This window comes from Loxodonta africana, chromosome 12 (assembly GCF_030014295.1).
Source record: "Loxodonta africana isolate mLoxAfr1 chromosome 12, mLoxAfr1.hap2, whole genome shotgun sequence".
NCBI classification, from domain to species: domain Eukaryota; kingdom Metazoa; phylum Chordata; class Mammalia; order Proboscidea; family Elephantidae; genus Loxodonta; species Loxodonta africana.
Genome location: NC_087353.1, coordinates 54,047,628 through 54,110,758, shown reverse-complemented (window position 1 = coordinate 54,110,758; position 63,131 = coordinate 54,047,628). Strand labels below are relative to the sequence as shown.

General features: G+C 61.8%; 11 protein-coding genes across 32 annotated transcripts; 5 read left to right on the top strand and 6 right to left on the bottom strand.

Annotated features, from left to right (window-relative positions):
- The first annotated feature begins 3,357 nt into the window (after positions 1–3,357).
- Positions 3,358–6,749, top strand: FBXL16 (F-box and leucine rich repeat protein 16). The gene is made up of 5 exons (XM_023557275.2): positions 3,358–4,002; positions 4,898–5,406; positions 5,861–5,945; positions 6,300–6,363; positions 6,601–6,749. Exons 1-5 carry the CDS (start codon positions 3,358–3,360, stop codon positions 6,747–6,749), a joined length of 1,452 nt encoding a protein of 483 aa, XP_023413043.2.
- Positions 6,750–9,657: 2,908 nt separating this feature from the next.
- On the top strand, positions 9,658–14,544 carry WDR24 (WD repeat domain 24). Of its 3 annotated transcripts, none has more exons than XM_010597447.3 (9): positions 9,658–10,849; positions 11,418–11,625; positions 11,968–12,640; positions 12,903–13,021; positions 13,112–13,233; positions 13,320–13,424; positions 13,515–13,855; positions 13,969–14,142; positions 14,240–14,434. In XM_010597447.3, exons 1-9 carry the CDS (start codon positions 10,369–10,371, stop codon positions 14,315–14,317), a joined length of 2,301 nt encoding a protein of 766 aa, XP_010595749.1. In that variant the 5' UTR covers positions 9,658–10,368; the 3' UTR covers positions 14,318–14,434. The 3 variants fall into 3 exon arrangements, with proteins under 3 accessions (XP_010595749.1, XP_003417838.1, XP_010595748.1); XM_003417790.4 differs by having other exon boundaries at positions 9,659–10,849; positions 11,418–11,595; positions 13,969–14,153; positions 14,240–14,544; XM_010597446.3 differs by having other exon boundaries at positions 9,659–10,849; positions 13,969–14,153; positions 14,240–14,544.
- Positions 14,544–16,448, top strand: JMJD8 (jumonji domain containing 8). Its single transcript, XM_064294774.1, is given in 10 exon segments — positions 14,544–14,698; positions 14,749–14,979; positions 15,053–15,156; positions 15,347–15,390; positions 15,464–15,557; positions 15,639–15,707; positions 15,781–15,907; positions 15,984–16,044; positions 16,126–16,260; positions 16,336–16,448. Coding segments are annotated over 10 exon segments (1,101 nt in total). The 3' UTR covers positions 16,417–16,448.
- Positions 16,449–16,467: 19 nt separating this feature from the next.
- Positions 16,468–18,664, bottom strand: STUB1 (STIP1 homology and U-box containing protein 1). The gene is made up of 7 exons (XM_003417791.4): positions 18,506–18,664; positions 17,761–17,959; positions 17,516–17,681; positions 17,255–17,342; positions 17,113–17,169; positions 16,920–17,036; positions 16,468–16,841 (listed from the first exon to the last, which is right to left on the bottom strand). Exons 1-7 carry the CDS (start codon positions 18,662–18,664, stop codon positions 16,716–16,718), a joined length of 912 nt encoding a protein of 303 aa, XP_003417839.1. The 3' UTR covers positions 16,468–16,715.
- Positions 18,665–18,808: 144 nt separating this feature from the next.
- LOC104846626 (uncharacterized) lies at positions 18,809–20,426 on the top strand. The gene is made up of 5 exons (XM_023557315.2): positions 18,809–18,812; positions 19,126–19,270; positions 19,361–19,460; positions 19,682–19,814; positions 19,970–20,426. Exons 1-5 carry the CDS (start codon positions 18,809–18,811, stop codon positions 20,392–20,394), a joined length of 807 nt encoding a protein of 268 aa, XP_023413083.1. The 3' UTR covers positions 20,395–20,426.
- A 520-nt stretch (positions 20,427–20,946) lies between these two features.
- RHBDL1 (rhomboid like 1) lies at positions 20,947–23,482 on the bottom strand. Its single transcript, XM_064294773.1, has 9 exons — positions 23,402–23,482; positions 22,976–23,248; positions 22,515–22,676; positions 22,109–22,333; positions 21,891–22,039; positions 21,637–21,749; positions 21,460–21,560; positions 21,308–21,368; positions 20,947–21,218 (listed from the first exon to the last, which is right to left on the bottom strand). The coding sequence occupies exons 1-9, from the start codon at positions 23,480–23,482 to the stop codon at positions 20,947–20,949; spliced, it is 1,437 nt and encodes a 478-aa protein (XP_064150843.1).
- On the bottom strand, positions 23,245–30,332 carry RHOT2 (ras homolog family member T2). 17 transcript variants are annotated; one of them, XM_064295299.1, is made up of 19 exons: positions 30,146–30,261; positions 29,920–29,978; positions 29,496–29,577; positions 29,367–29,410; positions 28,776–28,829; positions 28,560–28,666; positions 28,366–28,474; positions 28,017–28,118; positions 27,832–27,930; positions 27,615–27,723; positions 27,412–27,532; positions 26,952–27,036; positions 26,723–26,868; positions 26,544–26,644; positions 26,290–26,420; positions 26,120–26,197; positions 25,873–25,995; positions 25,582–25,784; positions 23,249–25,333 (listed from the first exon to the last, which is right to left on the bottom strand). In XM_064295299.1, the coding sequence occupies exons 1-19, from the start codon at positions 30,180–30,182 to the stop codon at positions 25,210–25,212; spliced, it is 1,914 nt and encodes a 637-aa protein (XP_064151369.1). In that variant the 5' UTR covers positions 30,183–30,261; the 3' UTR covers positions 23,249–25,209. The 17 variants fall into 17 exon arrangements, 16 of the variants coding, with proteins under 16 accessions (XP_064151366.1, XP_064151375.1, XP_064151362.1 ...); XM_064295300.1 differs by having other exon boundaries at positions 23,250–25,333; positions 28,560–28,612; positions 30,146–30,260; XR_010323583.1 differs by having other exon boundaries at positions 23,255–23,565; positions 24,492–25,333; positions 26,290–26,644.
- A 343-nt stretch (positions 30,333–30,675) lies between these two features.
- WDR90 (WD repeat domain 90) lies at positions 30,676–45,436 on the bottom strand. Its single transcript, XM_064294771.1, is given in 42 exon segments — positions 30,676–31,085; positions 31,332–31,416; positions 31,488–31,610; positions 31,694–31,837; positions 31,912–32,042; positions 32,168–32,348; positions 32,451–32,904; positions 33,019–33,156; positions 33,266–33,377; positions 33,466–33,634; positions 33,719–33,909; positions 33,993–34,014; positions 34,016–34,153; positions 34,235–34,372; positions 34,842–34,938; positions 35,800–36,036; positions 36,195–36,359; positions 36,644–36,912; positions 37,009–37,133; positions 37,213–37,282; positions 37,284–37,412; positions 37,554–37,668; positions 37,865–38,004; positions 38,130–38,365; positions 38,627–38,740; positions 38,805–38,935; positions 39,121–39,335; positions 39,480–39,707; positions 40,364–40,543; positions 40,616–40,726; positions 41,734–42,038; positions 42,097–42,152; positions 42,203–42,492; positions 42,566–42,669; positions 43,000–43,067; positions 43,151–43,265; positions 43,525–43,686; positions 43,829–43,932; positions 44,016–44,197; positions 44,362–44,652; positions 44,784–45,131; positions 45,194–45,436. Coding segments are annotated over 42 exon segments (7,224 nt in total). The 3' UTR covers positions 30,676–30,717.
- A 653-nt stretch (positions 45,437–46,089) lies between these two features.
- On the bottom strand, positions 46,090–51,195 carry MCRIP2 (MAPK regulated corepressor interacting protein 2). Its single transcript, XM_003417794.4, has 5 exons — positions 51,042–51,195; positions 50,764–50,881; positions 47,009–47,136; positions 46,673–46,774; positions 46,090–46,486 (listed from the first exon to the last, which is right to left on the bottom strand). The coding sequence occupies exons 1-5, from the start codon at positions 51,091–51,093 to the stop codon at positions 46,416–46,418; spliced, it is 471 nt and encodes a 156-aa protein (XP_003417842.1). The 5' UTR covers positions 51,094–51,195; the 3' UTR covers positions 46,090–46,415.
- A 7,016-nt stretch (positions 51,196–58,211) lies between these two features.
- Positions 58,212–59,845, top strand: METTL26 (methyltransferase like 26). Of its 4 annotated transcripts, none has more exons than XM_003417702.4 (6): positions 58,212–58,446; positions 58,762–58,924; positions 59,010–59,069; positions 59,349–59,416; positions 59,500–59,578; positions 59,655–59,845. In XM_003417702.4, exons 1-6 carry the CDS (start codon positions 58,250–58,252, stop codon positions 59,700–59,702), a joined length of 615 nt encoding a protein of 204 aa, XP_003417750.2. In that variant the 5' UTR covers positions 58,212–58,249; the 3' UTR covers positions 59,703–59,845. The 4 variants fall into 4 exon arrangements, with proteins under 4 accessions (XP_003417750.2, XP_064151360.1, XP_064151358.1 ...); XM_064295290.1 differs by having other exon boundaries at positions 59,205–59,416; XM_064295288.1 differs by having other exon boundaries at positions 59,500–59,845.
- Positions 59,846–60,172: 327 nt separating this feature from the next.
- On the bottom strand, positions 60,173–62,531 carry WFIKKN1 (WAP, follistatin/kazal, immunoglobulin, kunitz and netrin domain containing 1). Its single transcript, XM_003417703.3, has one exon. The coding sequence runs from the start codon at positions 61,932–61,934 to the stop codon at positions 60,255–60,257; it is 1,680 nt and encodes a 559-aa protein (XP_003417751.2). The 5' UTR covers positions 61,935–62,531; the 3' UTR covers positions 60,173–60,254.
- Between the last annotated feature and the right edge of the window lie 600 nt (positions 62,532–63,131).

The following is a 63,131-nucleotide window of genomic DNA, read 5'->3' as shown; positions in this document are numbered from 1 at the left end:
GGAGAGCACAGAGGCCACATGCAGCTCTTCCCAGCTCTGGGTGCTGAGGGCCAGACAGCCAAGGTAGCAGCCACTGTCCTCATCTTTCTTCTTGGGGCCCTGGAGTGCCCACGCCCTTCACAACCAACCTACCCAGGAGGTGACCTCCCCAAGAATTCCACTTTCCAAGCTGAGCACAGCAGGTGGGGTGAGACTGGGAACTGTACAAGCTTGGCTGTCTTTTTAAAGACTCTCCCTTTCCCGGCATCCACTGTCGAGGTCTTGCCTCTAAGGGAGAGGCAGCGTGAAGGGCCTGGACACTGCCCCTGTCCACTTCTGGCAGGACACTCCAAGCTGGTCCCCAAGAGCCCTGCAGTGGGGGGCTGTCGCAAGTGGCTGGAGGGTCATGGACTCTGCCTGGGTCACCCTTCTGGCCAGGTGGGTGGGCCAGGGCCAGGCTCATCCTAGCCCCTCAGGGGCCCCTTGGCTAACTGCCAGGAAGACCCTCTCCCCAGCCTTTCTCCTGAAGCTCCAACCCTTGAACCCAAGAGATGGCTGTTTCCAGTTTTGAGCTGTAGGACTGGGGCAAGGAGCACTCAGGGTGGGCAGGACAGGGCCGGGAGTGCAAGGAGCAGCTGGCAGGTGGACACAGGACCAAAAGCAGCAAGGCTGGCTCTGTGGGGAGGCAGCTTTGATGGGGCTCACATGAGGGCTGACCTCAGGGAAGGCTGCCCTGGCCGGGGATAGGGCTGTGGGCTGAGGGGAAGCTGGGCTGTGGGCCCCCAGAGGCTTCTGGGCGGCCCCCTGAGCCTGTGCCTCCCTCCTGTGGGCTCTCAAAGATTGCTTATTTTCATCCTTCGGATCCTGGGGCCTAGAGGTAGGGATGGGATGTGTGCCCATGCAAATGTGAATGTGCAATTGTGCGCTCCAGTGGGGCAGGAAGGGAGCCCACAGATGGCCCAGGGCATCCACGTGCATCCCCCAACTTGGTGCTCCACGTGCATACTTAGGGCTGGGAGAATTTTCAACAGAAATCTGCAACAGTCCTCCTTATTTCTCCCTGGTGCCGCCTCCGCCACCTCTTCCAGATTCTAGCCAAGCGGGTAGCTTCTCCGCCACCTTCAGCGCCCCTCCCTGCTGAGCGGGGCTTGCTGGGCCTCGGATTTGCTGGGGCTCCTCTGCCTTACTCCCCAGCCAGCCAGCCAGCTGCTGTTAGTGGCGGAGCAGGCCCAGGCCCGGCCTCAGAGCAGGTGCGCAGCTGTGGTGACCGCTGTCCATGGTGCTGGCGCCAGCGCCGGGCTGGGCCAGGCTTGTGGGAGGTGGGAAGCTGGTGGGCAGGGCGCCCCGGCCTAAGGAGCAGGGGATGCTCTGAGAACACAGAGCTGCCTCTCCATCCCCATCACAGCCTCCTGGAGGGAGTTGCCAGGCAGCCTCTCCCTTTTGCCCCGGGGGTGGGGTGGCCACGGGCCTCATCCTGTCAACCGAAGGTCCCCTCCTCCTGTATTCTGTCCCTTGGGATCTGGGGCGGTCCTCGAGCCAGGTCTTGTTCTGTGCTCACCACCACTGTGGGCAAACCATGACTTCTCAGAGCCTGGGGTCCCCTGCCTGAAAACTGGGGATAACAATAGTGGCCACCCCTCCCCCATACACACACAGGGCTTCTGTGAGTTTAAATACATGACTTTCCCAGTGGGCAGTGTTGTTATGGTTGCCGAATTCCCATCAGCCAGTGACAGCCATGATTTCCTGGCCAAGGTGTGGGAATGCCCTCTGGGCAGGGCTGTGGGAAGCAGGGAGATGGCACAGAGCACCTGGAGTGGGACTGTGGTGGGGTGGGGTCATGGCTGCCAGGGCAGAAGGCCTTCAGTGCCCAAGCTGGGTTGGCAGCCCGTAGGCTCATTTTCTGGTGAGACTCCTGGCCCCAACCAAGATCTGTGCCCTTCCTCGGACATGGGATGCTGAGTTTGGGGGCTGGAAGTCAATGCTTGGGCAGGTGCCTCGGTGAGGCCTCCCAGCTCTGGAGCAGTGGCCCAACTCAGCCAGGCAAGAGGGGAAGGTGTCTGTGGGGACCTGTGGGTGGGCACTGTGACCCCAGTCTAGGACTGCCCTTTGACTGTTGCAGCCTTTGACTGTCCCTCCCCTGAGTGTGTGGGGCAGGGGGTGGAGGCCTAGGTCCTGGGGTCACTTAAAGAGCAGGAAAGGTGGAATCTGCCTTGCCCTTGAGTCTGACTGTGGGGCTCAGAAATAGCCTGATTCACGTGCCGAGAGCTCACCATGAGCCAGGCACTGTGCTCAGCCCTTCCACACATCACTCCTGAGAGGGGGCACCATCACCTCCCAGGCCCAGAAGTGAGGAAATGGAGGCTTGGAGAAGGTGAGTGGCTTGCCAAGGCACGTTCTGAGCCCAGGGTGTCTGACCCAGAACTTGTACAGTTTAAGCACTGGGCACCACTGCCTGCTTGCTGGGTGTTGGGTGGGTGGTGAACAAGGAGGAGCTTGAGTATTTGGAGCAGATGGTGGCACTGTGAGGGCCCCACTGCCTTTTCTTTCCAGGGACTTCCATGCCCAGTATTCTCTGCCACTCACAGCCTCAAGGAGTTGAGTGGGAGCCGTGGGCTGTAGCTGCCCCAGCCCCCCTGACTCTGGGGTGGGGAGACTAATGACCCTGACCTAAGCAGAGCTCCCCACATCTGCCCTCTCACGGCCAGCCCTGATCCAAACCTGGGCCCCACTGTTTAGTAGCCATGACCTTGGGCAAGCAGTTCGCCCTGCTTCTGCCTCAGTTTCTTCATCTGCACAATGGTAACAGTCATCACAGTGTCGTCCTCATCGGGCTGGGCAGAGGATTAAGGAGGCAGTATGTGTCCAGGGCTCAAAACAAAACCTCCTGTTTGCACCGACATTCTCAGGGGCAGGTGCAGACAGGGCACCAGAGAGCTGTGCTGGGACCCTCTGAGGGGAAGGCCAGAGACCACCCACCAACCCACTCTCTCCATTCCTCAGCCCCTGCCTAGCAGGTGGGCAGCAGGCAGTAATGGGGGCCTGGTTCACACAAGGCCAGGGTGGGCATCAGAGTGGCGGAGACAAAGGGAGCAGCTCCCACACTGAAATGAACAGAGTCTTTTCTCTCTTCACCTCTGTTTTCCCACCTGTAAAGTGGGAACCACAGTACCTAAGTGTTGAAAAGTGCCTGTGACCTCCATGCATACAGTAAGTAGGTGCTCAGTGAGCATGGTCCTCATGACCCCAGCTCTGCTGCTTGTAGGCATTCTGGTCCTCTCTGTCAGGCAGGGTCTGGGCTGGGCAGGGCAAGCAGTGGTGAGGGGGAGCTGCTCGACCCTCCTCCTGCCTTATCCTCCCGCAGAGCGAGCTTGGAAGATGTCGAGCCCTGGTGTCGACGGTGACCCCAAGCCTCCATGCTTGCCTCGAAATGGCCTGGTGAAGCTGCCAGGCCAGTCCAACAGCCTGGGCGCAGCCAGCATCACCAAGGGCACACCAGCAGTCAAGAATCGCCTGTGCCAGCCCCCACCCCCCCCTGCCCTCCCGCCACCCAGTCTGGCTGCCCCGTTACCCCGGGCCACCCTGGCCGGGGGGCCATGCCCTTCAGTGGGGCTCCCCCTTGGTGGACCGGCCTCATCCCTGGCTCCCGGGCCCCCAGCCGAGCGTCTGCCCCTGGCTATAGATGAGAAGATCCTCAATGGCCTCTTCTGGTACTTCTCGGCGTGTGAGAAGTGCGTGCTGGCGCAGGTGTGCCGTGCCTGGCGGCGCGTGCTCTACCAGCCCAAGTTCTGGGCTGGCCTCACGCCAGTGCTGCATGCCAAGGAGCTCTACAATGTGCTGCCCAGTGGCGAGAAGGAGTTCGTGAACCTGCAGGGCTTCGCGACACGTGGCTTCGAGGGCTTCTGCTTGGTGGGTGTCTCCGACTTGGACATCTGTGAGTTCATTGACAACTACGCGCTCTCCAAGAAAGGCGTCAAGGCCATGAGCCTCAAGCGCTCCACCATCACTGATGCCGGCCTGGAGGTGTGCCTAGGGAGCAGGGCCAGGCGGGTGGGGCAGGGCACGGGAGAGGCAAGGCCAGAGAGTGGGGTGCGGGTGGCCCTCAGGGGAGGCTCCAGTCACAAAGATCAAAGTAGCTGAGGGTGGGGCCCTGAGGAGGATGGGGCTGTGGGATGGGGGGACCCAGTGCAAAATGAAAAAGATGCCTCCTGTTCAAGACGGTGATAAGGCATTCAACCAAGGGCAGGGACCTTCTGAGCACAGGGCCCTGGACGAATGCCCAGGTTGCATGCCCACAAACCTGGCCCTGGAGGGCAGTGTGCTGGAGGAGACAGTCCCATAGGAAGGAACAAATGTCAGAGGGGCAGCTGAGTGGCCCCTACCCTAGGTCCTGGACTCTAACCATCACAACATGAAAAGCCCACTGCTCAGAGGGCCAGCTCAGCCAGGCCCTGCCACCTGTTTTAGAATTGTGTTGGTGTATTACATGTTGTTTTGTGCCTTCAAGTCAATTCTGACTCATAGCAGCTCTACAGGACAGAGTAGAACTGCTCCTTAGGGTTTTCTGGGCTGCAATCTTTATGGGAGCAGATCACCAGCTCTTTCCTCCTACAAAGCCTTTGGTGGGTTTGAACTGCTCACATTTCAGTTAGCAGCCTAGCACTGTAACCACTGTGCCATCAGGGCTCATTGGGATGTGACATACACTCTGTGAAGTGCTCAGTCAGAGTTCAGTTTGATAAGTACTCACAGTGTCCACACCTGTGAGACCACCGCTTCCTGCCCCGTAGAGGCTCCTTACTGGCCAGTTCAATCTTCAAAGCACCGCAGAGGGCTCCCTTGGGGAAAACCAAACACTTAGTGGGTGGGTGTGGGCAGTTGGATCTCCTGATCCTGGGACCCTGCTGACATCCCACAGGTGATGCTGGAACAGATGCAAGGAGTGGTGCGCCTCGAGCTTTCAGGCTGCAACGACTTCACCGAGGCGGGGTTGTGGTCCAGCTTGAGCGCACGCATCACCTCCCTGAGTGTGAGCGACTGCATCAACGTGGCGGATGACGCCATCGCCGCCATCTCGCAGCTGCTGCCCAACCTGGCGGAGCTGAGCCTGCAGGCCTACCACGTGACGGACACCGCTCTAGCCTACTTCACGGCGCGCCAGGGCCATAGCACGCACACGCTGCGTCTGCTGTCCTGCTGGGAGATCACCAACCACGGCGTCGTCAACGTGGTGCACAGCCTGCCCAACCTCACAGCGCTCAGCCTCTCGGGCTGCTCCAAGGTCACCGACGATGGCGTCGAGCTCGTGGCTGAGAACCTGCGCAAGCTGCGCAGCCTCGACCTCTCGTGGTGCCCGCGCATCACCGACATGGCGCTGGAGTACGTGGCCTGCGACCTGCACCGCCTGGAGGAGCTCGTGCTTGACAGGTGCGGACCAGCGCCCCAAGTGGGGCGGAGCCTGGGAGGTGGACGGGCCCAGCGTGGAGTGGGCGGGGTCATGGCAACCGGGGAGCCTGGAGTGGTGACCCGGGTTATGGCAGGAGGGCAGAGCCTGGATGGTGGGCATGGCGTGCCAATGGATAGGGCCCGGGCGAGTGGGCAGAGCCATCCTAAGCCGAAGGCCTAGACTAGTGGGCTGGGCTACAGCAAGCGTGGGCTGAATCAGTGGCCCTCGGGAGTGGGTGGGGCCGCAGAGGGATCCGGGAGTGAAAGGGAACCATGGCTGGGACTGGCAATGGAAAGGGAGGGGCTATTGTGGGGCGAGGCAGGGGGCGAATCCACTCCTGGGACTCCCAAAAAGGAGCAAGGGGATGGAGTTGAGGAATGGAGCCAGATGAGTTGAAGGTGGCCTCGGGCAGTGCCCCCTCTGGTCCACCCACAGGTGCGTTCGCATCACGGACACTGGCCTCAGCTATTTGTCCACCATGTCGTCCCTCCGCAGCCTCTACCTTCGATGGTGCTGCCAGGTACCGGCCCTCCTCGCCTCAGAGGATGGAGGAGCGCCTGGGGGAAGTGGGGGTTGAGGGAAAAGCCCCCTTCCAGACAATCCGCTGACCTTCTCCCGCTCCACTCACACACTGTAGGGAAGTCTGGGATCCCTCCGCACCCAGCGGCGGACCTAAGTAGGCCTTACAGGGTCCTCAGGCCCTCACTGGCACTCCCAAACTGCCTCCTGGCTCCGTGGTGGCTAAGGAAACCCCTTCTTGAGCCCCGCATCCTGCCCCTCTAGCAGCCCAGTACTATGATTTGACCCCAGAGCAGGGTGGGGTTGGGAGGCGCCCCAAGTATGCGGACAGAAATAACCCCTGCCCTCCGCCTAGGTGCAGGACTTCGGGTTGAAGCACCTCCTGGCCATGAGGAGTTTGCGTCTCTTGTCTCTGGCAGGTGAGACCCCCTCCATCCTCCTGGTCAGTGACCAACCCCGACTAGTCCGACCCCTACTGGTCCATCTGGTCCCTTGTGCGGATTCACACCTGAGCTGACTGGCCTTGTCCCAGGTCCAAACCAGAGAAAGAGGGAGACAGGGACAAGTTCCAGCCCCGCCAAGCCGGTTCCTGGCCGGCCCCGCCCCCGGCCGACCCCTCCCAGGCTAAGCCACCTCCCCCTCCTGCCCGCCTGCAGGCTGCCCGCTGCTGACTACATCCGGGCTGTCCGGCCTGGTGCAGCTGCAGGAGCTGGAGGAGCTGGAGCTGACGAACTGCCCGGGGGCAACGCCCGAGCTCTTCAAGTACTTCTCTCAGCACCTGCCCCGCTGCCTCGTCATCGAATAGCGCGGGGTCCTGCCCGCCCCCATCGCCTGAACCCGGTCATGCTCTGGGTGGGGGGCGGGGACACCGCTGAGCCTCCTCTCCCAGCTCTGCCCTCGGGGGAGCCCCACCCCAGTCCGGGGCGGAGAGGGGCGGGCGAGCCGAGGGAAAGCCCCGCCCTGCCCGCCCCCCCGCCCGCCCCCCGTCACCTCCGCTCCTCTCCTGGCCCCGCCCCGGGCAGGAAGGGACAGTGGGCAAGCCCCTCGCACGCTCGCACACTCGGGGACTTTGTGCATGCCCCTCGTGCCCGCACTGCACGCCCGCCCTCCCCCACGCCCCCTCCGCCGCCATCACTCGCCCACTCGCTGCGGAGGCCAGGGTTCGGTCTTGGGGGCGCGCTTTGAGCTCACCAGACGGCCGCCTTTACTGCCTTCCCCGCCCACACCCCGCTCTCGGCCTCCGTGATACCCCCCATTCCGGACAGGGCCCCGGGCAGGGGGAGAGGGAGATCGAGGGACCTGGGTTTCCCAGGACACAGGGACCTGAAAGAGCACCAAGGGCTTCCCGCATCTTCCACGGCACAGTGCCTGGAGCCCTCCTAGGAGTGCGCCAAAGCCATGGCCCCCCCCCGAAGAGCCCAAGCTCCCTTGCCCCTCCCCCGCCCCAGGCCAGCCTGGCCCAAACGGGCCTCCCCCTTCCCTGCCACACCACCCCTGGCCTCCCTGTCCTTGGGCCCTAGGCAGGCTGGGGCAGATTTAGGTTGTAAGAGCAGTGGACTGGCTGACCAGTCATGACCTGGGAGTGATCAATATCAGCTCAGCCAATGCCTCAACCCAGGGATGGTTCAGGCACAATGAGAGACCCAGAGCTGGAGTTGACACCTCAGGGCCCAAAGGCCTTGGGAGCAGCCTGGGCAGAGCCCACACTGCAGCCCCTGCCACCTGCTGGCTCAAGCCTTTCAACACCAAGCTTCACCATAGGCAGGTGTCCACCAGGTGGATTCTGTAGCAGTGGGCCCCGGCCAAGGCTGGGGGAAGCGCCAGCCAGTGACCCCAATCTTCCAGTGGCCAGCATACCCTCTGCACCTAGAGGAGGGAGGGCTTCCCTCTAACCCCCCCTCCCATCCCTCCCAGTTTCCCAAACCTCTGCCTGCCCAAATGGGCTTTGGCCATGTTCTGTCTGATTCCAAGACACTTGGAAGTCCTGGGCAATGCTGGGACATCTTGGCAATTGCTGAGGAGGGGGCTGGGACCCCTTTCCATCCCAACCTTGAGCCCCAGGAGATACACCCCCCAAATCTGATTGGAAGAGAGTAAGCAGTTTCCAGAGAGCCAGAGAGTGAGAAAGAGAAAGAGAGGAAACGAGAGCAGAGGCTCTTGAAGCAGAGAAGCAGTTCAACAGCCCAAAGGTTTCCCTGCCCCTTGAAGTGCCAGCAGGAGGCACTGGGACTGAAGTGGTCAGGAACCAGTTTCTTAAGCCCCTACTCTCCACAGCCCCTTAGTGGGGAGGAGGGAGCTGTCCATTGTCCAAAGTATTAAAGGAACTGAAGCTCTGATATTTCTAGCAACTATAGGAGGAAAAGTGAGAGAGAGAGGAAAAACAAACAAAACCAACCAACCCCTGAAATCATTTTCTTATTGTACATAATGACCTCATTCTCCTGTATATGCGGAAGATATAACCTTATATTTGGTAAGTGTTTCTTGTGCTATTTTATCACGTGACCTGTTTATAAAAATATATATTAAAAATGTTGTAAAAACCCGAGTCTGAGTGGTTTCTAGGTCATCAGACCGTGCCGGGGGAGGGTTTTCCTGCTGTGGGTGGCCCAGATCTATGTGGATCCTTGTGTACCTCTCAACATGCTTTCAACACACATGTTGGCGCTGTGTGCCACTGTGCCAAACTGGGAACAGAGCAGTAACCAACACAGAAGACCCCTAACCTCCCAGATGCTGAAACCACTGCATATAATATTCCCTCCAAAATGAGACCCATTCTACACACAGGGGAACTGAGGCTAAGAGAGGGGCAGGGATTTCCTAAAACATCACACAGTGCCTCAAGGGCAGAATCCAGGACTCACACCCAGCAGAGAACGGAATGCGGGAGAGGGTCACTGATTGAAGGAATCCTGCAAACAGGTTGTGTCAAGGACTGGAAGTCTGGTGGAGACTGAGGCCGACTCGATCCCTGCCCTTGTTGAGTTCATACTCGTGAACCAGTAAGCAAACGAACAGGCTGTGACATGTTGTGGAGGCGACAGTGACAGAAGTGGCCAGGAAGGCCTCTGAGAAGGTGATATTTAAGCTGAGCTCTGAGAGGTGCCAAGAGAACCATTCAGGTACAGCAGGTGCAATGGCCGTGAGGCAGGAAGGAGCGCTGCGTGCTAAAAAAAAAAAAAAAAAAAGGCACGGGAGCCACTAGGGCTGGGGCACAGGGAGCGGGGAGAAGTGTGGCGGAAGATGGGGAGAGGTGGAGGCCAAGCTTGCAGTGGGAGCTATGGGGGAGGGCTTAAGCGGAAGAGTGGTACCAGGCTCCTGTAGGTTTTAGGTCAAAGGGGAAAGGCAGGCCCAGGCAAAGCAGTTAGGAGGCTGCTCCTGAGGCTCAGGAGTCGGCAAGGATGTATTTGGGGGACAATTGGAGGAATCTGGGAATCATTTACGGAAGATCTGACTTGCTGATGCGCCTGGGAGGAGGGAGATGTCAGGGATGAAAACTGGCATTTAAATACTGAGATAAAAACACCAAGGTGAAAACGGGTAGTCCGGGCGGCCCCTCAGTCCCAGTCCTGGGCTATCCTCCTCGGATACCAAAGCGGCTTCCTGACCCGGAACTTTAGTGGTGTGCGCGAGAATTCGCGCCCGCTTCCGGCGGGGCGAGTGAAAAGAACCGCTTCCGGCGAGGGGCAGGTAAGAAACGGACCGCTTCCGGCGCGGCTGTTAGCGTCCGGCCGGCAGCTTTGGTAAATGCGTTGGGAGCCGGCGGAAAGCATAGCCGCCCCCGCTGCTCTGGTTCCGGTCCCGCTGTCCTTGCTCCCCCGCGCCACCGGCACCTCCGCGCCGCCCTCAGGAATTCAGTACTCCGCCTGCGCCTCTGCTGTCTCCCGTCCCGCCCGTCTTCCAAACCCCTCCAGCTCCTTAAGCAGCTCGGGCCTCGAGGCCCCCCTATGCTCCCCGCGCCTCTATCGCCTAGGTCCTCCGGACCCATCTGCCTCTCTCCTCTTTTGTCACTCCCTCGCCTTCGTGTAGACGTGGGAGCCACTTCATTCCTCTGTCCAGCGACGCGGACGGCCGGGCTTGACTGACCGAGGGGCCAGTGACTGCCCAAATCTGACTGATGAGGGGGTAGAGAGGTGGCCTAGACCGAGACTGACCCGCCTCAGGGTACTGCGGGGCCAAGTGGCCTACCTAGCTAGGGTGATGGGCTGAACTGACTCCAGTGAGTTTGAACTTGCCTATTAGACTGACGGACAGAGACCCGTGGACTGCCCTGAACCAGCTCTTCACGGCTGCCCAGCCAAGCCCAGGCCCGAGCAGTCCTGGGGGGCCCAGCGAGTGTGAAGGGTCTGAACTGAGGGACAGACCCACAGTCGACCAGCCTTCCTGCTCACTGACCTCCTGCCCCCACCAGACGTGCAGCAATGGAAAAGATGTCCCGTGTAACCACCGCCCTGGGTGGCAACGTGCTGACGGGCCGCACCATGCACTGCCATCTGGATGCGCCAGCCAATGCCATCAGCGTCTGCCGTGATGCGGCCCAGGTTGTGGTGGCTGGCCGCAGCATCTTCAAGATCTACGCCATCGAGGAAGAGCAGTTTGTGGAGAAACTAAACCTGCGTGTGGGCCGTAAGCCCTCGCTCAACCTGAGCTGTGCAGATGTGGTCTGGCACCAGATGGACGACAATCTACTGGCCACAGCGGCCACCAACGGCGTGGTGGTCACTTGGAACCTGGGTCGGCCATCCCGCAACAAGCAGGACCAGCTGTTCACAGAGCATAAGCGCACGGTGAATAAGGTTTGTTTCCATCCCACTGAGGCCCACATGCTGCTCAGTGGCTCCCAGGACGGCTTCATGAAGTGCTTTGACCTGCGCAGGAAGGACTCTGTCAGCACTTTCTCAGGTGAGGCCTGCAGGGTTTGGATGGGACAAGTGCAGGTCTCAGTAGGCATCCCAGCCTGTCCAGGCCGGACCAGGAGTGTTGCCTGCCTCAGAGGCCTTCAGGTGTGCCCCAGAGGGCTTCCTAGAGGAGGGGTTCAGGAGGAGCAGGCCTGGATGAGGTGGGAGTGGCACCTGGACCTGCTGGGGGTGGGGTGGGGCCGAACTGTCAGAGAGAGTGAGGTGTTGAGGTATGAGCCAGGGGAGGGGATGTGGTAGGGGAGGGATGAGGGTTGAGAGCTGTTGAGACAGGAGGCAAGGCCAGCAGAGTCGGAGCAGGGCACGGGCCAGGTGTCTGCATCCTTGCCCCAGGTGCCTGTGTCTGCTCCACGAGGCTTCTCCCTGCGGCTGTGCCCTAAGCAGTGCTTGAGGGTGCCCATTTCACCTCTGGGCTCTAGGCTAAGGCTGCAGGCAGGCATGGAAACGAGTCCTCAGCCACTCAGAGGCTCCACCAGGCCTCCTCCCATCCTGGAGCTTGAGGACTGGCCCCTCACTTCCTCCTGCCCCTCCCCTCCATGGCCAACCACCTGCAGGCCAGTCCGAGAGCGTGCGTGATGTGCAGTTCAGCATCCGAGACTACTTCACCTTTGCTTCCACCTTTGAGAATGGCAACGTGCAGCTCTGGGACATCCGGCGGCCTGACCGCTGCGAGAGGATGTTCACGGCCCACAACGGGCCTGTGTTCTGCTGCGACTGGCACCCTGAGGACAGGTGTTGTGTGAGGGGTCACCTGAGGACAGGGTGTGTGTGCGTGAGGTCACCCAAGGGCAGGTGGGGCATGGGGGGGTCACCCGAGGGCAGGTGTGTGTATGGGGTCTCCAGAAGGCAGGTGTGGTGTGGGGCGGGGGAATCATCTAAGGAGAAGTGTGATATGGGGGAATTACCTGAGGACAGGTGTGGCATGTGTGGGGTTGTCACCTGAGGACAGGTGTGGTGGTAGTGGGGGGATTGGACAGACGGGTGAGGCACAGAGGTCTCTCTCACTGACTCAGACCTGTGAATCAGAGAAAGTAGGATACAGCAGGCCTGAGGCACCCCCCTCCCACAGAAGAGGATGCTGAGGTCTTGGCGGGGCTCTTGCAGGGGCTGGCTGGCCACTGGTGGACGTGACAAGATGGTGAAGGTCTGGGACATGACCACGCCTCGTGCCAGGGAGGTGCACTGTGTACAGACCATCGCTTCAGTAGCCCGTGTCAAGTGGCGGCCTGAGTGTCGCCACCATTTGGCCACCTGCTCCATGATGGTAGATCACAACATCTACGTGTGGGATGTGCGCCGGCCCTTTGTGCCTGCCGCCATGTTTGAGGAGCACCGTGACGTCACAACAGGCATTGCCTGGCGCCACCCACACGACCCCTCCTTCCTGCTGTCTGGCTCCAAGGACAGCACACTGTGCCAGCATCTGTTCCGTGATGCCAGCCAGCCTGTCGAGCGTGCCAACCCTGAGGGCCTCTGCTACGGCCTCTTTGGGGACCTGGCCTTTGCTGCCAAGGAGAGCCTGGTGGCTGCCGAGTTGGGGCGCAAGCCCTATGCTGGTGACCGGCGCCACCCCATCTTTTTCAAACGCAAGCTGGACCCCTCCGAGCCCTTTGCAGGCCTGGCCTCCAGTGCCCTCAGCATCTTTGAGACAGAGGCTGGTGGCAGCAGCATGAGCTGGTTCGTGGACACGGCCCAGCGTTATGCCCTGGCTGGCCGGCCACTGGCTGAGCTCTGTGACCACAATGCTAAGGTGGCCCGAGAGCTGGGCCGCAACCAGGTGAGTGGGGTTGGGTGGGGTGGGGCAGGCATGACTGCAGGCCCAGAGGGCTGTGGCCTCCCCAGGTGTCCGTCAGCGCACCACCAAGACTACACGCTGTTTCCTTCCACTCTCCCCCTCTATGCTGCTGCACTATAGGATAGGGATTCTTAACAGTCTCCTGGGGCAGCCAAGCTTGTAGATCTTGGGTTCCATCCATGCAGGGAGGCCTGCACAGGCAGCGGTGCCCAGGGCCCCACAAGTGACTGGTGTCCGCCCCCAGGTGGCTCAGACATGGACCATGCTGCGCATCATCTACTGCAGCCCTGGCCTCATGCCTTCCACCAACTTCAACCACAGCGTGGGCAAGAGCAGCTCCTGTGGCCTGCCGCTCATGAACAGGTAGAGCTTGGGGTGGGCTCTCCCAAGAGGCTGGGCCCTGGCCTGAGCCTCGAAGGCCCAGCCCACCCATTGGCCCCTCCCTGCTTCCAGCTTCAACCTAAAGGAAATGGCCTTAGGGCTAGGCAGCGAGACTCGACTGGACCGCAGTAAGGGTGACACTCGGAACGACACTGTTCTGCTTGACTCCTCGGCCACGCTCATCACCAACGATGGTAAGGATGGGGGGCACTGCTGTGGGCAGGGTGGGGCATTCCACAGCTAGCTGCTCTTCAGTGCCGCTCCCTCCCCTGCCGGGCAGACAATGAGGAGACCGAGGGCAGTGACGTGCCAGCCGACTACCTCCTGGGTGATGTGGAGGGGGATGAGGAGGAGCTGTACCTGCTGGACCCAGACCACACGCACCGTGAGCAGGAGGGCAGGGCCAGAGGTGGGGTTGGGGCAGGGCCAGGAGGCAGGGCAGAGGATCAGATCCTGCTTGCCCCCTGCCCCACAGCTGAGGAGCCTGAGTACGTGCTGCCCCAGGAGGCCTTCCCACTACGCCACGAGATCGTGGACACGCCACCCGGGCCTGAGCACCTGCAGGACAAAGCAGACTCACCACACATGAGTGGCAGTGAGGCGGATGCTACGTTGCAGACACCTATGGACTCGTCCTTCTCGCTGATCTCAGTCTCGCATGCCCTCTATGACAACCGCCTACCACCGGACTTCTTCAGTGCCCTAGTGCAAGACATGCTGCACTTCTATGCTGAGCAGGGCGATGTGCAGATGGCCGTGTCGGTACTCATCGTGCTGGGAGAGCGTGTGCGAAAGGACATTGATGAGCAGGCCCAGGTGTGTGCCTTATGTGCTCCGCCCTGCACCGCTGACATGGAACCCCAGCTACTGGGGGTGCTGGCCTGGGTACTGACCTCCCTGCCTCTTCCTGCCCCTCCCTGCACCACCAGGAGCACTGGTATACGTCCTACATCGATCTTCTGCAGCGCTTCCGCCTCTGGAATGTGTCCAACGAGGTGGTCAAGCTGAGCACCAGCCATGCCATAAGCTGCCTCAACCAGGCCTCCACCTCCCTGCACGTCAATTGCAGCCACTGCAAGCGGCCCATGAGTGGGCGGGGCTGGGTCTGTGGCAGGTGGGGCCGGGGGCGGGCCCAGGGGCGGTGGGGTGGGTCCCCGGTCAGCCCTGAACCCCACTGAGGGAGCCTTCCACCCCCGCCAGGTGCCACCGCTGCGCCAGCATGTGTGCTGTCTGCCATCACGTCGTCAAGGGCCTGTTCGCATGGTGCCAGGGCTGTAGCCATGGCGGCCACCTGCAGCACATCATGAAGTGGCTGGAGGGCAGCTCCCACTGCCCCGCGGGCTGCGGCCACCTCTGCGAGTACTCTTGATCTGGCCCTGGCGCAGCGGCTTCTGCAGTTCTGGACCCCAACCCCCGATCGCACCTGCATGGACGTCTCTTGCCCAGACTGTGCCCAGGGGAAAAGGCCTGGAATTTGTGAGCCAAATAAAGCAAGCTGGAGCCAATGTCTAGGCTGCCTGTCGCCCGAACGCGCCGCGGAGCTGCCCCTTACCCGCGCGTGCCAACTCTGGTGGGCGGGGGTCTTCCTGGAGGTGGGGGTGGCAGTGGTGATGGCGGCCGTGTCGCCGTGGTAACTGGCGGAGCCAATCACGACTCTCCGTGCGGCCTGCACTCTGTCTTCCGGGGCACTGGGCCGATCTGAGCAACAGCTTCCGGGAACCGCGCGGCGCGCACCTGTTGCCAGGACGACGGATCTCTCAACCACTGTGGGCCGCGCGGAGTGCGGCTGGACTTCCCGGCGTTCCCCGCGGCGGCGGGCGGGATGCTGGTGGCGTCGACACGGTCGTGGCGCCAGGGGTGCGGCAGCTCCTGCTGCTGGGTCAGTGGACGCTGGCGGGCCCAGGGAGGCCCGGCTTCGGGCAGGCAGGCGACGGGGGCTGGTGAGAGGCGCGGGGCTGGAGCGGGGTGTGGGGCTGGGGCGGGGTGGAGGCGCTGACCCGGCTCTGCCCTCAGGCAGCGGGGCGGGTCGAGGACGCTGGCGGCCTTGGCCGAGGAGGGGCGCTGCACTGTTGAGCGCCGCGCCGACCTCACCTACGCTGATTGCGCGCCGCGGTACATGCCCCTGCCCACCTCTCAGAGCCGGCCCCTGATTTCCGTCATCTTTGACCGCTCCTGTCAATCCGAACTACCCCCCCCCCGCCCCCGACCACAGCCTGGTGAACGCGTGGGGTGTGGGCGGTGGTGGGCGTGGGCCAGACCCGACTGTGACGCAGCCTTTCTTGATAACTACGCCTTGTTTTTTTTTTTTTTCCTTCAGACCCGTCATCCTGCAGGGGCTCACAGACAACCCTGTGAGTGCGCGGCAGCCCTGGGCAGCTTTGTACTCGCTGGGCCTAACCGCTTAGTTGTCTCCCTTACCTGCAGAGGTTCCGGGACCTGTGCTCTCGCGAAAGGCTGCTGGCCTTGTTTGGGGACAGCGTGCTCTGGCTGAGCACAGCCAACACCTTCAACCAGAAAGGTGAGCTGCCCAACCCCGCACTTGCCACCTTTCTTTTGTCGTCAGACAGGACTAGCAGATCCTGAGATCGTTTTCTTGCAGTGGCCCTGCCCTTCCAGGAGTATGTGGAGCAGCTGCTGCACTCTTAGCACCCCATCTTCCTGGGCAGTGGTGAGTCACGCCTGGGTGATGGTGATGGAAGGGCACCTGGGAGGCCTTGGTGTCAGGATTATTTCTGTTGTAGACACTCTGTACTTCTTTGGGGACAACAGCTTAACTGCATGGGCGCCACTCTTCCGCCATTACACCCCACCCCGATTTGCCCTGCTGGATACCACCTGTGCTTACAGCTTTGGAATAGCGGGTGGGAACCCCCCACAGGATCCAGGGATTTGTGTATGTTGGGGAAAGTAAGATCACTGTTGTTTTGACGCTGTAGGAGCTGTTTCCCGGTGTTCCCTTCCCCTCGTATGAACCTGGGTTCTCAGAAGTGATTTATGGCCATAAGGTCAGCAGGGACTGGGAGCTGAGACTTACTTAGGGCTCCCTGATGCCAGCGTGAGTGTGACCTTGCTGCTCCTGCCCCCAGCGCTGGTTCCTGTACCCCCCAGAGAAAACGCCAACGTTCCACCCCAACAAGACCATACTGGCCTGGCTCCACAACACATACCTTGCCTTGGCACCCTCTGCAAGGCCCCTGGAGAGCACCATCCAGGCCGGGGAGGTCAGTGGCTGGCCAGAGCGTGTGGAAGGGTCCCACAGGCTCTCCACTAACCCCTGTGCCCCTGCTCCCTACCAGGTGCTGTACTTCCCTGACCGGTGGTGGCATGCCACCCTCAACCTGGACGTCAGCGTCTTCATCTTCACCTTTTTCAGGTAGCCAGAGTAGCAGCTAGCTAAGCACCCCCATCACACGCCACCACGTGCCAGGTAGTGCTCAGAGATTTTATTACAGGAACAATGGTAGCAAGGTTGGTTTTGGCCCAGCCCACCCTCACTGCTATTTTGGGCCCAGAAGCGGGGGTAGGGAGGCTTGTACCTAGGGAGGGCTGTGCTGAAACAGGAACAGTTCAGAGCCCATCAGCAGTACGACAGGGTAGGGCAGGACACTAGGGGGTGGGGGGGTCCAGGGACAGACTATGTACAAGGGCTGGGGACACAGGCCCTGCACTGGCAGCCTTAGTAGTCCTCTACCCAGCCGTTCTCGGAGATGAATGCGTCGATGACCTCCTTCATGGCCAGGTTGGGGATGAGCTGTTCCTGGGTCAGTGGGCTCCGCGTCACAGGGTCAAAGTGGCCCACACGCTGCAGGGACAGCAGGGTCAGAGGGTGCTCAGGGGCCTGGGGCTGGGCAGTACCTGTCCCTGCTGGCCGCAGCCTCACCTGCAGGTGCTCCTCAATATCTTTGCGGTCATAGGTGATGCCACTCGGCGTGATGCATGGCTCACGCATCAGCTCGAAGCTAATCTTGCCACACAGGTAGTCAGGGATATCTCGCCTCTGCAGCACACAGGGAGGGATCAGGGGCCGTGACAGGGACCCCCACCACAAGCCCCAGGGGACAGATTGGCCTCACCTTTCTCTTCTCGTCCACCTGGGAGAAGATTTCATCCATGTCTGCCAGGTATTTGTCCTGCAAAGAAACAAGCAATTAGGCACCACCCCCCTGCCCCACCATGCACGCAGATAGATCCACTTGGGGTTGGGGGTATTCTCACATGCTTGGCCTCAATGCAGGCCTGCTGGGCCCGGACGTGGCCATCGTCCTTGTCACCTTCGTGGTTCCGCTGACAATCTTCCAGCTCCCTGGGGGCCGACCAGGAGCTGGTCAGATAGGTCTAGCCAGGAGAGGTCAGGCCCCACCCAATCTCAGGGCCAATGATCAGGCCTCCCATCTCCTGCTTCTCCAATAAATATTTTTGACTTAACCTAAGACTACATGACTTAGTGGGGCAGAGTCTGCTTCGGCCACAGCCCACCTCTCCCGCTGTGCCAGGATGAGCCGTGTGAGGTAGGAATGCAGCTCGTTCTCCTGGTGGATGCGCCGCTCCTCAATGCTGTTCCAGCGCTTCTTCTTGGCAATGCGCAGAGCACTGGGGATGTCATCACCAAAGTTGAGCCGCTGCTCCTTGGCCAGGTTGTAGGCTGGGGAATGGGGGCTTTGGGTCACTCGTTGGCAGTCTGAGGCCAAGCCACCCCTGCCCCCCCCATGCCGCCAGCCCACCTCGCTGCAGATTGGCGATGGCCTCATCATAGCTCTCCATCTCAAGCTGGCACTGCCCCAGGAAGAAATGTGCCTTTACTGACTGCCCGTCCAGCTCCAGAGCACGCCGGCAGTCAGCCAGTGCCTGCTCATGCTGCTGCATCTTCAAGTAGCACAGTGCCCGGTTGGTGTAGTACACAGCTACCAGAGGGTTCCGGGTCTGGGGACCAAGGCCAGACCAGCCAGTGTGAGGGTCTGAGGGCATGAGCTCAGCCTGGGCCCTCTCCCAGGTCATGTTCCAGCTTTGGGGCCCAAAGCTGGAATCAAACTATAAGCTTCTCAGGAGTCCCTGGGTCCCAAGACTTGCTGAGCTGGAGTCCTGGCCCACGTGCCTGGCTCAGAACCCAAACCTCAACTCTAATTGATTTTGTAAAGGTAAGTCCCAGACCTGTGGAGACCCACACTTTGGGTTTGCGGTCCTCGATGCACAAAGATACCTGTACTCAACCAAGCCAACTCAAAACAAACCTGAACCGTTCACCCCACCCACCATACTTGTCCAGCAACTGGCGCTGGGTCCACAGCCGTGGCCTTGGCCCCTTAGGAACAAGATTATCACCGAGTCCTCAGCCTGTGACTTCCCTGAGACCGAGCCAAAACCTTCCTACCGAAGGACCGGCGGGGCTGCCGGGTAGGGGCTGGGGGGCGGTTGGACGCGGGGCTGAAAGATGGGGCCCTGCCCCCTCCCAGACCAGGGCGCACTCACGATTGCGCGGCCGTAGCAGGCCGCCGCCTCCGGGTACTTGCGGCCCACGAAGAGCCGGTTGCCCTGCTCCTTGAGCTCTTGCGCGCTGAGGCTCTTCTCCGGGCTTCCACCGCCAGCGCCCAGCCGCGTGCCACCCTCCTTCTCCTCCCTGCCCTTCATAGCGCCGCGCGGCACAGCCTGGGCTTCGCTCCCAGGCTCCGCGCCCGGCCCACCCCGTGCCCGTAGCCGGAGCCCGCGATCCGCTCAGGCCGGGTCCAGTGATCGGCCACCGGAACTTCCGGCTGCGCGAGGCGGAGCCAGCGGATGGGCACGTGAGGTGGGCGGGCCCGCGCGTGCGCCTGCCCGGCTTCGGCGACGGGGCGGGGCTAGCCGGGAGCGCCGGCGTAAAGGCGATGCCCGTGCACCCCTAGCCTCTCTCCGCCCCCCACTCTTGAGCTCTCCTTCCCGAAGGCCGGGCCCCGCCCCCACATACCCTGCTCCTCTAAGGCCTCTCTACGGAACCGGCTACGGCTGCAGCTGTCCTTGCATTCAGCCTCCCCAGTGAGATGCCTTCTTTGGGCCTGCCCCATCCCGTGAACCCCGCCCCCGGACCAGCTGAGGACCCGCCCCCGCCGGTGAAGCCCCGCCCCGGAGTGCGAATATAGCGGCCGCCCGCGGGCTGTGGGGCTGTGAGGACCCGAGTCGCTGGGTCGTCCTGGCGCATCACGGGGAGGTGGTGTGGGCGCACGCGGGCTCCCAGGGCCGGCTGGAGGCCCTGGATCGGTGGTACGGCGGTAGGGAATTTGGCTGAGGGAGAGGGTACTGGTAAAGGCGACAGCTCCCCGTGGCCTGGACCCCGTCGCTGCTCTTCCCCAGGTATCATAAGGAGTTGCTCGTGGCCGGGAGTGGGTGGAGTTCGGGGGAGAAGCACGTGACGCGAGACGAGCTGGAGCGGCTGCTGACGTGGAAGGTTGCGGTGAGGATTCCCCTGTGGGGTTGGTCTCCAGGAGAGGGCGGAGCTTCTTCCTGGGGAGACACTTCTTCGCGAGTCAGAGCTTCCTCGGGCGGAGTTTCATTGGGGCGAGCCCTCGCGGGGCGGGACCTCTTTCTGGGGTCGGGGCTTCCTTTGGCCAAGTCCGCCTCCAACACCCTTGGCCTGGCCACCCCCAGTGGGGCTGATTCCGGCCGCCCCTGCAGCAGCTGGTAGCCGCCAATCCCCCGGAGCTCGTGGTGCGGTGCTCAGCCGCTGCCTTCCGCCTCCTGCCCGATGTGCTGACGGCCGTCACAGAGCTGTGTGCCCGCCGCAGTGTGGGCGCCGCCACAGCCTCAGGTGAGGAAGCACTTGGGTGGGTGTAGTGTTCTCTCTATCCACCCAGCGAAGTTCTCGGGTGGAATGGGAACCCACCTGGCCTGGTCTGTCCTGGAGGCGGTGTTGTCCACTGAGTTGTGGGGCCAGAGTACTACCTTCCGTTTCACTGCCTATAGCAGTCCTGGCAGCTGGAGCTCCTGAGGCAGCAGACTTCATGTCCCATGAGGCGGTGGCCAGGGTGTCTGGCCTGCCTGCCCAGCAGTACATCCTCCAGCACTACCGGCTGTACCTGGGCCAGATGCAGGATCATGCCAAGGCTTTGAGCCAAGGTGAGGGGACATCGGTGGGCAGGAGGGCGTCCAGGGCTCCGGTGGGAGTGTCCAGAGGGCAGGGGTGGCTAGCATTTATGGGCCCAGACTCCCTCTGCTCCTTCCCAGCCAGTGCCTCTGGGCCACGGACCCGGCAGCCCGCGGAGACAGCACTGTGGACCTGGGCCGTGGGGCGGAAGATGTGCCCGGGCCTGCTGCCTGACCTCAGCCCTGGCACGGTCAACATCCATGTCATCAGGCCGGCCAAGAGGCGTAGGACCCAGGCCGATTGACTTGAGCCATGGAGGAACCTGCTGCCTTGATGTGGAATCTGTCTGCATAGCAGGGTTGGCCAGACAGAGGCCTGCCTGCACCATCACAGCTGAGTAAATGCGTGCTGAACACAGCTCCCTTCCCAGGCGAGGAGTATCCCACCCTTCTTGCTGTGAGGACATCTCCCACACACCATGACAGAGGTGTCGGGGTCAGAAGCCCAGGCTCCTTCACAGTCTGGTCAGCACATGGGGTGGCCAGGTGAGCCCCACAGCCCATGCACTGCCACCGGTCCTGTGTAAAATATTTATTCATTCTCAAAAAAGGCTCAAACTGCAAGTCCTGGGGCCAGGGAGCAGGGCAAGGTCTCCTCTGGGCCTCCCTTGGGGACCACCTCCTACCTAGTCCCGCCCTCTGAAGCCTGGGACGATGAAGCCAGAGCTGGTATCAGGCTTGGTCTGATTTGGTGGGGCCACAGGGGCCACTCACCCCCGCAGGGGGAGAAACAGCTTCCACATGGATATGCAGCCCGCCAGTGGCCACCTGAACCCCACACCTTTGCCCAGCGCCTGTCAGGGTGGCGGGGGCACATGGGCACCCAGCAGGTCATAGGCAAATATGTTCCAGAAGATGGCAAAGAGCAGGAAGGTGCCATAGGCAAGCAGCACCACCCACCAGCCACACTGGTCACCCAGGCGCTCCTCGTAGCTACGCAGGATGGTCAGGCCCATGCTCACGCCCACCACTGCACCTGCCAGGTGTGCCATGAAGCTGGGCTGTGGACCTGAGGCAGGCAGCGGTGGAGAGAACCGCAACCACACGGCCCGGCCCACCTCGGAGCTCACTGCGAAGGAGGTGGGAGGAACTGTGGGGGGCGCCCCAGCCACAAGCTGGCGTCCCCACCCACCTCACCCTGCCCGGCCCTCTACTCACTGCACACCAGGGCCAGCACCATCCTCAGCAGCTTGTAGGGACACCGCATCCCAGCCCAGTTCTGGTAGCGCAGACAGAGGCTGTGAGGCAGGATGGGCACCCCCCCCGTGCCCGCTGGGCACCCCCAAACCCCGCCTGGGTGGTCCCATTACCATAACAACATTGGCCAGATGTGCCGAGCAGAGGGCGTAGACCCCGCCGGAGCTCCCCACCACGGGGGCCCGCATGTCGGTGATAGAGACAGTCAGTGAGCCTGCGTGAGCCAGGAGGAGGCTGTGAGGGTGCAGCCTGATGGTGGGGTAGAGGGCGGGGGTGCACACCTGCCTCACCTGCCAACACGCCAGCCAGGTAGAGCAGGCTGATGCGGAGCAGGCCATGCACCATCTCCAGGGGCACCCCGATCATCAGCTGCAGAAGCGCATTGAACCCCAGTTGCTCCAGGCTGTGACAGTGGGGGCCGGGCACAAGGGGCATGGGCATGAGGAAAAGGGGCTGGGTATGAGAGACAGGGCAGCACCCTGGTCTCCCTCCCTCGTGCCAGCTAGTGCAGACTCCGTTTCTTGACTTAGCCCCAGCCACTCACCCGACGTGCATGAACATGTAGGTGAGAAAGCGCCAGGCCCGGGCACGGTGCCCGGGGTGGTACACCAGGGGGCTCTTCATATACTCAGGGTGGTAGGTCTGCAGCACCCACTTGTTGAGCCGCGCCCCATAGCACAGGAACACGATGATCTGGGGAGACGGGGGTCAGGTGGGGCCTGGCTGGGTGGAGGGGGTGGCTGGGGCACGGGCAGCACTCACCTGGGCAAGGGTGACAGATGCCATGAACACTGGGGGCGGGCAGCTGCGGTGCTGGTAGAAGTACCAACGGCGGTCCACCTCGCAGGGTAGGATCTCGTAGGCCACATAGCGCACGAACCGTTTGTAGACACCTAGGCCTGGCTCATCTGGCAGCCCGTCCCGGGGCAGTGCCCGCTGGCCATTAGCAATGGCCCGCTTGAAGCTGCTTGAGCGCTTGCTGTTGATCTAAGGGTGGGGTTGAGCGTGGGTCCAGGCACCCCTGACCCCTGCCACAGTGCCCTCCAGCCCCCACATCCACACACCTCCCCAGTGGGCTGGGTGGAGAGGGGCCACCTGCCCGCCCCCTCTAGCCAGGGTGCTGTGCTGCAGGGCTGGGGCTCCCCACTATCTTCCCAGTGGCACTGACCAGGTCAACCAGTTCCTGGTAGCAGACCTGGCCCTGCTCGTTGCTCTGGGCCAGGGCCACCAGCATGTCCAGCTTGGCAGGGTCCAGAGGCAGCTCATGGTTATGCACCAGGCCAGCGAAGGTTTCCGTGCTAATGAAGCCGGTGTTCTCGGGGTCCAGCTGCTAGAGGTAGGGGGGGCCAGCCGGCCTAGGGCTGAGCACAGGCTCAGACCCTCATTCACAGGGCTGGGCTAGGCTAGCTCAAGCAGCAGGTCCAAGCACCCTTGGCCCAGAGGCCCCAGCCATCTGGAGGGGCTGCCAGGTTCTTCTCGTCTCGGTCCCACCCTGCCCGCCCTGGGGTCAGCCTATGTCCGAGTACAGCGTCCTCCCCTTGGGTCTCAGGTGCGGGGCCAAGGTCGTGCAGGGAGGGGTGGGGGCACTTGCGGCCGCCCGGTATGGGAAGCTGCCCTGCCCTCACGCACCTGCTCCTGGATAAGCTGCAGCAGCGAGCTCCTATCCATAGAGCCGCGCCGGGGGCCGGTGGGTGGCCGCGGCCGGAGGGGCTGCTCTGCGGACGGCTCCGCTCCGCCCCGCCGGCCTGCTCCGCCTGCTCCGCTCGCCGCCGCCGCATGCAGGATCGCGTCACGGAACCGCTGCACGCGCCGCCGGGACAGGCGCGCGCCCCATAATCCCCGCCCGCGGAGTGACGCGCAGAGCACTGGTAACCGCGGTCCTGACACACCCGCCCCGCCGCGCTTAGGCAGGACCCCGGCACTGCGGCTGCCCCTCTCACCCACGACACCTGGGAAACTGAGTCACCGCGCCGCGCCCAAGCTCTCCCTAGGCGCGCATCTGCGGCTCTGTGACCTGCGTAGCCCTCCGGGCTCCGGCCTCAGTGCAGACGTCACCTCCTCAAGGAAGTCTTCCCGGACCCCCGCGCTGCCTGCGACCCCCCAGGCGGTGGACCCCGCGTTTCCCTCGCGGCTCATTGGCTCTTCCTGCTGACCACCCAGACTGATGCAGACAGCCTGGCTTCTTCTGAGCCCTAGGGCTCTACTGCTGGGTGCCAAAACTAACAGAAGCCAGTGAATGTAGGGGAGGTGACAGTGCAGCTGCCCAGACCAACCCCCACCGCGCACGTCTGGATTGGGGGCTTGTGCCTGAACACTACTGCAGCCAGCTTGGTGGAGAGTCAGGGTCTCTGGCCTGAGCAGGCCACTGGGGCTGGGCATGGATGGTACTAGGTAGGCTCAGGCAGACCCATGGACCCCCGGGCAGAGCCACAGCTGGGATCAATGAGGGGACCCGCTTATACAATGGAGATGACACAGACCAAGGGGATAGATGACCATAGCAAACTTTTCAAGGGCTACTCAAATGTACAGCCTGTTGCTGCAGTGTGCAATGGAGCCATCATCACTCTTGGCAGCTGTGCCCTCTGGGGACACAGGTGTCCAGAAATAGCACCCGGCTCTGAGGGCTGGCAGGGGTGGAGGGACAGCCCATGGGGCCAGAAGGGGCCCCAGTGCCCACCCCACCCTCCTGAGGCAGATGTGGTCCTGCACAGTGGGCACCACCCAAGTGTACCGAGCCTGCCAGGCACCAAGAATGTGGCTCAGAAGCTGGGGAGGAAGGAATGGGCTGGGCTGGGACCCTGGTCTGCTCAGCCACCACAGGCTCCAAGACACGTGGAACAGCAGGTGCCTGTCCAAGAAGGTTCTCTGGAGAACCACCCCGTTCCCTTCAATGTGGGGGGTGCTATGGCTGTCCCTTTCAGGGTGTGAAGGACGGGACAGGACTAGGCAGGGTCCCCAAGCAGGGGGCTCCTATGCACTGCAGACGGAGAAGCATAATTGGGTGCCTGGTTGAACCAGGCCATCTGGACACTGCGGCCCGGGGAGTGGGCTACATGGGGGTGGTGACCTCAGACTGCGGGCTTCCCACTACACTCCCTCAAGGACACTGTGGGCTGCTCATCCCCAGACTGATGTGGACTACCTTGGACAGAGGTCCTCTGGGCCCAGCCAGACATTAAGTGGCCTGGACATGATGCCTGGGGGCAGGGAGCAGATCCAGGGCAGAGGCTGAGGTGATGCTGCAGGAGGCACCCTGAGGTCTCTGGAAGTAAACGGCCAGAGCTGTGCTTTCCAGCCACCCCAGACAAAGGACAAGTTTTAGGCTGATTCACAAAAAAACTGCCTTTAAGGTGTGGAATCCAAGAGGTGGAAGACAACTGAAGTTTAATCAGAAAACCCAGTTTCATGCCCTCAGAAGGGGCAGGCGGAACCCATTCCACAGCAGTGGCAGATGGGCCCATGTGAACCACAGGGAAGTAGACATTGTGATCCCAGCACTTCTTGCCTGCCCCTACTTCTGACCCCTTCCACACCTGCTGACCACCTGGGCCCAGGACCAGGAAGGAGGGAGTGGGGCCCTAAGAATTCCACATCTGGAGTCACCAGCTTCCTCATCTATGCCCCCAGTCCCCCCAGTACACATGATGCCCAATAGTGACAGGGCCCAAGCTGTTTGGAAAAGGGGCCTCTCCAGTAGGGGTGGGCAAGCTGGCACAGCTGTAGCAGGATAGCACTTGGCAAATGTTCAAGCAGGAGAAAGCCCCTGGGCAGGGGCCCTCTGCCAGTGCCTTGGGGACCCTGAACCAGGACTGTAGGGCGGGGCCAGGCAGGAGGGCAGGGAGGGCCTCAGGCTGGCCTCATCAGCTCTTCACCAGGGCCCTATATAGGGAAAAGCTGAGCACGGCAGCCAGGGCGGCCCCAACAGCCCCCAGTGTCACCTGCAGCCAGAAGGAGGTGGGGTGCAGCTCCGTATGAACCAGGTATCTGCAGAAAGAGAGCAGAGCCATCTGGAGAAGCCCCAGTCCCTCTGCTCAGCCCCAACATCCCTGCTGTGCCCCACCCAACCCCTAAAGCTGGACCTAGAAAAGCCTCGGAGCCCCATGAGGCTGGCTCCTCGTCTGCAGCCCAATCCCACCAAGCCTATCCTCCCCATCCTGCAGCATGACTCCTAGCTTACAGCCCACCCACCCATCTGGGGACAGGACTCTAAGGCTGTGGGGGCCAGTACTCACGGGAAGGTAGCCATGGTGGCCAGCCGGCTGAAGATGGCAGTGCTGGGTGCAGCCGAGCTGATACAAGAGAAGGGGACAGGAGCGGGCAGCCGGTGCCTGTGGCAGAACTCAGCCGGGGACATGCCTGGTGGCGAGATGCCTTGGGGCAGGTCGGCCTTGGAAGAGATGAAGAGGCAGGGGGTCTGCCCATCCAAGTAACGCTGCTGCAGGGACAGGAGTGATGTGAGGGCAGCATGAGGGTGGTCCACAGAGTGAAGGCAGTGGAGTGCTGCACGGTGCCCCCTGCCTTGCCTTATAGATCCTGGCGCAGAATGTGAAGGATGTGGGGTTGCTGCTGTCAAACAGCAGGCAGGCGACATCACAGGCAACATCTGATGCAACGTCCAGCAGGCTGTCTGCACCCACCTCATGAAGCTGCAGACAGAGGACGGCCTCAGGCAAGGTGGGCTCAGAGGGCCACGCAGGGACAGTGGGGGCAGAAGCAGTAGGACCACCTCAGGGTACAGGACGGGACCCCCACCCCGACCCTGAAACGTACTATCAGGTACTTCTCCTGCCTGTTGACGTGCACTGTGTTGATGGCATAGACAGAAAGTTCCATGGAGGGCTCCTGGAGCTGAAGGAGGCACAAGAGAACACAGGAAGGAGACACTGACATTCGGTGGCCCTGATCCCCAGGGCACCCCCCACGCCCTGCAGGACACTCACCCCTAGGCTCCGGCCAAGGAAGGCCTGCAGGAAGGCAGACTTGCCCACTCCACGTGCCCCCACCACCTCGCACAGGAGGACACGCCTCTGGGTCTGCCCCTTCTCCTGGTCCAGCCTTTTCTCACGGGTGACTGTGTGTGGACAAACAAGTGATGCGGGGTGGCACAGAATCCCAGGCAAGGTGGGTGCCCGCCTGGTAAGAATGGGGCTGATGCGGAGGCCCAGCACAGGGTCCTTGAGAGGCAGGTGCCCACCTGTGATGGCATGGGCCTGGGAGTCCTGCTCAGAGAGAACGGGGTACCCCAGGTAGCCGAGATCCCCAAGACAGCGCCGGACATCCACATAGGTCACCAGGCTGGGGGTATGTGGGCAGGAATTAGAGCAGCGCAGTGGCAGTGTGGCTGGGCGGGCGGGCAGCGAGGGCTACGCTTACGTCCACTGGCAGAGGAAGCTGTGCAGGGGAAGCTGGCCACCGGCTGCAGTGCACACCGTATAGGGCAGCTCAGGGCCCCAGGGGGCTGCTGGGAAGACACTAAAGAGGCTCTGCAACTCCACGGGCGAAAGGGCACCATCGTGGTCCTGGACAGAGGCATTGATGCAAGCAGTGATGTAGGGGGCAACAGGGCTGCATGGGGGTGGCACCGGGCTGCTCACATGCTCACCTGGTCGTGCTTCTCAAACACTCTCTGCAGGAATTGGTAGCCAAAGTGGTTGAGCTCAGTGGTACAGCCTGGGGGCACGGGGAGCCTGCAGAGAGGGGGCCCTGTTCCTGCAAGCCTGCCTGTGAGGCCTCCCAACCGTATGCCAGGGCAAGCACCATGTGGCCATCTGCCCGTTGTGGGGAGGCCTGGCCAAAGTCCCCATCCAGGGGGCAAGGGGGCAGAGACAGATACATCAAGATCTGTGCAACTGTAGCAGGACATCTTCTACACAAGCATTTTGGTAGGTGGCCAGTCCCCTGGACCTGGTGTGCTCTGCTCAGGGAACAGCCGGGCCCAAATGCCCCCAGGAGGCACTGTGCAGGCCCCCCATGAGACGGATGGACAGATGGGTGGGACTGAGACTCAGGTGAGACATGCACCCATTTGTGGTCCCCAGGATGTGGCCCAGATGCCCACTCACGGGGGGAAAAGGTAGTCATCCGTGAGCTCAAGCGCATCACCATAGCCAAAGCGCCGCAAGATGGCCCAGGTGGTCTCATGGCGGCCACGCTGGATGAAAAGTGTGTTCAGGAAGAGGAAGCCTGTGCTGAGGAGTCAGAAGTCTGGCACCTGGCCTGGTGGCCCTGCCCCACCACCCCACACCAGCGGGCAGCCCAGCCTCACCGTCCAGTGTCAGCTGATCATTCCACACACCGCCTGCCACATTCTTGCTCACCACCATCTTCACATCCTCCAGGGCCTGCGGGGCCAGGGGGTGCCCAAAGCAGGACTTCTGTTTCCAAGAGAAACTTGGTGTTAATCGGCAGCCTCCTGGTACTGCCCAAGACCAGGCATCGGGGCTGTAGGGGTGCGGGGCAGGGCGTAGAGGGCTGGGCTGCACCTGGAAGGTGTTGAGTTCCTCATCACTGAGCGCCTGGTCCAGGTCCTGGTCGCAGAGTCTGAAGATGCGTGTGAGGGCCTGGGTGCAGGCAGGCTGCAGCTACAGGGACAATGGCTCAGCACACCTGCTTCCCCCTGCACACCCCTCTCACCCCATGCCCACCCCACCCGCTGCCTGTCCCCCACCTGCTTGGCCTCGGGATCATACAGAGGTGCTGTGGGGTGCAGCACGGCCTTCTGCGCATAGTAGAACAGCTCTGAGATGTTCCTCAGGTTCTTGGCCGAGCACTGGGAGGGAGAACTGGCTGGGGGCGCCCTGGGGACACTGTCCTGGGTGCAGCAGGTCAGGGGACCTCCCTCCACCCCAGGCCCTCAATGAAACAACCTGACTCCGACTGGCCCCAGGTAACCAGCATGGAGGGGTACAGAGTGTGCTGTAGGCTCTCCGCTTCTGTACTGCCCTCACCACAGAACCCCTCTCCTTGTCCACCTGGACGACCAGAGCTGGGGCCAGAATGAGGACCACCCTGCTCACCTCCACACAAGTCTCGATCTCAGGGAATTGGCTCATGATGGGAAGCACAGCCTCGATGGAGCCCCCCGGCCGCAGGTCCGACTTGTTGCCCACCAGGATGATGGGGACCCTGGGGAGAGGCCCATGGTCACCAGGGCTGGACAGTGGCATGGCCCAGGCACCCACTGAGGTCCCCACCGAGGCCCCCTCATTACCTAGGGCCCCTCTTGGTTCTCCCATTCACCAATGGGATCCACTTGGTTCTGATCTGAGAAAGGCCAGGCTGTGAGTGAGATGGCTCCCACCTGGGCTCTGTGCCTGCCTGGGGGATGGGAGAGGCACTGGTGCCCCAGACCCAGCGCTCTGACTCTGCCGTCAGGGTCTGTGCAGAGGTTGGCAGCTGAGCCCAGTGCAGGGCTGCCCTTGCTCACCTTCTCGATAGTGGCCTCCTCGGAGATGTCGTACACCACACATACCACATTCGCCTGTGTGGAGCAGTGGTGGTTTTGTCCCAGCCCTGCCCTCCAGCCACCCATTCTGGGCCACCTGTATACTCAACCTAGATGAGCCCTGCCCTCCAGCAGAGGCATCAGGTCCCAGCACAAGACTCCCATGGCTCTGGATAGGGCATCCCTCAGGGGGCTCAGGACAGACACAGGCAAGGCAACAATGGGCACGAGGGGCAACAATGGCAGGAGGGCCACCCCTGGGCAGCCAAGGCCTAAACCCTTGGCTGGCACAAGAGAGGCTGCAGTAGGTTCAGGTGAGACTGTGGGGCCAGGTTCCCTCTCCTGGGGGCTTGGCTGGGGCACAGGTTCCCCCGAAACAGATGAATGTCTGGCACTACAGCCCCAACAAAACAGCGGAATTAGTGGGCTACAGCCAAAGCGGGCTCCTTAATCCAAAAATCTCCACAAGAGGACAAGGCCAAACAACTAGGCCCAGGTGGCAGCCAACCCCCACACCGACAGCCCAAGCCTCAGGCCCAGCAACCCCTCCTCAGACCCTCTCCACCGGCACACCTTGTGGATCTCAGCCTGGAGCTCCTCCTCTGTCTGCTCAGCTTCTAGACGGAAAAAGAGCTCTCACTGAAAGCCCTGCCCCAGGCACACACCCTGGGCTGTCGGGGATGGGGGTGGGGTAGGCGTTACCTGAGTAGTCCACGATGTGGGTGGGCACCTTCTCTGGGGTGACATCCGCAGGAATTGTAATCTCTTCTGCCCGGGGAGGGACCTGGGACACAAAAGCCTATTGCTGTAGGCAGGACCCCTTAGGGTGGCCCAGGGAAGAAGGGCTCCCCCGGGGTAGGCTTCACCAGAAAAACCCCTTCCAGCCAGTTCCCAGGTCTGGGGCAGAGCTAGAATGACACCGCGGGGTAGGCCAATCATTCGCAGGCGGCGCACCAAGCCCAGATGCGGACCCCACCCCATGCGCTGTGGGCACTGAGATGACGCCCCTAAAGCACGCTGGGGTACCACGCCCGGCGCCAGCCCGCCAGCCCGCCAGCCCGCCGCCCGGGGCCCTGGTCAGGCCGCGCGGGAAGCCTCCGGCCCGTACACGCGCTCGGCCACTCACCTCTTCGGGGAACTCCTCGCCCACCAGCGACAAGATCAGCGACGTCTTCCCCACCTGGGCTGCGCGGGGCGGGGCGGTCAGCGCGGCGGCAACCAAGGTCACGGCGCGCCACGCGCCCGCCAAACCCGGAAAGATCCAGGCCCCAGCCCTGCCGCTCCAAGACCCCCGGTCCCTCCCCCCAGCCGCTCCATGACCCCCGGCCACCGCCCCAGGCGTGGGCGCCTACCCTCGCCCAGCAACAGGATGCGAACATCCCGCTTCATGGCCGCAAATCAGCCCCCAACCTGGTCCCGTCCTGGCCCCAGCCCCGCCCCCGACCCGCCTGGTTCCCAACCATATCCCTGATTCCCGTCCCTCGCACCGACACTTCCGGTCCGCGCCCGCACTTCCGGCCCGCGGCCTAGGGAGCAGCGACTGGGCGGACCAGAGCGGCCGGGATGCGCGGCGACGCCACCGCGCGGGCGCACCGGGCACTGCAAGCGCCGCTCCCGGCTCCTCCTCTCTGGGCCGGGGGCGGGGTTGGAGTTCTTCGCACTCAGGTGTCTGACCCGCTGCTGCAGCCTCCCGGCTACATCCCTCCTGTGTGCAGGGATCTCAGCCTCCACCTTAAGCGCTGAGGCTGCCCAGAGAAGGATCCTTGATGAGCAGCTGGGTGGAGAGTGGGGGCTGTGGGGGTGAGGGCCAAGTCGTGGCTGGCTGGGAGAGCCAGGCCCAGGACAGTCTGGAATGAGCACAGAACCAGCAGGCTGGTGGCCAAGGCGACGCCCACGTTTATTTAAACTGTACAGGTTAGACACATTAACCCCAGAAGAAAAGCCAACAGCATTTCACAGTTCTCAGACCCCCAAGTTCACAGCAGCTGGTCTTGGTTACAGACAGTCCTGAGCCCACTCTTGTGGAGGGCCACTTCACTGGCAACCCTGAGCCTTCCTGGCCAGCAGAAGGCCCAGCTGTTGAGGTGGTCACTGGGGAGACACCCCAGGGCACCGGGCACTGCTGCCCCTGGGCCTTAGCAGCTGACGCCTCCCACACCAGGATTTCCTTGTGGGCCGCTGTGAGGAGCAGCTGTGCTGACAGGGAGAACCGGCACAGGTGCACCGAGTTGTTGTGGCCAGCGAAGTCCTGCACAGTCCCCAATGCACAGTCCACTAGCCCCACTAGGCGCTCTGAGGGCAACATGGGCCTCCGTGCTGGTGCAACTCCGAGTGAGGGCTGCCTGGCCCGACCTCACCCTGTCTTCTGCCAGGGCAGGGTCCTCACTTCCACTGTCCCTCCACACCCACCAAAGGCAGGGTCCTCACCCCACTTCAGAGGTGAGGGTACAGAGGTGAGGCGGTGTGCCTGAATCTCAGTGCCTGGGGAGGGGTCTGAGGGACAGGGCAGCCCTCAGTCCCTCAGGACAGAGCACTCACCAGCAAAGCTGACAGCCATAAGGCATGCTCCCAGGGACAGACTCAGGGACATGGCAAAAAAGGGCAGTGGGACTGTCTCTACCACCTGCTGGCAGTGATGGTGAGACCCAGCCCCTCGCCCCATTTCCCTCAGCTGGCATCAGGTAGTGCACCTACCTGCTTCTGGCAGAGGCTGTACAGGAGGAGCAGCTCCTCCCGAGGGCCGAGGTGGGCACATACCAGCAGGTCATTGTTCCAGGAACAGAAGGCAGCAAGGCAGGGTAGCAAGCAGGCAGGCGACTATAAGGTGCAGACACTGTGGCGAGTGGGGCAGGCACCACCCTGCCCCCAACCCATGTGTGCTTGCCACTGGCACCTCTTACCTCTGCAGGCATGGGTGCTGGGAAGCTCAGCCAGTCCACAAGCTCACAGCAGTCCTCCAGCCAGTCAGCTGCCGAGACACTGATCTGCTGGTCCCTGCTGACGGCCAGCCACAGGTCTGCACCCGGCACCCCAAAATCTCCATGCTAGGGGACTGGGGGCTGGTGGGTGCCTCCTGCCAATTACACCCCCCTGCCCGCCTGCCCCTAGGTGGCTTCACCTCCTTGCTTCTGCACTGGGTGGCAGAGATGGGGGTGTCCTGGTGGTCTCTCAGCACTCAGAGAGTCATCCCTGCGTGGGGGCAGCTCATGGCCACCAGCCCATCCTTGTCCCTGGAGAGGATGATCTGACCTGGGCCAGGGCAGGGTCACACAGTCTCCTACACACCCCAGGCCCCACCTTGACCATGCATTCATTCCTCTATATGCCTTGGTCCCCACCTGGACCACGCGGCTGTCCCCTTATGCCCCCTCTGCCCTCATCGTCAGTGGCTAAGGCCACAGCCATCAGTGCAGATGAGTAGGGGTGCATCTTGAGCTCCATCTCTGTTTGGGAAACACTGAAGATGCGCAGTGTGCCGTCGCTGTAGCTGCCCACCAGCTGCTGTGGCTCCAGCTGCCCATGGGACAGGGGGCTCCAAGCCAGACAGAGACAGCTCTGGGGATGTGCAGGGGCCAGTGTTGGTACCCACCAAGCCCCTCGCAGGCAGGCAGCCCTGCTCAAGCACCTGCATGCTCCCACCCCTCAGGCCCCACACACCTGGCTCAGCACCTGGAACTGGATCACCAGCTCCATGCTGGCCAAGGACCACACCCTCACACTCCCATCCTCGCCACAGGTGGTGCAGTGGGATTTGTCAGGGCTAAAAGTCACCTGCAGGACACAGCCAGCTGAGGGGCACCACCCAGCCCCACTTGGGCCAGCTGCCCTGAGCACAGAAGAGACACAGGCCTGTCCTGCCCCCAGTGACTTCATCTGTGGTCCTGTCCTGAGCCCTGGCATGTCCCAGCACTTAGTCTGTGTAGGGCAATGGACAGAGGGACACCACCAACCAGGCCAGCTCGACTGTCCCTCAGAGAAATGGCCACACAGAGCTACTGAATCCAGAACATGGCAGCTTACCACCCCTGGTGGGCTGCAGACCAAGTAGAGAGATACAAAACGATCCCTTCGGCAGCTGTTGGTGACGACAGTGGACTGTTCTCCCCAAGTTCTCGTGTACATGAAGAGAAGAGCAGACGCATGGCCCAGGGAGGGGGCTGTGTGACACGGGGAAGGGGCAGGGGGACAACTGGGGGAGGTTGGGGCTAACCTGAGTGGACCTCACCTTGCTTCTGTGGTCACTGATAAGGTGGATGCTGGCGCCCTGGTGCCCACAATGCCCATGTCCAGGCAGGCGTCAAAAGCACCACTCACGATGTCCCCGTCCAGCGTCAGCTCGTGCTCCAGGAGGACAGAGCTGGACCTGGGGCAGGCATGCAGGGGTGGCCGTGGGCTTGGGTGCCAGACCCCTCCAGGCTGGGCACTGTGGGCGTGTCCCCTCCAGGCCCCTGCTGAGCTCCCCACTCCATCACCTCATGCCCAAGCCCTTCAGTTTCAGCTCCTGCACAGCTCCTGTGGCCCACAGGTGCAGCCGCCACGTGTTGCTGCCGGTGACCAGCTGCGTCCCCACACACAGCAGCACTCCTGGGGGTAGAGGGCAGTCAGCAACTGCCCCAATGCCCACCACAGGACGGCGCAGCCCACAGTGTAGCAAGGGGCTCTTCTCACCCACCAATCTCGCCATCATCAGCCTCCCAGGCCAGGAAGCAGCAGCCAGAGCAAGTGTCCCAGACGCAGACCTGGCCGGCACTGGAGCTGCAGCAGAGTAGGGGCACTGTGCTGAGGCACAATGTGGTGAGCTCGCTGGTTCCCAACTCCACAAGGAACGATTCGCAATGCACCTGGGCAGGCACATGCACGGTCAGCCATCCCCAAGCCCCACCAGCCAGACCCCTGCCTCCAGCCCTGTGCCCACTGCTGTACACCTGGAGGCAGGTGTCTGTCCTTAGCTGCTGCAGGAGCCAGAAAGTGACATCGCCCTGGCACACATAGGCGAGCTTGGCAGCATCCCCGGGACTGAATGCCACGCCATGCACTGGCTCTGGGAGGTGGGTGAAGGTCACAAGTTCATGGGTGGCCATGCTCCACAGGGCAAGAGTGCAGTTGCTGTAGTCACCTGGGTAGACATCAAGGGCAGGCAGCTGCGTCAGCACCCAGGCGAGGCCCCCGGAGCCCATCCCTGGGCCTGCCTCTGCTGACCCAGTGTGATAAGGAGCCTTGGCGTCCAGTGAGAAGGCCAGGGTCTGGATGGCGGAATCATGGTGAGAGATGAGTCTCTGGCAGATGCCCATAAACACATCCCAGATGCAGATCTAGCAGCAGGCAGCCTCACTGCTGTGGCCCAAGACAGAGACCAACACCTGGCAAGTGGAAGGTATGGTCAGCGGGCTGGCATGGCCAGCGGCTCACCTGGCTGTGTCTGGGGGTGGGCAGGGGGGCACCTAGGCATCATGGCTGAGGGCCAGTGTGGACACGTCCTCGGGGTGGCCGAACCAGTGCTGCCAGGAGCCAGAGCGCAGGTCCTCTACCACCACCAGGCCGCCGCACATGTAGGCAAAGAAGCCTGCGGGGCTGCAGGGCTGTCAGGAGTGGCCTAAGTGTCTTCCTGTCCCCCTGCCCCCCCAGGAGCCAAGAAGGTCCCCACTACACCCTTCAGGAAAACTGCTCAGGTGCAGAAAGACCCAAAGAGGAGAAGGCTGAGGCACCTACAGCTGGGCCCCACCTGTGTCTGGCCTCCACACCATGTTGGCATGTCCATTCCTGTTATAGCTCACAACGGCCTTCAGGTGCAGCTGCCTGCCACCAGCTGGAGAGAAGGAAACACTCTGTATGGACAAGGACCTAGGATGCTGGAGATCCTGGCACAGCTGCCCAGACCCCCTCAGGGCCACATAGCCCCTCGACCTCAGGGTCATCTCCCTGCCCATCTCAGGGTCACATATGATTGGTCAGGGTGGGAAGTGGGAAGTGGACAGAGTCCAGGGTGGAGGAAAGGGGTGCCCCTGGAGCCCCTCTCCCCGACCCTCACAGACATGGCCCATGGCTGACCTTGGGGAGCTGGGAGGCCTCGAAGTATACCACGAAGGGCTTGTAGGAATCCGGGCAGGCAGTGAGCAGGGCACGACATCCCTGGGGCTGCTGGCACCTGCTGGAGGGAGGGTTGAGCATCAGGCCTCCCCAGGGCAACTCCTCAGAGACCCTCATCACCTAAGGGTGAGGACTCCAGGGAGCAGAAGGCCCAACCACCGCTGCCTGGTCCAGGTGGACACACCTCTCTATCTACTGGCCCCACCTACCCCCTGCCAGCCTTTCTCAGACCTTTGGGAGCTACAGGGCCCGTGTCAGGGATTTCCCCTCCCCGCACTGGTCTTCCAGAGTTTACCGGGCCAGCCATGGGGGCAGGCAGGCTTGCCGAGTCCCCAGGGGACCGCTGTGGCCCTCCTTGGCCTGTCCCCGCCAGCTCCCTTCTCCACCAGCACAGGAGGGCCTGGGACCTGGCGGGGCCCCGCAGGACTATCATCCTCACTGGGTCCTTCATCACTGAACACTGAGGACATGCCTAGGGAGGGGGCAGTGAGGAGTCAGAGTGGAGCCCACACGCAGCCACTGTCCTTGCTCGCCATCAGCACCTGGGCTGGCTGGACCTCCCGGGGCCCCCGCCCCTTACCGTCACTACCCTCTGGGAGTGTGGCACCAACTGCCAGCTGGGGCAGGCAGGTCTGGGACAGCACAGGCACCCGGCCCCAGGGGAGCCCACTGGCTCCAAAGATGGCATCCACCTCCTGCTGTCCTGCAGCCGGCCCTGGGGATTGAAGGCACCACAGGTGGTGCTCAGGGATATGGCCCCGGCTCTGTGGGTGACTGGGAGAAGGGACTGGCCCTGCAGGGGAGATGGGGCAGACAAGACCTTTTCCAGACAGAAAAGGGACCAACGCCAACGTCCCTGAACACAGTCCGGCCCATGCTGGGGTGCCCGCCCCTCAGACGAGCCACTGACCCGCCTCACAGGCTGGTGAGGCCCTGGCTGAGCCTTGGACACTGCAGAAGCAATGAGACAGAGAGTACAGAGAAGGTGCTGTGTGGTGGGTGGGCACGAGGGCAAAGTGGACACTTGCATGCCCTGGGGTGTCCTCTCAGGGAGACCAGGATGTCCCAGAGGAAGACAGCATCTCCCACACTGAGGACCTGCTGCTGGTCGGGGGTGAAGGCCATGCCCTGCACAGGCTCCAAGTGCCCGAGGGAAGTGTCACACATGGAGCCTAAGGGTTGGCCAGGTGGAGACCCAGTGAGGAAGGCCCTGGAGGACTTCATGCACAAGCAGGCACAGGGAGTCCTGGGGCCCCGCCCTCCGTACTCAGCAAAGAGACCACCTACAGGCCCATGCCATCCCGCTCAGCACATACCTGGCAGCCAGGGTGTGCCTATGTTGAGGAGTCCCACACCTTGATGGCCTGGTCACCGGCCGTCACCAGGAGGCGGGCATCCTCACTGAAAGCCAGGGAGGAGCAGGCCACAGGGTGGACGTCAGATAGCTTGGCGTCATTCAAGTGGTGGTAGGCTAGACAGCTGGGGGGAAACATTCAAGTGGGGGGAGGCCAGATAGCTAGGGGGCATTCAAGTGGGGGGAGGCCACACAACTGGGGGTCATTCAAATGGGGGCAGGCCAGACAGCTGGGGGGGTATTCAAGTGGGGGGAGGCCAGACAGCTGGGGGGATAGTCAAGTGGTGGGGGGCATACTGGACAGCTGGGAGGGTGCATTCAGGTAGACGGGGGAGACCAGGCTGAGGAGCTAGGGCAGGAAGGCCTGGCCCTATATAGCAGGAGAAAGTAGCTTTCTCAGTAAAGCCACCTCTTGGGGGACAGCAGTGGCCTGGGGGTTCTGTCTTTGTCAAGGGATAAGAGCGATAGTGCTCTGGGGCTCACATCCCAAATGGTGCACCCCGACGTGACATCCAGCACCAGGACTTTGGCGGAGAAGGTGGACACCAGCAGGTGGCTATTGGACTGGGGCCGGAAGCAGATGGCCTGAAGCAGGGCGCTGACATCCACTTGCAGCAGCTGGGGCAACAGTGCGTGAGCGTCAGCCACTGCCGCTGGGCAGAGTGCACATGCATAGGCCTGGGCGCAAGAAGGTACAGCCTCAGGAGCAGGAGGCTGCACCCCCGCCCCGGCCCCACGTTGTCCAGCCAGGTAATCCTTTGTCCAAAAGCCAACCCTTGCCCGGGAGGACACAGTGCCCTTCCACCACAGGCACACCCACCCTGCCCCCCCGCCCCCAGGCCCTTGCATCCACATGGTGACAAGGAGAGCCCCGGTGGCAATCCCGAGGAACTGTGCAGCTAAGATGGGGGTTCAAACAGGGGTCTGCTGGCTCCCCCACCCACACCCCAGACAGGAGAGGAGACCCCAGCTGCTCACCTCGTCTAGGGAGGCCGCGGCCGCCAGTCACTGTGTACTTGGAGGGGCCCACGAAGGCCAGCAGGAGGCTTGTCCCCACTGACCGCCAGGGCACTGGGGCTTGGCCAGGCATCCTGGCATACCATGCTTCCTGGGGCAGCATGGGGGCAACGGGTCAGATGAGCGGGACAGCCATCCTCGGCTTTGGGATGCTGTGAGCCCTAAAGGTACCTTTCTACCCCATGCTGGGGGTCCAACCAGGGACTTGGGACGCCAAGGGGCAGGTGGAGACGGGCCTGAGTGTCTCCGCATCGGCCTGGGAGGGTGTTGGTCTGGGGGGCCTGACCTGCCACTTAGAGGACAGAGCACCAGGGGTCTGTGCAGTTGTACTGGGCCAGGGTGCCCTGAGAACAGGTGCTGAACAGGAAGCTGCCATCAGGAGTGACGGCCAGGCCAGTCATAGCCCCTCTGTGTCACCTGCACAACACACTGGGACAGGGTGAGGGCTTCAGGCAGTGCTGGAACTCCTGTGACAGCCCATCCCCTGCCCAGCACCCCATGAAACCATCCCCAGCCCCCTCCACCCTGGGCGTCCCAGCAGGTTCCGGGCACAGCCCAGACCAAGAAGAATTGGCTCCCAGCCCCAGAGGAGTTGGCTCGCAGCCTTGCCCACCTGTGCTCCATCAGCACATCTGAGGTCGTCAGGCTGAAGGACCACACAGCGCTGCTACGGAAGCCACAGGACGGGATCTGCTGAGTGGGTTGAAAGGTCACTGTGCCTGGGGCCTCACCCAGGGGTGTAAGATCATACAGCTGGGGGAGAAAAGAGTGGGTGAGGGGTGGGGCCCGAAGATGAAGGGCAGGGCTGGCTGAGCACCGTGCCTCCTGTACCTCCCTCCAGCTCCCTCATCTGCCCTGCTCCCCCTGTTGCACCCTACCTGCTGCAGGGTTGCCAGGTCCCAGATGCAGATGGTGCTGTCCTGGGCAACAGTGGCAAGCTGCATATTGACTGGCTCTGTGGCGCAGGCCAGCACAGAGGCAGTATGGGAACAGACCAGCACACGGTACTCCTGTGATGCCATGTCCAGGAAGCCCAGTTGGCCCATGGCGGTGGTGGAGAGCATGTGCTGGCCATCAGGGCTGATGCAGACTGAGCTGACTGGGCCCTCGTGCTCTGCAGCTGGGGTAGGTAACCTCCCAGCTGATGTGGGTCGCAGGCATGGACCCCGGGCAGATTGTGGATTCCCATGCTCAGGCTGCCTGCATGCCCAAGGCACAGACGAGCCCACTTCTCCCACCAGGAGCCCTGGTTCCCGGGGCCAAACCCTGCCCAGCTGGCCCTGCACAGCTAGCTCCAGGCACTCCTGGCAACAGACCTGGCCTCAGGACATAGTCCCTGCCACATGCCCCACACTGAGTGGCACTTGGACCTCACCTGCCTCCAGGTGCACCGCGGAGAAGTTCAGAAGCCAGAGACGCAGGTAGTGGTCCTCGGAGCCCATAGCGCACAGGGCTGGGGAGATGCTGACGCTGATGGTGATGCCGGGGCCTGCAGAGGGTGGCAGTGTCAGGGGTGCCCCGGCTTCCTGCCATGGGGCTGGGTGCCCACCTACCTGAAGTGAAGGTTGGCTTCTGCTAGTGGGGGCTCTTGGGGGGCTGCATGGGCAACAGGCGGCGGGCATGCCTCACAGCCATGCACTGGGCATCCACCTCCAGAATGTGACCACTCTAGTTGCACACGTAGCTGCTCGGAAATGACAGGTGAAGGGTTGTGGGGTGGGGGGTGCAGGGCAGGAGTCTGTGGGGCCTCCAGTGTGTGTGGAAGTGCTCATAGGAGGGGACAGGGCTCACATGAAAGGGAGGGGCAGGGCGGGGGCTCCCAGCCAAGGGGAGGCTCACAGCATGGGAAGGGGCAAGGCGGGGGCTCACAGCATATGTGGCCCTTCCTGGCACGACTGGAGGAAGGCAAGGTCAGTGAAGTGCAGCATGTGGTGCTCCACCAGGTCCTCTGGGCAGGAGTGTAACGCCCCACCACACAGCCGCCACAGACGCACGGTTCCCCGCTCACATAACGCCATCCTACAGGAGAGGCAAAGGGGTAAGCGCCCACTCTGGGGTGCCCACGGTGAGACCCTACCTCCATACTAAGGCTATGCAAGGAGGGTCCCGAGCCAGGGACTGGGTTCAGCGGAGAAGCTGGCAATGTGGGTGGGTGGGCCACGTCACCTGGTGTCATCAGAGGCAACCACCCAGAACTGGATGTTTGCGTCAGCACTAGCCTATGCCACCTTGCCGCCGAGGCCCACTGGATTGGTGCCCCACGCCACCACCATCTGCAACACAGCCTGCACCAGCCCCAGGGGGACTGAGCCCGGTTGCATCCAAGCGTCCTTGGGGCTCTGCCCAGCCCATCCCTCTGGGCTGCTGGGTGATGCGCTTCTCTGGAGGGACCAGCTGGTGAGGCGATGGGAAGCTCGGCTCCCATGCAGCCTAGGCACACAGTTCCTGGACATTAGCTGGAGAACCAGAACCCATATCAGGACAAGGCCAGCACGGACTTGGATTTCTATGAGGCACGAGCAGCGGAGCATCCCAGCGGTGTTTACAGAAACAGATAATAAAATGCCTCACAAGCAGAGGTGCGGTTAAACAGCAAGCAGCACAATGCTCAGCTTCAATGATGGCCACTGACACGTCAAAGAGTCCATCGTTCAAATGGTAGAATAGAGAAACCACTGAAGAAATCAAGGCAGGTGTTTAACTGTTGACCCAAAGCGATGCCCTTGGAGTAAAGAGCGAAGAAATTGGGATGTAAAACGTAAGACCCCCGGGGTACTTCCCAGCACCTGCATTCATTGCGGGGAGGGTTGGCCAAGCGTGCCCAAGCAACAGCCTGCAGGTCCATGCTAGGGAAGGAGGTAGGGCAGGGGAGCTATTCTAAACTGGATTTTTTTTTTTTTTAACAAAGGACACACAGGTCTTCAACAAGCAGAAATGAGCAAGGGCAAGCATTTAGCAAACAGAAGCACACACTCCAGGCGGCATCCCCACCTCCCCAGCCTTGGGGCAGCCATTACTGTCCTCCCATGGCCGTCCTTGCCAATGCTGCAGAGAAACTGGGGGCGCAGGGCAGGGGTCTTCAGCAGTCAGTGCCGCCTGGGCTGCCCCTCACTGCCACCCCTACCCCTACCACTGACCCCACCCACCTGAGGGAGCAGACAGAATGGACTGGGCTCTGGAACATGGACAGGCAGCCCCCTGTCTGGAAGTCCCAGAGCCACACCATGCACAGAGGCTGCACCTGTGCTGAGGCCAGCAGCAAGCTGCTCCCATCCCGTGCCAGGGCAGAGATCTAAGGAGGCAGCCATGGCTTCAGGGAAGGCCCTGAAGCCACACCTAGTCCCCCAGCCAGGGTAGTGCCCACCTTGTCAGTGTGGCCAAGGAAGAAGCGCTGCTCGCTTGTGTAGATCTGCAGGGTGACAATGACCACATGGCAAGGGTACACAACAGTGGCCCCATCCTTGGTCCATAGGGCCTGGCAGTAGGGCTAGGGCAGAGGTCAGGGTGCACCCCATCCCTCCTGGCTGCCCAGGTCAGCCTCGTGCCCTTCCCTGGCCTGCACACATTTGGCAGACAGAAGGAACACACACACCTCATATCACACACAACCAGATGCACAGGTAAACCGGACAGCTAAAACATGCAGACACACACACATGAATACATACACAACATATCCACACACACACGCATATACACATAATATTGCACACATATGCGCAGACATGGATGTGCACATGTGTGTGCAGATGAAAATATGCACATACATACACACGTACATATACATAAATGCACACAGGTGTGTGTGCACACGGGTGTGTGTACACACACACATACATGTATACACACACATGCACACACATGCTGTCACTTCCTCTAAGCCTTGCCTCCAAGACAGAAAACTCTGGGATTCAGGTAGCAAAAGACCAAAGGGCTCCCCCAGAGACATAGCCCCCAGCAGCGCCCCATTAGAGCCCTCATTTTCTCCAAAACAGAAAACTCTGAGGTTCAAGTAGCAAAAGACCAAAGGGCTCCCCCAGAGACACAGCCCCCATCTGAGAGGGCCTGACAAGCACCCGGAAGCAGCTGGGAAACATTGCCTTCTCTGCAACCACTCTGCCTGAACCTGTTAGGGCCCCACAAGACACGCTTACATGCCAGCCACATGCATGAGGTAGGCACATGGTTGGGCAACCCGTGGCAGAGCACTAAAAAACATGGGCTGAGAGCTCTACAGTCCACAGAAATTCAAGTGACTTAGACTAGCACTTTAGCCATGCGAGTGCCCATGAGCATCTGCCAAACAAACAGAGCGACATGTGTGAATCTGAAAGCCAACGTGGCCAGGGCACTGAGCTGTGTGCCAGTGTGTGGGCATGGTCAGGTGGACCCAGGCATCTGAGGACCGCAGAAAGCCACCAGAGTCTGCAGGGGGTGAGGGACCCCAACACCCAAAGGCTCTGAAGCCCACGGGCACCTCACCCATCTGGTGCTGGGGCCCCCAAAGCCAATGACCCCCTTGAGCTTCAGGATCGGAACCGGGAGTAAGCTCTGAAACAGGCAGACTCCTGGTGAGAGCCCAGCAGGGCACAGCCCATCCCCAGCCCCCCTCGCAAGAGTGACTGCTTGGGTCCTGGGATGGCTCCTGCCCGTGGCAAGAAGCCAGGATTCTGGGGACCCTGGGTCTTGCCCCACCTGCAGCCCGAGCCTCCCTACCCCCACCACCACAGACCACCAGGAGCTGGGAGTGGGACTCAAGAGTTGAGGAGCAACATACAGACCCCATCCTTACTCTCAGTTGAGAGGGATTCTTGCCCCAAGCCATCTCCTGTCTGCTCTGCTTGCTGCTGGCAGCCTGGATGGGAAAAGGTATCAGAGGCCCCTCGGCCCCCAGTGCCACTCTAGGGGATTCAAAATGAACCCAGCCTGCCATGCCTCCAGCACCCCTTACTCAAAGCAGGAGGTGAAGCAGCTACGCCAGGCCCCAGACACTACTCTCACTGGCGACATGCTCCCCAAGTGCTGGCCACCTGGGCCCAGTGCAGTGAGGGCCCATGCCTTCCTGGAACGGGTACTCACCTCCTGAGAGCCAACATCCTCCAGGGCCCAAGGCGCTATAGCCTGAGTGTGGGCAAACGTGTGGACACCATCGCCAGCCCCCACCTGAGCCAAGGCCTCCAGGGGCTGTAAGGACAGACTGACCTCCAGGAAGGACACAGACACCGAGGCGGCCGGGTGGGACTGTGGAGGATGGGATCCGTCAGCTCTTGGGGTCCTGTGCCCAGCCCCTGCCCCAAGGGTGCAGGGCACTCACTGCTGTGGGACTGGACATCGGGACCACGGGGGACACGCTGTCCTTCAGGGCTCTGCTGCCAACCACCACACGTGGAATGAGCCGTGGCATAGGCCCCAGGAGGCCTACAGCAGGGGCAAGGGCAATGGTGACTACCAAACAGATATGCCTAGTGAGGTAGTGGCTGTGCCGGGACCCCATAGCCACAAGCTCCCAGCCACCACCTGCCCACAGCCTGGCACACTTGTGCGTTCAGCACACCCCCATTCCAGCTCAGAGCTGGAAAGCTTGAGGCACCCAGGTGTCCCCACACACAGACCTCCAGGACCTCAGGAGAACCAGTACTGGCCCTAGCCTGCCAGCAAGCAGCCACACCTCAGTGTTCACCTGCCTGCTGGTGTGCAAACCCCCTCCCCCCCTCCCACCGACCAGCCTGCCACCAAGCCCAAGCCTGCCTGCCTTAGGAGGGGATCAGCTCTTCTGACCCAGCTCACAGGGTGCTCCTGGGCTGTTGCTTGGAAACCTTGGCAAGGCAAACGGCGAAGCAGCATCTGGGATGGCCTCTCCCATCTCCCAGAGGCCCCCTGGACAGGCAGGGCTGCTCACCACATGTGGACATAGCAGTCATGCCAGCACTCCCGCTTTGGCACTGGGAATGCCATTTCTCATGGCATGGGAGTGACAGCCAACTTGTTGCACTGGGCCTCAGTTATGGTCACAGCTATATTGACTCGGGGTTCTCCAGATCAAGGGGAGCAGGTCTAGCACCCCCTCCCAGCGCCAGGTGACACTTAAGCCAGGTGCCCACCAGTGTGTCACCAACATCCACCCTTGGGGTGCCCAGGAGCTGAGAGGCAAGGCTGTGCACGCCTATGGTGGCTCTGGCCCCAGCTGCACCTGCCAAGTAGGAGCTCAAAGGAAGCCCAACACCAGCACTGAGCCTCCTGGGGTAAGGGGAGGGAGCAGGGGGCGGCCCTCACCGGGGTCAAAGCACAGATCACTGGTGTAGAGGTTCCAGACCAGCATGCTTGCACACAGGTGGACACTCTTAAGGTGCCCATAATGCTGGTTCAGGTACATGAGCAGGGTGTCCTGCAAGTCTAGATGCAGGCAGGTCCAGCAGGTACCAGGGGGGCCCGCGCCTGCAGACAGTACCTGATCAGGGCCCACCCATCCCATTGAAGAGCCCCTCCAGTCTACAATGCCCTCTGTCCTTGGCTGCCCCTCCCCAGGCTACACAGTCCCCACTCTGCCCTTTCCAGACCTTCTGCCCCATCTTGTCACCTGGCCTGGACAGCCGCGCCTCACAGAGGAAGAGGAACTGAAGCCACGTAGCCATAGACTTGAACTCCTTGAATAGGTTGGAAAAGGACACACGGACAACCTGGCTGTCTTGCGGGAGGGCAGGGTGTGGCCGTGAGGAGACAGAGGTGACAGGATTGTGGGGCCCCCATACTGCCACATACCACACTGCACCTCAATGGCCAAGTCCAGGTGGATGATGAAGTGCTTGGTGGGCAGGGGCTGGAAGAGAACATACAGGTACTGCCCAGTCAGTCCCAGCGACTGGGTGCTGGTTTTGGGGAGCTGGATGTAGTTGCTGGCAGACACAGATCCCCGGATCTGGTACACAGTGCTTCTCAGGGTCTTGTCCTGGAGAGAGGCAGGAGCTGTGCTCACCAGCAAATCAGGGGGCACACAGGAGGGGAATCCTCTGCACCTGGTGACCCCGGGCCAGGACCCTGAGGTAGCATGGGGTATGTCCCAGTTGGAAGGGAAGGGGGCCTTGTCTTCTCCTGGGCCCCTCACCCACACACCTTCACTAAAGGCATGTCACCCTCCTTGGTGGACCTCTTCCACTCATCCACCTTGAAGTGTCTGAAGACATTGAGTAAGGGCTGCTGCCACACTGAGGGGGGAGTGGAGCAGAGGTCAGGCAAGGCACTGAGGGGTGGGGGCTGCCACGCTGGCGGGGCGCGGGGGCAGAGGTTGGCAGGCACTGAGGCGTGGGGGCCCACGAGCCTGAGGACCTGGCACCAGGCTGACAGGTGCGTCCTGGACCGGGGGCAGTGTGGGGGCCTCGGGGAGGCCCAAAGGCTTATTCTACACTTTCACCCAATAATAACAAGATAAGTCACAGCAGAACTCAGCCCGCAGCCCTGGGCGCCAGGAAGCCAGGCTCAGAGATCACTCAGCCAAGCGCTGGCCGAGGTGGGGGCTCCAGGGGCCGCCCTCCAACACTGATGCGCACCGGGGGCCAAACTGGTGGGTCCTGCACGCTAAGGCCTCTGCCCCGTCCCCAACCCGGCCCGCCACCTCCAGGGCTGCCCCCGGGCCGTCCACACCACACCGACCGTTCGCCCGCTCGACCCCGCCTGCCTCGGTCCCGGCCCCACCCGGCCCGGCGGCGGACCGCTGCTACCTCCGGCCAAGGCGCAGCCGCTCGAGGTTCCCGCCTTGGCCGCCGCACGCCCCACGCAAGGCACGCAGCGCAGCGCCCACCACCGGCGCCTAGCAACGGCGCCTCACCCCTTTCGCCCTCCTGGCGGCGCCCAGGGCCCATGTGACTGCGCCAGCCCGGCATGCCCTGCGCGGGCATCGGGCCGGGCCGTGGGTCTCAGCGCAGGAAGGTCGCCCCGGGGCACCTGCCGTCCAGCCTTTGAGTCTTTTAAAAAAATCTGGAGCCAGGATCTTCTCGTGCGAGGTGAGCCCTGGCTCAAGCCCCACGCCGGCTGTCGTGCGAAGGCTGGCACCGCCGTTCGGAGGCCTCCTCTCCACCTCTAGAGCGGCAACCTCGCTGTCCGCAGTCTCCCCGGTCTCCAGGACTCCTGCCCTGCCTGCTCCGGCCACTTCTTCCACAGTTGCTACTGGCGGCAGAAGCCGGAGGCCCATCCTTAATCGAGAATTCGACCCACCCCCAATTCGTGTTAGTGGGGCTGCACTTAGCCCTTGCCGACTTGCAAGAGGAGGCAAGGGCTAAGTGCAGCCCCACTAACACGAATTGGTGAGGCTAGACCCCTCCCAAAAGCCTGGCCACACACACTATCGACCCAGCAGGGACCCCACCTCTCCCTCCTGCGTCCAGCAGGCAAGGCCACCCTGGCCAAGAAGGCAGGGTCGTTCAGCTGTCCACAGGTGCCCATAAGGAGGCTGGGGGCTTCATGCCCATGCAACAGAGCTCCTCCACTTACCCACACACACTTCCACCCCAAGACCTGAGGAATGTCTTCACTCAGTGTCTCACAGCCAGGCATCCCAAACCCAACCCCAAATCCTGGAGAGCTAGGCCCCCTGGTTCCATGGCTAGTTACTTAACGTTGCTCTCCCTGACTGAGGCCAATAGGGAGAGGAAGGAGCAGGGCAGTTGGCCCTGCGCCATGAGCAGGCTGGGCCCTGGGCCTCGTCCCTCAGCCAAGTGGGCAGCTGGGGGGAAGCTGAGGGGCAGAGTGTGGCAGAGCTGCAACCTTGGCTAGCCTAGGGGTACCATCAGCGGGGCAAGAGGCTCCACAGGGAAGCTGACCCCCCACCCCCTCCACACACACCAAATAAAGGCCACTCAGAAAGGGCAGTTTCTTGACTTTATTAGCCTGGAACTCCTCCCTCCAGCTCCAGGGCCTGGCACAGCAGGCAGGATTGAGGTCAGCAGACAAGTTCAGCCCCTGTAGCTAGATGCCTGGGACAGTCGGACCAAGGGAACAAAAGGTGCAAAAGTCCAAATGCTGGCACTTCAGGTGTGGCCGGCACCCAGCCAGGCCCAGTGAAGCGAGGCCTGCTGCCATGGTGGACACGGGTGCCATGGTCCTCTTCTGGCCACGGGTCCATCAGGGGCAGGGCAAGGCCTTGCACAGGCAGTGCTCCTCCCAAGCATCAGCTAGGAGCAGTTGGTGATTCTGGCCAGGAACTGCTGCGCCCACCACTCATCCAGGTCAATGGGCACAAAGTCTAGGAGGAGAGAGAGCCAAGTAGTGATGCTGCCTCCCCAGGCCAGTCAGTAGTACCTCTCCCCTACAGTGTGACTCCTCAGCTGACGCAGGTGAGGCAGGCACTGGGAGAAAACAGGACCTGCTCAAGACCTCCCTCCCCAATCCCACACCCTGGGACAGGGGACAGAGATGAGGGGACACTCACTCTGCAGTCGGGGGTTGGGGGTCCTCTCCTCATACTGCACAGGCCTTGGCCCACTCTCACCGGCTGGGCCGCCATCCAGCTGCTGCTCTACCTGCTGCCAGGCTGTGGAGAGGGGGTGGTCAGGCCAGGCCAGGCCCTGCCACCCCTACACCCACCCCAGGGCCTGGTGGCCACCCTGGACTCCAGCCCAGCACAGGGAGTGGGCAGCCAGCTCAGTGGTCACAGGACCAACGGGCAGACAGCCAAGGAGAAGCCTAGCCCTCTGGCCACAGGGAGTCACGTTGCAGTGGGGAGAGAACTGGTGGCCTGGTCACAGCCTCGGCCCCCACTCTCTACCTTCGGACACAAAGCGGACGTTTTCCTCGTGGGCCAGTGTGTAGGTCTCCTGGGCCCCTTCGAGGGATGGGGACGTGGCAGGGGGCCGCCGGCAATTCACCCGATTGAACACCAGCCTGGGCCCTGGGCTGTAGGGGGGAGAAGGTTGACGTCGGTCCCCTGGTTGGGTGCTGCCTGGTGGAGCTCTGAGCAGCCTCCTGCCACGCCCTCGGCCCAGCCTGGGTACTTCTCTGAACCATAGAGCAGCCACCCTGCAGCCAGGGACTGAGCCGCTCATTCTCCTGTGGCCGAACCTCCACAGCTCAGCTCACACCCTTGCAGCATTCAGCCCTGCCAGCCACTCCCACCATTCCCCAGGCTCCCCACCCCTGACAGGGCACAGCCTAGTGCACAGATCCAGGCTCCAGCTACACAGGTGGCCCTCTCTGGCCCAGCGGTCTCCTGGTGCCTGCACTGCCACTGGCCTCCCAGCAGCCCAGGGGTTGGCTGAGCCACTACCAGAATTCCTTCACCCCACCCGCTGGGCCCCATTCTCCACCAAGTTCTCCCCAGGAAAGGAGCTTCTCCTTCTTGAAGACGCCCCCAGTGTGGCAGAAAGGACCCAGACAAGGACCAGGCAGCTTCTGCCCTTCCCCGGTTCACCCCCAGGCCCTGTGGGGACTAGCACCCAACAGCACCCAGAATGCCAGGGCAGGGTGGCCAGAGACAAGATGGGGGACTGGGATGCTCAGGGAGCTCTAAGTGAGGAGATGGCCCCAGGGTGCTGGGCATTTGACGTCCAGGAGGCTGCAGACCCTTCCTGGCCAGCCGGGGCCGGGAATGAAGTCCACCCCAGCCGGCAGGAGCCAGCCACGCCAGCACAGCAAGCCCAGGATGCAGGGGCCATGGAGGGAACGGGCACACCTACAGCAGGAGGTGGGAGCGGGACTCCGGGGCTGCACACGCCGCTCCGGCAGGCCCTCGAGGTCCCCGGCCGGCCGGCTCGCCTTCCTGGGCTCAGGTCCCCCATCGCTGGGCAACTGCAAACAGCTCTGGGTTCCTCCTCAGGTGAGAGGGGTGCTAAAACAGAGAGGAGCATCCTGAGGTGCCCGGAGCTAGCAGGTCAGTGGCTGTGGAGGGCCTCACTGTGCAGATGACAATGGCAAGAGAGCGGGGTGTGGCTCCTCCCGCACAACGTGGGGGGCTCACGCAGGACCCTCAGACTCAGATACGGCCACTCCCTACCTGAGCTTCCGCACAAAGCAGAAAGCAGGAAGGTTTGAACCAGCTCTGCAAGAACATAAACTTGGGGAAACCAATTTAAAAAAAGAAGACAGTCCCAGCCAGTGACTATATGAATGAAGGGGGAGCTGGAGGGGCCAAGAAGGGGCCCCAGCAGCTGGGGGACTGCCTTGCCCCGTCCTGCCCACCTTGCTGCCCCAGGCACCACTTATGTAATCCTGCTCTGTGAAGCTTCATGGGGAAAAGGGCACAGCTCCAGTGTGCAGCTGGGGAGGGGTGCACCTGGGGATGGTATGCATCTGGGAAGGCATGCGCTGAGCCACGGCATCCAGGTCCCTGCTCAGCACTGACTGGGGTATCGTCTCATGTAATCTGAACACCCCTCCAAGTAGACCACCCACCCATTTGTCAGCACAGCAACTTGGGCTTGACATGGAGGGGGCTTGCCCCAGCCTGCCTCCCCCACCTGGCTCCCAAGTCTGCGGGCCTGCCTGGTCCGTTCCCTCTTCTGGTCTTCCCATGTGCCCTCTATCTGTCCTCCGGTCGGGTGGCCATGCAGTCCTGCTGTCCCCAGCACTCGATGACACCTCAGTTTACCACACCCTCCCTGTCTCTCGCCAGGTAGAAAGCACCTCACAGGCAGATATGTCTGGCCTATCCACCATCATGGCCCAGTTCCAGGCCCCTACCTAGCTGGGAAATAAGTACAGTGTGCACCCAGGACAAGTCTGTGGGGGTGGGGTGCATTTTCAGAAGGTGGTTGGGGAAGCCTCCCACAAGAGGCTGCAAGAACACGGGTGGGGCTCCATGTGGGGGCAGCCCGCCCCCACAGGCCCTGGGGCTGTCCTGAGCTCCCAGCTAGGTCTAACATGGGGCAACTGGGGGAGGGGGAGGGCAGGCAACCCTTGTGCCCGAAGAGGGGAGGAGAAGCCTGCCCATGGGTTGGCCAAGTAGTCTAGCCCCTCAGGTGGATGGTCTGTGCCCGCCCAACAGACCCCCCCATCCAGCCTGGCTCTGAGTGCCCTGGCCACTGAGATGCATGGCCTCTGACATCCAGAGGTTTGGCCATGGGGCCCAAGGGCTCCCAATGAGACCCACGTGGGGCCCTGCAGGGACCAGGGAGCCTGTCTTTTCCATGCTGACCCCACCCCCAGCAATGGGACCAGAGAGGGAAGGCAGGCTTCCCAGGTAAGAGGTTGGGAAGTCACCCTGGGCCCCTGGGCCTGAAGAAAAGAACCAGACCCCTGGCCAGCACCCCACCGCCCCCTCCCTCAGTGAGCTCTGCTCCCTTACCTGGGTGACCAGGTGACACAAGTGCCCTGTGCCTCAGTGTCCTCACCAGAAAGGTAAAGGAGGCTCTGAAGACCATGGCTGGAGCCAGCACAGTCTGGCCTCAGGGACCCCCAACCCCACTGGCCTCCCTCCGTGGACGCTAGGCCTCCCCTTTGCCCTGGTCTCCTCGCTAGGATCTAGCTGCAAATGTCAATGTGGCCCTCCAGCAAGGAGGCCCTGAGAGCAGTCTAGGGCCCTCAGCCAGTCTCAACACTCATCTGATGGCCCCCACCCTCACCCCAGCCTCTGGTGTCTCAGGCCAGTAACTGAGCCAGACAGGCCCTCTCAGCTCTGAGTGGGCAGGGAGGGGGCAGGCTGAAGGTGGAGTCCATCTGGAGGCACTCCTGGAGGCTATCTGTCCATCCTCGGCTTGAAAGTTTCCCTCAGTGCTCCCCCCAGCAGCCCTCCCCAGCACGGCCTCGGCTAGCACATGGACCCTGTGAAGCCACCAATATTATTTGCCTTCCCAGAGGGGCCTGAGCCCAAGCACCAGCGAGCCCAGGAAATGTGCAGAATAAAAGCCCCAGGAACTTAGCCAAAGAAGGAAAAGTTTCAGTGGCAGGGGTCTGACCCCAGGTCATGGTCACAAGGAGGCCAAACTAGCTGGGCCTGAGCCTCCCATAGCCTCGGGCTGCAAGCTGCAGGTTCACAAGGTGTGTGGGGTGAAGGACAGGAAGGGCAGCCCTTGGCGGCCAGCGGAACCACGTGCACCTTTTCCCTCGGCTCTCAAGGACGGGCTGGCAGCCTCGACAGAGACAGGAGACCTTGAAGGCCAGCGCCCTGGGCTACCAGCTCCACCCAGGAGGAGGAGCACTGGGCAACTCGCCTCAAACCATGAGCTCCGCCTGCCCCAAAGGAGGGCAGCAGGTCAAGCGCCCAGCCCACCCAAGGTCCACCGCGGACCGTCTGCCTCGGCTCTCTCCAGCCACTCCGGCCCCAGAGCAGGTGGGCTCTCTTCTCCCCACTGGGGATCTACCAGGGTCCCGCAGGAGGCGGAGAGTCCAGGTAAGGAGCAAGCGCCACGGCGCCCTGGCCGGATCAGTCCGGCCATTACCGGGGCGGGGGGCGTGGTCGGCGCGCCCCGCCCCTCCGCAAGCCATGTGGCACGGTCTCCGGTAACCTTTCCCCAAGGTCACCCTCCCGGCCATCCGGCGGGGGAGGGGATGGCCGTGCTCGGCGGGCCGGGGCCGCTTGCTTCTCACCTCGACAGGGGCCAAGGTCCCGGCGGCTGCGCCCGCGGGGGAGGCGGCGTTGGCGGGGCTGGCTGCCGGCATTTCAGGAGCTCGCCGAGCCTGCTCTCCACCTGCTGTTGCGGGGGGCCTGCGGATACACGGAGTGCGTCAGCGGCCGGTGGACACGGGTCCTCAGCGCACGGAGCCCCGGGCGGACACTGCGTCGTGGGCCCCGTGGGCGTGCGGACCCCGGAGTGGGTAGACTTTAAGGCGCCAAACCCTGCCCCTACCCCTCACCCCGTGCACACCTGTGCGGCGCTGCGCGACGAGCTTGCTGGGCCCCTTGGTGATAGTATACATGATGCGCCGGGCTCCCGTGCGGAGGGGCCGCGCCCCCGGGCCGCCCACGCGCTCTCTCGGAAGCACGCCCGGCTTGCAGCTCACCGGCCCGCGGGGCTGCTTCTGGCGGGCGCGGAGGGCGCGGCCCCTTTAACGGGCGGCTGGGCTCGGATTGGGGGGCGGGCCCGCTACACGCCCCCGGCCCTTAAAGGGCCCGCGCGGGTTCGGGCCGGCCTGGGAAGCGCGCGGTAGGGGGCTAGGCAGGCGGGGCCGGCGGCCTCCGGGCAACAACGTCTTGCACTCCCTGCGGCCCAAGGCCACGTCAGATGGAGAGCCCTGTGGCTTTCCGCGGCCGGCGGTCGGGCGGGCGCCTCAGCTTCCCCAGGCCTTGGTGTGGCCGCAGTGTCTTGGCCTGGGGGCCGGGTGAGCCAGGTGCAGCCCGTACGGTGGGCAGGGCTCCTCATGTGGGGCCGCAGCGACGGCCAAGTGCGGTCCTGAACCCCTGACGCCCTGCCACGGAGAGGCAAGGGGGAGGGGTCCGTCCCCCTCATATCTGGAGGGCCCTGGCCAGGGTGCGTGGGCCGGTATGAGTGGTCGCCCTTTGCTTGAGCCTTGGAACCAAGGAAACGAAAGGGAGGGCGACCCCTGGGTTCGGGTAGGGAAGTGGTGCCCAGTGAGCCTCCCTCCAACCCCTCCCCCAGGTGCACCCACCAACTCCAGGGAGGGGCTGAGCGAGGCCACTTACTGACCCAAGGTGTTGGGAGTCCTGGAGGACAAAGAAAGTGGTTAGGCAGGCCTCTCTGTCACCCTGCATCTTGGGGACAGCAGTTATCAATGGCAGCTGAGTCTCAGGCCTTCATCTGTGACCTCCGGGGAGAGTGGAGACCCAGGAAGCCGGACTGCCCCCAGACCAAGGAGACAGGGGAGGGGAGAGGAAGCTGGGAGCCTCCCCTGCCATTGATCAGTCCAGGGCTCTATCCCTTGGCCCCTCGGGTATGCAGGCTGCTCAGACCCTAGGGTCTCCCCAAAGGCCCACCCAGTGTGGGCAGAGGGGGCACAGTAGCCACTGGGTATCAGACACCAGAGCAACCAGGCCATGGGCAGCCCACCCTGGCAGGCAACCCCTTTGTCCTTCATTTGGTTGAGTTCAATTACTCAGGTTAAAACTAGGACCCCACCTGCCCAAGCTTGTGGCATGCCTTGGGCCCTTGGACTCCTGCATTCATCTGGCAAATATTTGAAGAGGCTGTCTGTGTCAGTGCCAAGCTTGGGGGTGTCCACCTGCCTGGGGGTCAGGCTTACTGCCTGTAGAGGTTCCCAGAGCACTTGTGGGGTGGGCAGCCCTTGGGGCAAGGGTAGGAGAGGGTCTTTTGGGGGTCAGGAGGCAGGGTTTCTCTCTAAATCTCCAGGCAATAAGCAAAGTGTCCAACAGAAGAGGGAAGAGGCATGGGGAGGAGAGACCAGCAAGACCCCTGCCCCCTCTCTCCCCATCCTACCCCAAGTGCCTGCATGGCAGCGGGGGAGGACCCCACATGTTCTCAGGGACTCTGTGGAAGCTTCTGCCCAGGGATGGGGTGCTCTCAGGCCTGTCCTTCCCCCCGCCCCCCACCCCCATGCCCCAGCCCAGGCCCCTTGGCTCCTTGTCTTGGCCTAACAAGGCTGGAGGATGAAGGGTCCCCCTACCCCAGGCTGCCTCCTCTGCAGGGAGGGCAGGGCCTATGGGAAAGTCCAAGGGCTGTGACCTGGTGACCTTGGGACCAGCATGTGTTCAGGGAACCCAGACCTGAGCATCTCCCCCACCCGGGAAGGACCCCTCACTGGCCAGGCTGACCCCCTCCCTCAGCACTGTCTGCCCTTCTCCAACACTGCAACGTGTCCTCCAAGGCCAGCTTCTTCCTGGTCATCTGCCCAGCTTGTTCTTGTGGCCTTGAGCAGGCAGAACTGCTGTGACCATCTCCCTGCTCAATCACTGTCACCAGGGAGATGGGGACCAACAGGCATACACCGTTCCTACAAGGGAGACTGGTGCCACCCAGGATCGGGGGAGAAGGGCAGGGTACCAGGGAGGATTTGGCCTGAGGGTGAGGGGGTGTGTGTTCCAGTAGAAAGCCTAGTTAGAGCACAAGGGGTGGGGGCACGGAGGAGCTGGCCTTGGCCTGAGATAGGAGGATGGGTAGACAAGCCTTGCCTTTCCTTGAGGCCGAGGGGACATCACAGCCTTACCCCACAGGCACTGAGGCCTGAGATCAAAGGTTGAGCCCAGAAGCCCTCAAAGGACTTGGCAGGGGAGTAGCAGGCAAGGAATTTTCCTGACAAGCCAGAGTGGAAGGTCACAGGACAAGTTGGAGGGGGTAGGGGTCCCCAAAAGATGCCAGAGCCAAGGCAGGGGAGACCAGGGAGCAGAGAGCCTAGGAGGCTGAGGGTGGCACAAGGGACAGAGAGTAGGGACAGGCAGCCCCCCTTGCACCTCTCCCCTAGAGGAGTCTTCCCAGCTATGCCCTCATGGCTGGCCCCCCTGTGTTAAAGGCATCCCAGGGGTAGCAGAGGGCCCAGTTGAGCCCCAAAGGTCAAGGGTCTGGACAGGTTCACTGCTGCAGCTGCCATGACGTGACGTCAGCTTGGGCTACAGAGGCAGCAGGGCCAGTTCGGCTGGACAGGAATCTCGGCTGGCTGGATCTGCCCTGCAGCCCCACAGACCTCCAGGGACCCCATTGGCCAGAGCCCCTGGGCCAGTGCTGCCCATGATGGTGTCTTTCCTGTGAAGCCACCCCCAGAGGCAAGGTTGAGTGACCACAGTAACTCCTGTCATCAGAGAGGTCTGGACCTCATCCCCAGCCCCTGGACTCAGCAGTTGGGGGAAGCTGGAAAGGGTGGTTCTGCCGGGGTCAGCAAAGCCCTTTTCCTTATGGACCTCAATCATCATAATAAAGTCCTGTTCTCTTGGAAAAGCTTCTAAATACAATATTAAAGTTTTATGTAAACAGAGAAGTCCAGGTTTCCATCATCCCAATAGATGTTCCTCATGGACCCAGGGTGGCCAGCTGGACTAGGGGACGGGCTTCTATGAGACCCAGGGCTTGGTTCCCGCCAATGGAAAGGTGACTGGTAACCCTGGGAAAAGTTTCTGGCCAGATGATCAAGCACGTTCCGCCAGTTTCCTGGGGTTGCTGGGGCCCACTCTCAGAATCTAGGGACAGAGGGGTAGACGAGAGGATGGGAAGGCTTGAGAGGGAAGCTCAGGGACCATGGACCTGGGACAGGGGTGGGGGTCCAGAGCCCAGATGAGAAGGTGGACTGCTGTGAGCTCTGGTTGTCAGGATGCTGAGCCCTTGGGGAGGTGTGAGAAAGGGTGGTGCTAGTCTCCTCCCCCAAGCAGGCCCCTGGACATGGAAGTGTCCTTGGGGAAAGGAGGCAGGCTAGTGGGCCTTTCAGGCCTGGTGAATCTGGGGGTTGGGGGTTGGGGGCTGGGACCCTCAGGCCCCTGCGATTCTGGTCAGAGGAAGGGGCTCCATGGGGACTGCTCCCTGCAGAGCCTGAAATGCAGTTCCAGGAGGAATGCCTGTAGGCCCTGGGGGTGTGGACAGAGGCACAGGCCAGAGGGAGGTGCTGTTGTGTTGGCAGAAGGACAGGAATTTCCCCCTGTCCACCCCCACATATACAGCATGGGGCCAGAGACCAGAGAGCATGGCCCTATGGGCACTGGCAGCTGATCAAGTGGAGTGGACAAGGCTTCACTGGGAAGGTGGCTAGTGCCACCGTAGCTTCGATGTGGTGGGACATAAACCCCTCAGGTGGGGGACCTGGGAACTGGTTCAACCTCAGGAGGGGTGCTTCTGGCCCAGAAAATAATTCAGTCTCGACGGACTCAAGCCCGGCTGCTGAGGAGATGCCACTAATCGAAGGCTGGAGCCAGAGCAGCCGCAGGGGCTGTGGACACCGACAGGCTCTAAACACGGGTACAACTCCCTCCAGAAAAACCTGCACTCATAAGCACTTACACATGCCCAATCACTGTGGCAAAGGCCTGTGGTGAGGCAGGAACCCTGGCCATCTGCATGTTTGGCCACTTCCCTCCTGGGCACTGAGCACTGAGCTTGGGGAGTGTCTAGGGCAGTGTAGCCCTGCTCAGGGTCCAGCCCAGAGTGAGTAAGGAATACCAGCCAGGGGTCAATGCCATTAGCAAGCAGCCCTCAGCTGGTCGTTGGGCTGAATTCCTATGGCAGTGCCCTACACCAAAGGAAAGCAGCCTCAGTCTGGGTCTCTGGGACTGGAGGTAAGCTGGAAGTAGGGTGACCCATACAGGGCAATCTGGGAGACTTGTGCTCTGGGAACCCAATGTGAAGCCCCAGAAAGCCAGGTGTCCTTCAGGTGTTGGGCAGCCTGAGAAGGGGGTACCTCACGTCGCCTCCTGGGGCTCCCTGCCTGGTGCCCAAGTGGGGCCTCCCTCTGAGCTGGGGACCCCAGTTTGGGAACCGGGAGCAACACCTGTGAGTGCCCGCAAAGGGCTGCCTCCGACTTGATTTCAGGGGTCACCGACCCTTCACGTTCTCCGAGGTCCTCAGGGTGGCCCTGGTACACTCAGTGTCACAAAGACATCCCAAGCATCAGTGGGTTCCCTTTCCAGGCCAGCCAGGTACCCCGATCCTGCGGGAAGGGACCGCCCCGCAGCCCCGCCCAGGCGGAGCCCCGCCCAGGCAGACCCCGCCCCTGCCGGCGGTAGCCACGGTTTTCAGGGCGAAGGTCCGAATAGAGGCCGCCCTTTAACTCGTTCCCCTCCTCTCCAACCTACTCTCCTCGAGTGCCGGCCTCCCGGGCGAATGTCGCGAGGCCCACACCGTCCCAGCGAAGCCGGCCCTCCCACCCTGACCGCGGATTCGGCCTCTGCTTGGCTGCGGTGGCGAGGCGCATGCGATATGGTCTCTCCAGCGTGGGATGGTTGCATCACAATCTCCTAAGTCTCGCGGGCGGACTGATAGCGCCGCTGGTGAAGTGCTAGCATACAAGAGTCCCATTCTTGCGACCCAGGTTCGATTCCCGGGCTGCGCAATACTCTTTTGAGTCTTTGCTCCCCCCCGCCCTCCCGCCGTTTTGAAAGCTGACTTTTAGCTAACTGAAGAGATTTAAAAAACAACAACAGAAATAGGGGAACTTCGTCACTTACGCAGCCGCCCGGGAGGCCATCGCCATGCTCTCGGAGAAGCTTACTGAGCGCCTGCGGATGCAACGCGAGCGAGACCCTCGGCAGGTCAAGCCAGTTTCAGAGAGGGGAAGGCGCTATGAAACGCTGGCACACGCGAGAGGGTGCCTGAGCAGCGGAACAACTATAAACCAGAGACCCCTGCGCGCCGCTTCGACCCCCATCGGCTCCCCACCCCCTGGACGGCTATTGACTTCGACCCAGCAACCGTTGTTGTTAGGTGCCATCGAGTGGGTTCCGACTCATAGCGACCCTATGTACCACAGAACAAAACACTGCCCGGTCCTGCACCATCCTCACAGTCGTTATGGTTGAGCCCATTGCTGCAGCCACTGTGTCAGTCTATCTCCTTGAAGGTCTTCCTCTTTTCCCCTGACCCTCTACTTTACCAAGCATGATGTCCTTCTGCAGGGACTGGTCCCTCCTGACAACATGTCCAAAGTATGTAAGACACACTCTCGTCATCCTTGCTCCTAAGGAGCATTCTGGTCATACTTCTTCCAAGACAGATTTGTTCATTTTTTTTGGCAGTCCATGGTATATTCAATATTCTTCACCAACAATTCAAAGGCATCAATTCTTCTTTGGTCTTCCTTATTCATTGTCCAGCTTTCACATGCATATAATGCAACTAAAAATACCAGGGCTTGGGTCAGGGCACCTTAGTTTCCAAGGTGACGTCTTTGCTTTTCAACACTTTAAAGAGGTCTTTTGCAGCAGATTTGCCCAATGGAATGTGTCTTTTGATTTTTGATTGCTGCTTCCATGGGTGTTGATTGTGGATCCAAGTAAAGTGAAATCCTGACAACTTCAACCTTTTCTCCATTTATGATGTCGCTTATTGGTCCACTTGTGAGGATTTTTGTTTTCTTTATGTTTAGGTGCAATCCATACTGAAGGCTGTGGTCTTTGATCTTCAACAGTAGGTTCTTCAGGTCCTCTTCACTTTCAGCAAGCGGGGTTGTGTCATCTGCATAACACAGGTTGTTAATGAGTCTTCCTGCAATCCTGATGCCCCATTCTTCTTCATATAGTCCAGCTTCTCAGATTATTTACTCAGCATACAGATTGAATAGGTATGGTGAAAGGATACAGCCCTGATGCACATCCTTCCTGGCTTCAAACCACTCAGTATCCCCTTGTTTTGTCCGAACAACTGCCTCTTCATCTGTGTACAGGTTCCTCATGAGCACAATTAAGTGCTCTGGAATTCTCATTTTTTGCAATGTTATCCATAACTTGTTATAATCCACACAATGGAATGCCTTTGCATAGTCAATAAAACACATGTAAATGTTCTTCTGATATTCTCTGCTTTCACCCAGGATTCATCTGACATCAGCAATGATATACCTGGTTCCACATCCTTTTCTGAATTAGGCCTGAATTTCTGGCAGTTCCCTGTCGATATACTGCTGCAGCTGCTTTTGAATGATCTTCAGCAAAATTTTGCTTGTGTGTGATATTAATGATATTGTTCGATAACTTCCACATTCGGTTGGATCACCTTTCTTGGGAATAGGCATAAAAAAAAAATTTTTTTTTTTCTTCCAGTCGGCTTGCCAGGTAGCTAGCTGTCTTCCAAATTTCTTGGCATAGACAAGTGAGCACTTCCAGCTGCATCCGTTTGTTGAAACATCTCAATGTGTAAGTTTGTCTACTGTGGGGGCTTGTGTGTTGCTGTGATCCTGGAAGCTCTGCCACCGGTATTCAGACACCAGCAGGGTCACCCATGGCGGACAGGTTTCAGGTGAGTTTACAGGCTGAGACTAGGGAGAAGGGCGAAGCAGTCTACTTCTGAATAGCTTCCGGGGGCAACTGCGGGGCGTGGCCTCCTGGGAATGCCGGCGGCACAACGACATGGGGGGGGGGGGCGGGGGCGCGGACGCTGGACTACAACTCCCAGCGCGGCTGGCGGCCGCTGGCGGACTACAGCTCCCGGCGCTCCCCGCGGCAGGGCGCGGAGTCCTGGGGATTGCGATGCTGGTGGCGGCGGCAGCCGATCGGAACAAGGATCCCATCCTGCGGGTGCTGCAGCAGTATGTGGACCCGGCTCAGCACGGCGTCCGCGTCCTCGAGGTGGCCTCGGGCTCCGGCCAGCACGCAGCCCACTTCGCCCGGGCCTTCCCCCACGCCGAGTGGCAGCCGTCGGACGTGGACCAGCGCTGCCTGGACAGGTGTGACCGAGCGACGGTGTGGCCAGAGCCCGCCGTCCCTCCCCGCAGCCACTCGGGAGAGTGCGGGCGGACCGGGGCGTCAGGAAGGCGGGACCCTGGACAGCCCAGGAGGTCGGGGCGTCCCGGGGCTGCGGGATGGCCGGGAGCTTGGGGAGGACCTCTGGGGGCCCATTCTGGCCGCCCAGGCCTCCTCTCCACTGTGACCCCGGACAAGACCTTTCACCTCTGAGGCTCTCCTAAGGAGGGCCGACAGGTCATCGGGATGTGGGCGCACGGGGTAGGGGGGCGGGCACCCACAACGCTGTCTTCCGGCAGCATCTCGGCCACCATACAGGCCCAGGGGCTGACGAATGTGAAGGCCCCGCTGTACCTGGACGTGACCTGGGGCTGGGAGCAGTGGGGCGGCACTGGGCCGCAGTCCCTGGACCTGCTGCTTTGCATCAATATGATCCACATTAGCCCTCTGGGCTGCACCAAGGTCTGTGGGGATGGGGGCCAGTTTGCCCCATGTTGCAGACAGCCTGGGAACAGCACCTTACTGCCTTCTGCCTCACTCTTCCCAGGGGCTGTTCAAAGCAGCCGGGCACCTGCTGAAGCCCAAGGCGCTGCTGATCACCTATGGGGTGAGCACTCCCCACAGAGGACCCCAGAGATGGTCCCTGCCCCTCAAAGGGCAGATCCTGGCCACCTCTGACTGGGATGGTTCTAGGCAGAGTTTTGGCCAGCTGTTCCCTCATGCTATTCCTTTGATTCTGTAGCAACCATCCACTCTCTACCCTCCTGCTCAGCCTCCCTCTCCTCTGAGCTGGGGACACACCACCACCACAGCCTGTGCCCCGCACCCCGTCCGAGGCAGCCCGGGCAGGTGGGTGGCAGCAGAGCTATATCTCTTGTCCCTGCAGCCCTATGCCATAAATGGGAAGATCTCCCCTCAGAGCAACGTGGACTTTGACCTAACCCTCAGATGCAGGTCAGGCTGGCAGGCGGGGGCTGTGTGGGAGGCAGGGGGGCTGGGTGCCCCCAGGCTGTGATTCTACTGCCCTCCTCCTGCAGGAACCCAGAATGGGGGCTGCGGGACACAGCTCTCCTGGAAGACCTGGGCCAGGCCAGCGGCCTGCTCCTGGAGAGGATGGTAGGGGCTGAGGGTCTCAGGGTGTGGGTGGGCCTCAGGACTTGGAGAGGCTCTTCCCAGCCAGCATTCTCCTCAGGTGGACATGCCAGCCAACAACAAGTGCCTGATCTTCCGGAAAGAGTGACTCCCCTCCCTCCCACACTCCTTCACCCCTGGACCGTTGGCTACTCCCTGGGCAGAGCCTTGGGTCTCCTAGCCCTGCTCAGTCAGGGGGCTCTTGGCCAGTGGTCCCAGCCTGCCTCAGAATAAAGTGTATCCTGCTTCCCAGTCTGGTGTCCATACATACGCCAACTCCTGGAAGCATCCCTCCAGGGCAGGCAGGAGGGGTCTACCCTGTGCGGTCAAGCTTGGGCCATGGGGGAGGGAGGGAGAGGACATCCAGGGACAGGCTGAGGCAGGACTAGCTGGCTGCTGCCCCCTCCAGCGCCTGCCACAGGTATTTGGGGTTCCCAGGAGTGACCTCTGTGCAAAACCAAAGTCCCAGTTTGGTGGTGGAACCACTTCTGGGGAGGATGGAGGGGCCCCAGTGGCCCACCCAGACCCCCTTGCTGAGATCAAGAGGAAGGGTCGAGTTCTCCTTGGAGAGGCCTAGCACCAGTAGGCCACCAAGTTGGGGAGGAACCCTTTTATTTGCCAGGACAGGAGAGGGGTGGGGCTTGGGCGGGACTGGGTGAGCCTAGTCCTGGAAGCGTTTGAGCAGCTCGCAGGCCTTCTTCTCCATCAGCTCTGCTATCTTCTTGACACGCTTCTCACTGGCAGCACGCACATAGCTGCTAGCATCCAGCACAGCCATGCCATCACGCACCTCGCCCATAATGACCAGCGGCCCGTCTCCAGCCGTCACATTGGGGCACGGGCAGGCCCAGTCCACACCCAGCAGTGTCACCTCCAGATACTTGGTGCCAAGGAACTGCAGACCCATCTTGTCATCCTTGAGCACGTCGTCCAGGGCCACGCGGGCGATGCCACCACCCCCGGTGGCCTCAGGCTCCTGTAGCACCTCGGTGAGCCTCCCCACGATGGCGAAGTCGCTGCGGCAGAGGCTTAGTGCCAGCCGGCTCCTAAGGCGGCAAGTACGGCAGGGCAGCGTGCGCGGCATGGGACAGGCATCCTCGCAAGCCTCACGGCTCTCGAAGTTGTTGCCATTGCCCTCGCAGCCACCATAGACAAACAGGTGGCACTGGCGCAGCAGCGGGCTATAGACCCAGCGCATCTCATGACCCAGGCACGGGCCCCGCACAGCAGGCAGCACGCAGGCATCCCCAGGACCAGGAGCACAGGCCTGGCACGCCTCATATGTCCTGAAGCCACCACCCGCACCCTCATCGCAGCCACGGGCCTTGAAGGTTGCACAGCCGCCGCGCCGCGGGTCAAAGCGCCAGAGCATGCTTGGACCAGCGGAGCCAGGGCAGGGCTGTGTGTCGGGTGGGTGGGAGCACTTGGCCCCAGCCAGCGCAGGGACTCCAGGTGCATGCAAGGGACTCTCTGCAGCCACACCCCACTGCACCACCGAGAGTGGAAAGTCGGCCCGCAGCAGGCCAGCGGCGTTGCGGGCGGTACAGGTGTAGAGGCCGGCATCCTCGAGCCGGGCATTGTACAGCACCAGCTGCCCAATGCTGGTGACTACCACGTTGCCGTACATCTGGTCGGGTCGCAGGATCAGGTTCTCCTCCTGCTCACTCTGCCTCTCCCAGGTGATGGTGGGCGACGGGCGCCCGCTGACGTCACAGTTCAAGCTGGCCGTACCCCCAATGGCCACCGCCTGTGGCGAGGGGTTGCTGTAGAGGGCGGGTGGCTCGGGTACAACAGGTTCGGCCCCAGGCATGGGGCGTGCTGTTGTTTCAGGGGTCCCCGGGGGGCCCAGGCTGCTGGGGGGCCAGCCCAGCACCGACTTGCAGGGCACGACGTGCAGGCGCAGGCCCCGCAGGCAGGCCTCTGCATCCAGGTAGCAGCGGTTGTAGTAGGTGAGGCCATCAGAGGCACAGGTGAAACTGGGCTCTTTCCCACAGCGCTCGCGGCAGCGGCACACAGGCTGCCCGTTCCAGATGTCACAGTCGGAGCCCTGCTGCAGGCACACGAAGCCCTCGCATGTGGTGGCAGCTGGTGCCGTGGGGCCCCCTGGGGCAAAGCGTGCTGCCACGCAGCTTCGCAGGCCACACACATTGGGGCAGCACCTCTCAGGGGCTGCACAGTCCTGGGAGGCAGGGGGGAGTGACTCAGTGTGCGCCCCTTCTTCCACTGCCCTGCTCCTTTTCCCACCTGGCCCACCCTTGCCTCTGGGATGCAAGCAGTGAGCCATCTCTTCCAAATGTGCCCCTTGGCTGCAGCCAATCACTGCCTCTCCTTGAGTCTGCATTTTCCTGCTGGAAAGCCAAGGAGGCTCACTCTCACCTCAGTGTGATAAGCTGCCACTGCCTGAGCTACAGGAAACCCTGGTGGCATAGTGGTTAAGAGCTATGGCTGCTAACCAAAAGGTTGGCAGTTCAAACCCATCAGGCGCTCCTTGGAAACTCTATGGGGCAGTTCTACCCTGTCCTGTAGGGTCGCTATGAGTCAGAATCGACTCAACAGCAATGGGCTTGGTTTTCTTTTTTTTGCCTGAGCTATAGCACTCTTCACGAGGGGCACCCCCACCCCCAAACAGGTTTCATCACTACACCCATTGCACAGACAAGGAAACAGTCCCACCAAGCCCCACCGACCCTGATATCACTGGTCCCAAATGAAAGAGCAGCAACTGGGGCACAGCAGGGCGGCACTGTTTTGGGTGTGGTGTGGGGTGCCTCTCCCTATCCCCAGGTCTGCAGGCCTGAGGGCATGTCCACTCTGACCTTCAGAGGTGGAGGGTGGCTAGGTAGGAACAGGCAGGTTCAGACAGGACTAGACCGAGAGTGCAGTGGGGAAGGGGGCTCTTGGTGTTCAGGTGCGTGGGAGTGGGGGATCCCTTGGGCACAGCCTGCCCTGCCACAGCAGAGTGGTGAGCCCCACACCCGGCCCCTGCTGACCCCGATCCTGCTCCCCCCTGCTCACCTGGTCCCCCAGGCACTCTTGCTCACAGGTGCTCTGGGCATCCACCCACAGGTGGGGGTTCAGCTGGTTGGGGCACACACCTGGGTGGCTCCTGGACTCTGGTGGTGGCGGTGGCAGGCTTGCCCTGGCAACCAGCCCAGAGGTGGCGGCGGCGAGCACTGTCAGGAGCCTGATGAGCAGCAGTGGGGCCGGCATGGGGGCCGTGGAGAGCAGGAGTGGGCAGAGTGCGGCCGGGGCTCTTAGTCCACCCTGCCGAGGCCCTGCTGGCATCCACCCTGCCCTTGCTGGGTCCCACCTCCTGCTCTTGGCTGGCTGGCTCTCACCTCCCTGGGGCCCAGGGCTCTCCAGCCCCCTCGCCCCTACAATAGATGCTCTGGCCTGGAGTCTGGGGTTGGGTGGTCGGGATCCCTTAGAGCTTTCAGGGTCCGTCCATGTGGCTCCAGCCATCTGAGCTGGTGGCTCTCAACCTGGTCAGCTGGGGGTGGGGAGGGGAGAGGGAGGGGCTGGGCCCAGGAATACAGAG

Excerpts from the sequence above, each read along its gene's own strand:
- FBXL16 (XM_023557275.2), top strand. The coding sequence starts at position 3,358 with ATGTCGAGCCCTGGTGTCGACGGTGACCCCAAGCCTCCATGCTTGCCT. Across the intron at positions 4,003-4,897 it reads TCACTGATGCCGGCCTGGAG|GTGATGCTGGAACAGATGCA; the intron begins GTGTGCCTAGGG and ends GACATCCCACAG. Across the intron at positions 6,364-6,600 it reads GCGTCTCTTGTCTCTGGCAG|GCTGCCCGCTGCTGACTACA; the intron begins GTGAGACCCCCT and ends GCCCGCCTGCAG.
- WDR24 (XM_010597446.3), top strand. The coding sequence starts at position 10,369 with ATGGAAAAGATGTCCCGTGTAACCACCGCCCTGGGTGGCAACGTGCTG. Across the intron at positions 10,850-11,417 it reads CTCTGTCAGCACTTTCTCAG|GCCAGTCCGAGAGCGTGCGT; the intron begins GTGAGGCCTGCA and ends AACCACCTGCAG. Across the intron at positions 13,234-13,319 it reads CACGCTCATCACCAACGATG|ACAATGAGGAGACCGAGGGC; the intron begins GTAAGGATGGGG and ends CCTGCCGGGCAG.
- STUB1 (XM_003417791.4), bottom strand. The coding sequence starts at position 18,664 with ATGAAGGGCAGGGAGGAGAAGGAGGGTGGCACGCGGCTGGGCGCTGGC. Across the intron at positions 17,960-18,505 it reads CCTGCTACGGCCGCGCAATC|ACCCGGAACCCTCTGGTAGC; the intron begins GTGAGTGCGCCC and ends CTTGGTCCCCAG. Across the intron at positions 17,343-17,515 it reads ATCCTGGCACAGCGGGAGAG|GGAGCTGGAAGATTGTCAGC; the intron begins GTGGGCTGTGGC and ends GTCGGCCCCCAG.
- LOC104846626 (XM_023557315.2), top strand. Across the intron at positions 19,461-19,681 it reads TGCTGACGTGGAAGGTTGCG|CAGCTGGTAGCCGCCAATCC; the intron begins GTGAGGATTCCC and ends CCGCCCCTGCAG. Across the intron at positions 19,815-19,969 it reads GGGCGCCGCCACAGCCTCAG|CAGTCCTGGCAGCTGGAGCT; the intron begins GTGAGGAAGCAC and ends CACTGCCTATAG.
- RHBDL1 (XM_064294773.1), bottom strand. The coding sequence starts at position 23,482 with ATGAGCCGCGAGGGAAACGCGGGGTCCACCGCCTGGGGGGTCGCAGGC. Across the intron at positions 22,677-22,975 it reads TGCAGCTTATCCAGGAGCAG|CAGCTGGACCCCGAGAACAC; the intron begins GTGCGTGAGGGC and ends CCCTACCTCTAG. Across the intron at positions 21,219-21,307 it reads GGTGCTGGCCCTGGTGTGCA|TGAGCTCCGAGGTGGGCCGG; the intron begins GTGAGTAGAGGG and ends CCTCCTTCGCAG.
- RHOT2 (XM_064295291.1), bottom strand. The coding sequence starts at position 30,182 with ATGAAGCGGGATGTTCGCATCCTGTTGCTGGGCGAGG. Across the intron at positions 28,830-29,366 it reads TCCAGGCTGAGATCCACAAG|GCGAATGTGGTATGTGTGGT; the intron begins GTGTGCCGGTGG and ends TGCTCCACACAG. Across the intron at positions 26,645-26,722 it reads AGCTTCCTCTGCCAGTGGAC|CCTGGTGACCTATGTGGATG; the intron begins GTAAGCGTAGCC and ends ACATACCCCCAG.
- MCRIP2 (XM_003417794.4), bottom strand. The coding sequence starts at position 51,093 with ATGTATACTATCACCAAGGGGCCCAGCAAGCTCGTCGCGCAGCGCCGC. Across the intron at positions 50,882-51,041 it reads CGTCGCGCAGCGCCGCACAG|GCCCCCCGCAACAGCAGGTG; the intron begins GTGTGCACGGGG and ends GTGTATCCGCAG. Across the intron at positions 47,137-50,763 it reads GGACCTTGGCCCCTGTCGAG|CCCAGGGCCCAGGCTGGTGT; the intron begins GTGAGAAGCAAG and ends TCCCCCCTACAG.
- METTL26 (XM_064295287.1), top strand. The coding sequence starts at position 58,250 with ATGCTGGTGGCGGCGGCAGCCGATCGGAACAAGGATCCCATCCTGCGG. Across the intron at positions 59,070-59,204 it reads CGCTGCTGATCACCTATGGG|CAACCATCCACTCTCTACCC; the intron begins GTGAGCACTCCC and ends TTGATTCTGTAG. Across the intron at positions 59,417-59,499 it reads GACCTAACCCTCAGATGCAG|GAACCCAGAATGGGGGCTGC; the intron begins GTCAGGCTGGCA and ends CTCCTCCTGCAG.
- WFIKKN1 (XM_003417703.3), bottom strand. The coding sequence starts at position 61,934 with ATGCAGACTCAAGGAGAGGCAGTGATTGGCTGCAGCCAAGGGGCACAT.